A 72089-nucleotide genomic window follows, 5' to 3' on the forward strand; every position below is an offset into this window, starting at 1 on the left:
TTTCTGTTGACACCCTCTACTAGCTGCTGCCATTACTGGGGTTTCGGCCCTGGTTTGGCTCCAGGTCCATCCTGCGCCATTTGTTGAAACAGTGAAGAGGATTTTCTGGATTTAACTTGAATTAAAGCCCTCAAAAAGCAATTGGCCTGAAAAAAAAATATATAAACACTACTGTTCAAAAGTTTGGGGTCACCCAGACAACTTCGCGTTTTCCATGAAAGCTCACACTTGTATTTATCAAATGAGATGCCAAATTAATAGAAAATATAGTCAAGACATTGACAAGGTTAGAAATAATGATTTTTATTTTAAATGTTAATTTTTTTCTTCAAATTTTGCTTTTGTCAAAGAATGCTCCATTTGCAGCAATTACAGCATTGCAGACCTTTGGCATTCTAGCTGTTCATTTGTTGAGGTAATCTGTAGAAATTTCACCCCACGCTTTCTGAAGCACCTCCCACAAGTTGGATTGGCTTGATGGGCACTTCTTACGTACCATACTCGTAAGCTGCTCCCACAAAAGCTCAATGGGGTTGAGATCTGGTGACTGCGCTGGCCACAGCTGCCTGCTTCTTCCCTAAATAGTTCTTGCATAATTTGGAGCTGTGGCTTTGGTCATTGTCCTGTTGTGGGAAGAAATTGGCTCCAATCAAGCGCTGTCCACAGGGTATGGCATGGCGTTGCAAAATGGAGTGATAGCCTTCCTTATAGGGATGAGCGAGTACAGCATTATCTGTATCCGTATCCGTACTCGGAGTGGGCGGGGCCTAACCCGGAAGTGGGTGTGGTTTAACCCGGAAGTGGGCTGGTTCAACATAACTTTCTTTAACTTTGAAATTTTTTTATGATTTTTTTATTTTTTTTATTTATTTCCACACCAGGTGTGTGTGTGTGTGTGTGTGTGTGTGTGTGTGTGTGTGAGTGAGATGCGAGGGACGTTCACTGTCTCCCGGAGAAATGAACACTCTGTGTTTTTAGTATAGATATTTCACTTTACATTAACACTTAAAGTTTAGTGCAGTGTAATTGTTTGCCGTGATAATTAAATGCCAGTGTGATAATAGATGACAATTTCAAACCATACAAACTGTCATGTTGTACAGTATTTAATAGAGGTTTACTTTACTGTAAAGTAAGTGTAAATGTAAAGTGAAAATAACAAAACCAGTCATTATGACTTGTGAACAAATATAATTCACGTCTTTCTATACTAAAAACACAGAGTGTTCATTTCTCCGGGAGACAGTGAACGTCCCTTGCATCTCCAGCGCTCCTCTACTGAGCCATTGCAGGTCTCGTGAAAATTTTTCCAAAGACTCGTACCCGAAGACCAAGTCGGGAAATGAACGAATCATTTCTGCTTTCTTGACTGAGTCTATGGAACAGTACCGATGCGCAGTGAACCTGAGTGACTGAGAGACAGAGAGCTGTTCTGTGAGTGAGTGAGCAGAGCCGTGTGTGACGGGAGGAGCGCTGTGACGCTGTGTGAGGATTTTCATTCAGTCCGAGCACAGATAATGACTCCGATTACTCGTATTATACTCGTAATCGGCAAAAGTGCTTTATCCGTACCGGATACTCGTTTCAGCCGAGTATCCGGCTCATCTCTACTTCCTTATTTAAAATTCCTTTTACCTTGTACAAATCTCCCACTTTACCAGCACCAAAGCAGCCCCAGACAATCACGTTACCTCCACCATGCTTGACAGATGGCGTCAGGCAGTCTTCCAGCATCTTTTCACCTGTTCTTCTGTATGATCCAAACCCCTCAAACTTTGATTCGCCTGTCCATAACACTTTTTTCCAATCTTCCTTTGTCCAATGTCTGTGTTCTTTTGCCAATATCGATCTTTTGTTTTTATTGGCTAGTCTCAGATATGGCTTTTTCCTTGCCACTCTGCCTAGAAGGCCAGCATCCCGGAGTCGCCTCTTCACTGTAGACGTTGACACTGGGGTTATGCGGGTACCCTTTAAAGAAGCTGCCAGTTGAGGTCCTGTGAGGCGTCTATTTCTCAAACTAGAGACTCTAATATACTTGTCTTCTTGCTGAGTTGTGCACCGGGGCCTCCCATTTCTCTTTCTACTCTGGTTAGAGCCCGTTTGTGCTGTTTTCTCAAGGGAGTATTACACACCGTTGTAGGAAATTTTCAGTTTCTTCACAATTTCTCGCATGGAATAGCCTCAATTTCTAAGAACAAGAATAAACTTGCGAGTTTCACATGAAAGTTCTCTTTTTCTGGCTATTTAGAGAGTATAATCGAACCCACAAATGTGATGCTCCAGACACTCAACAAGCTCACAGGAAGGTCAGTTTTATAGCTTCTTTCACCAGCTAAACAGTTTTCAGCTGTGCTAACATAATTGCACAAGGGTTTTCAAATCATCCATTAGTCTTCTAAGGCGATTAGCAAACACAATGTACCATTAGAACCAGATGTTTCCACCTAGAATAGTCATTTAACACATCAACAATGTATAGAGTGTATTTTTGATTAATTTAATGTTATCTTCATTGAAAAAAACTGTGAAAAATAGGGACATTTCTAAGTGACCCCAAACTTTTGAACGGTAGTGTATATATAATATATAATATATATATATATATATATATATATAAATATATATATATAAATAATCAGAAATATAAAATAGATGAAAATAAAGATTATAATTACAATTTCTAGGACTGCAAAGCAGAACTGAATGGGCCCGAGCACATGCAGTTTTAAGCGCTGCATGCGTTTTGCGCACTGTGGCAAGGATAAACGCTTCACTTCCTGGGTCCGTCAGGTGATGTCGTTCTTGCATGCTTATTGTTGATTACCGTCAACGCTATCAATTGCGTATCACACTGTGAAAATGTTATGTAAATTGAATGATAGTTGCAAAACAAAGCTTATTTCCTGTTGCCAGTAGGTGGCGCCATCAGTATTATTACATACAGACTAATAGACCTGTTCAAGAAGGGGCTCTGATGTAGCGTGAGCAAATTTGTGTCAATTTGACAATGTTACAACAACTTCATTTTCACATAGATCAGTAGGTGGTGCTATGACCCTGATGAAATGTTGACACATAGAGCTGTTCAGGCTTGGACTCTGATCATGAGACAGAAGTTTGGTGGTGATAGGACAATGCACAGTGGAGTTATGACAACATCGTCTCCTTTGGCGAACGATGAACCTAACCTTATGCCTACATTATCAATGTCTTGAGACCCATTTGACACAGTATGACATGGTTGCGGTCATTGGATGAGGAGAAATACATCCAAGTGTAAGACATGCAAAAAAAAGATCTTTACTGTTTCCACCAGGGGGCCCTGTGATTTTAAGTCATAATTTCTGTGTAGATGTCATAAGGCCGGTACTCTTGTCTTACATAATCTAATTTGAATAGATTGGACCTTGTGTGTCCGAGACACACAACCTTATGTTTTGATGGCTTCTTTTTACTCCAATGTCTCTCTCAAGAATTGTTGTTGCATCAGATGAGCTGCAGGTGTGGGTATCGTTAGTTGCTATTGTAAGTCATGTGCTAGTATGAGCTGCAGGTGTTGGAATTGTTAGCTGATATCGTTCATGTGTCAATATTGACTCTTTCTTGGCGAATCATCAAGATTCTACGCCATGCCACGGTCACACTGTGTGATGAAAAATTGAAATGCAAGGTAGTTTATATCTCCATCTTGTTGTGATGACACTTACCTTAATTTGATCTAATGAAACCCTTGGACAAGTTATTCAAAGTAAAAATGTGGAAAATGGCCAAAATTGACCACTAAATCCAAAATGGTCGACTTCGTGTTGCCGTTTTCATAATGTACCTCTAGACTTTTTTTTTGTCTGGTCATGATACATATTGTCTGCGATTTTTGTGAAGATCTGTCGAAGGGAAACCTAGGGGCTGCTTTCCAGGGGCCGCTGTTGAGCCATATTGCCAAGCCTATTTCAAATTACTCCAGAATACAATTACTTTTTGGGGTTTTGAATTACCTGCAAACTTTGGTAACCGTTTGACCATGTCTAGGCCCTGAAAAAGCCCCAAAAGGGAAATAAAAATCCTTCGAAATACAATAGGGACTCCCACCGTAAGTAACCACCGTAAGTGCTCGGGCCCTAATAAGAAAAATCCTTCCAATTTCAATAGGGCCTCCCACCGTTTAGTGCTCGGGCCCTCATAATATTTTGTTTTTATGCAGCACCTTTTATACATAAAATGCAGCTCAAAGTGCTTTACAATAAAAGACATTATATAAGATAGATAAGTCAGAACACGTTAGCAATATATCCTAGTGTTGCGGGTGGAAATCAAAGGCAGGAGGCGTCGTTCTCAAGTTAAAATTAAGCAGGTTTATTCAGAGGTCACAGGTCAGGAAACTGCGGTGTCTAGCAAATGATCATGCATGGTCCACTGATCCTGTACAGGAAAAATGGCGCTGAGGCAGGGTACGCACAAAGCTTATATATCGATACTGGGCATGACAGAGGTTCTTCTTGGATTGGGATTGGTCGGAACTAGATGGAAGCTGCTGCATATACGCGGGGCAGTGCCTCGTTGGTCGGCGCACAGGGCAGTCCTGCCCTCCTGGCGTCACTGGGTCTTCTTCCTGGCGTTGCGTGATGACGTGCACGCCATGTCGCGGTTACTAGAGTTCATGAGCATATTGCCTCGGTGTGTGTGCTTATTTTATGTGTGTGTACTGATGTGTGGGACGTACCATGCACAGGAGAGAGAATGTCTCAGAACTAATACAATGAAGTGATTCATGAAGCCAGAGATTTGAAAACCTATTATCTGTCCGCTATGGCAGACTCCCTTTTTAAGGAGTATGAAACATTCGGAGGTTGAGAAGCAGGAGAAGAACTATGTTATGTTTGTGTGTTTACGCTATGTGTATCTGACTACACGTTAAAGTGTGTGTATGTGTGTGAACAGTGGTGTATTGTCAATACTAGACTTATTTCATTGTAAGTAAGAGGTTTGACATTATAAAGCCTCTGTACTGTGCTAAGATGACGTAGGTAAGGAAGACTACTTCAATTATATCCAGCTGCAGCAGGGGAACAAAGGAAGCTAATCTTCCAGATGTGGTTAAAGTGAGGGGTTAGGGAGGGAGGGAGAGATTTAGACTCACCTTCACTCTGATCAAATTACAGCTAAATATGATCATTTGAAGTCAGCTTTCCTGACTTCAGAGTAAGCTGGTTGTAATTGGTTAAAACACAGGAAACCTGGGGAGGTTGACACACTTTCTGTTTTCAAATAATCAATATAAAATCCATCCTTACACAGAACAGCAGCCTCCTCCAGAGGCTCAACCGGACACTTCACTCATATGATATTTCAGTAAAAAATGGCAACAAAAAACCTTAAATTTGTTACCAGTCATTTATGTTTAAGAACCATCATAGTCATTAACTAGTTCATACATAATAAAAAAAAAACATACATTACAATAAGATAAATAAGAGACATGGGATGACATAATTTTGAAATCTGATCGTGTCAAATACGAAATAGTGGACGGGAAATATTTTCTAATTTAGCACCAATGATCACATAATTAAAGTCCATTCGTATTGAGAGCTGTTTTTATTAATGATGCCCTCTTCTATTTAATTTGTTCAAAGTTACTCACTCAGGTCTTTGCTGTATTTGTCTTATTCCTTATGCTGAATCACTAAGAGCGTGCTGGCTGATTGTCGCAGTCTTGCCGCCAATAACCAGCTTCACCACAGCTCAAGCGTTTTTTGGATCAATGCTTTCAATCTGCAGCACATGGAAAATAGTTATGAAGAAGTCAGAAAAAAACATATAAAGAAATACGAAGTAGTGATGCATTATCTTTCTTCTCTTTCTGGTGATGAGCATTGAGAGGCAACAGACATTTTAGATTTACCGTACCTTCCCTTGCCTGGCTTGGGGGGTTGCTTATGTTCGGTGGACTCCAGACCCTTTATCCCTGCACCAGGACCCAAATATCTCGGACGCAGCTGGGCTTCGAATGTTTTTTTATTCCTGTAGCAGACGGGTAACATCAGCATTCAAACAGGACCCCAGCACATGTGTAGGATGTGTGATGGAAATCTTGAAATACAAGAGGCTGGAACACCATATTTGTCTTTGTGTATTTTAATAGGGGCTTTCTTCAGAAAGGATCAACACAGAGAGTCACAGGATCTCAGAGTGAAGATGCAGGACAGTCAAACTGATTTACATATGTTTCCTTTGGAGATAAGCAGACATACATTCAGATCTTTGGAGAGTAAATAATTGATAAAAAGGGTCTGACAGTTTTCAGGTCATAAACAGTACAGACCATTAAACAGTTTAGGTCATAAAGTATTTGGACATGTATATGTATGTAGATATAGGTCATAAAACTTACTTTTCAACTACAACATAGATTTCAACCATAATTAGTTAATTTTTCCAATAAAGTAGTGACAGATAAAAATCCAATGAGGTATATACTAGAGATGAGCCGGATACTCGGCTGAAACGAGTATCCGGTACGGATAAAGCACTTTTGCCGAGTACGATTATTATACGAGTAATCGGAGTCATTATCTGTGCTCGGACTGAATGAAAATCCTCACACAGCGTCACAGCGCTCCTCCCGTCACACACGGCTCTGCTCACTCACTCACAGAACAGCTCTCTGTCTCTCAGTCACTCAGGTTCACTGCGCATCGGGACTGTTCCATAGGCTCAGTCAAGGAAGCAGAAATGATTCGTTCATTTCCCGACTGTCTTCGGGTACGAGTCTTTGGAAAAATTTTCACAAGACCTGCATTGGCTCAGTAGAGGAGCGCTGCAGATGTAGCGAGGGACGTTCACTGTCTCCCGGAGAAATGAACACTCTGTGTTTTTAGTATAGAAAGACGTGAATTATATTTGTTCACAAGTCATAATGACTGGTTTTGTTATTTTCACTTTACATTTACACTTACTTTACAGTAAAGTAAACCTCTATTAAATACAGTACAACATGACAGTTTGTATGGTTTGAAATTGTCATTTATTATCACACTGGCATTTAATTATCACGGCAAACAATTACACTGCACTAAACTTTAATTGTTAATGTAAAGTGAAAATAACAAAACCAGTCTGTATGACTTGTGAACGAATATAATTCACGTCTTTTTTATACTAAAAACACAGTGTTCATTTCTCCGGGAGACAGTGAACGTCCCTCGCATCTCACTCACACACACACACACACACACACACCTGGTGTGGAAATAAATTTAAAAAAAATTATTATTCATATGGTTAACAGATACAGATACAGATAATGCTGTACTCGCTCATCCCTAGTATGTACTCACCACTGCTAAGCTGGATGTAGCCAGCTATCGCTGGTTAGCAGCGCTTTCCACCTTTACAGTTGATATCACCTACCGAGCTGCTAAACAGAACCATGATGCTGATGCACTGTCAAGGATGCCTTAGGGTGAGTTAACCAACGACAAGGAATCACAAGGTGAAAGTCAAAGAATTTACGAGTTTGACGCTCAACATCTGAGTCCAGAGAGCAGTAGCTTCTGCTCCGCAGAAACAGTCAAGGCAGTCTGCCAGAATCACATTGCTGTACATGAAAGAGAAGACTCAACCTTCCCTTGCGTAGTTGAATCTCTAGCTATTCATCAAGAGGCCATTCCTCCTGTTTTTGAGGAGGGAACATTTTCAGAAGGTCTTCTAGCTTCTAAGTATAGTAAACAATAACTAAGCAATATTCAAGTTACAGACCCCGCCATCATTGGAATCATCAAGCTGATTAAGTCAGGAGAACCTGTACCTACCAGTCTCAAATCTGAGTTGCAAGAACTTCAGTTAATGCTCAAGGAGAAGGGGCGACTTGAACTGAAGGATGGCCTGTTATTCAGGAAGCGCTAGTACGACAACCGACCAGTCTGCCAACTAGTCCTGCCTCATGTATTAAGGTCATCAGTACTCACCAGTCTTCATAACGAAATGGGACACCTTTGGATTGAGCGTACGCTTGAGCTGGTGAGATCAAGGTTCTATTGGCCAAAAATGGCATCTGATGTGGAAACAAAGATCAGAACTTGTGGCAGATGTGTGAACAGAAAAAGTCAGCCAGAGAAATGGTCAATATCCAAATCCGTCAACATATGGAACTGGTGTGAATGGACTTTTTGTCTCTGGAACCGGATAGCCATAACACCGAAGGTAACCTGGTTATCACTGATTACTTTACAAAGTATGCAGAAGCAATACCTACAAAAGACCAGAAAGCCAGAACAGATGCCAAATGGGAGCAGTTCCTCAGTCATTATGGATTCCAAGAGGGCCTTCAGAGTGATCAAGGGCGTGATTTTGAGTCACAAACCATTAAGGAGCTCTGTGCATTGGCTGGTACCCATAAAGTGAGGACAAGTCCATATCATCCTAGGGGGAAACCAGTCGAGCGCTTTAATCGCACCTTACTGAGCACGCTGGGAACTCTGCAGGAGAAAGACAGGACAAACTGGCATGAACATGTTAAACCCCTTACTAATGCTTACTGTTGCAAGAGAAACAATTTGACTGTGTTCTCATCCTGTGAACTTGTATTTGGGCGCCAACCCAGATTGCCCATTGACATTGCATTTGGGTTGCCAGTCAAGAACAGTTCACCCGCTTCACAATCCGAATACATAAGGAACTTGAAGTCTCACTTGAAGGAAAGTTATCAACTTGCAATTGAAAATGCAAAGAGAGTGGTCAGTATAAACAAACTTGCAGATCAATGAGAGTCGACAGTTTATATTGTGAAGAAGAGAGCAGGGGACTTACTTGTTTATACAGTGTGTCCTGAAGGTCAGGATGGACCCACACAAACATTACATCGCGATCTGCTACTACCTTCCTCTCTGAAATAGGGGAGGAGATATTGAGGCCGAAACCAGCACGCAAGCCCAGAACAAGGCAGACCCAGACTCAGTCAGATGAACATTCTCTGTATTCTGATAAAGATGATGACAATGGTTCATGGTTGTATCCTGTGAGAGTATCCAAGATAGAGCATTGAACAAAACCTGTAAACCAGCCTGATCCACCTCTAGATGTGAATAGTCCAGAATCTGTGGAAGAAGAGGCTATAAAATACCTACTGGTTGTCAGTGAATCTGACACAAGGGCAGAAATGACGAGTGATCAGATCGAAACAGAAACCATAACCGGCACAACTAAAGCTGAAATACCAGCAATAGAGGAGAATCCATTAAAACACCCTGATATATCTCTTCATGAGTCATTTAGAATGGATGGAGAAGGAATCCAGGGTTCCCGAGAGACTGTACAAACTCATCAAACAGAGGATTTTGGTCCTTTGACAATTTTGCCTGGTTCACATGATGAGTCTCAGTGTGATGATGTTCAAACCGACAATTGGATAAGTTAGGAACCTATTGAGCTTCCTCAAAAGGTCAGAGCGGTATAGAATTGCATCTCTGAAGTTCACTTACCCAGAACTAGGAAAATCCCTTATTTTCCTTTGTCCAAACCATACTGGATGTATTTAGCAGAGTTTTAGTTGAAACCTTTGAGAGTAATCAGCTGGTTAACGGAGAACATGAAGGGACTCATGTTAATTAAGAGGGGGAGGCTGTATAGCAGTTCCAATAAGGCGTTAAAATGTACATCAAGGATCACGCCTCAATAGGTAGTGAAAGTTTCAGAGTTGATAGTTTTTAGTTATGTCCTGCCTCAAGCTCAACATGATTGACAGATTACTCCACACCTGCATGATCGATGGTGTGTGTGAGAGAAAGAAGAAACGTGCTCATGTGGGAGAGATCAGAATAGGGATTGGACTGATACAAGTCACTGGAAGTTTGTTAAAGTTGGTGGAGCTTTGACTGCAGGGAACTGAGAGACAGAGGGTGTCTGGAGCGAAACAGCCAGAACTCGGAGGGTCCCGGTTCTAGATTGTAACCTGGTCACAAGTGGGTTACACTGTGGTACCATGACGACAAATGTGGGTCAAAGTAATATGACCGACCACAACAATCTTAAAAATGCATATATATTCACTGCCACTAGATGTCAGACGAGAGCACCAGCATCTTAGACCTCAACCTCACTGGTGAGATGTGTAAATTGGTAGTGCAAAATAATGCATGTTCATTTATGACCAAAAAGGCCCGTAATAGAATTCTCTTTATCTCTTTATGCTCTCAAAATGTTTTAAAGATGATTCTGAACATTAATTTTGATCCTGACATTGGGCAAGAGGCAGGGTTCATCCTGGACAGGTCACTAGTGTATCGCAAGGCTGACATACATAGACAAATAACCATTCACACTCAAATTGACACCTATCAACGATTTAAGTCTTCAATTCACCTCACCCCAATCTGCATGTCTTGGTACTGTGGTGGGAAGCCAGAGGAAACCCTTCCAGAAACAAGTAGAACATTTGTTTATTTGGAATGCAAAATGGTTTACGAAAGGAATTGAAAGCACAGCACAGACTTTTTTTCACATGTACATATAGTAAAAGCATCAATTCAATAGATATTTATGATGCAGTAGTCATAGAGTATGGTCTATGTTCATGACTAAGGCTGTTATCCCCGAATCAGTGTTATCCAAATGTGCAGTTTGTGCTAGTGGTCACACCAGAAGCAACAACAACTGAGTACAAAATAGCCAACATGAGTAAAGTAACACTTTAAGAGTACAGTGCATGCGAAATGCATTCATTAGTCTTAGATTCAAGTGATTACAATAAGTGCAGTATGTCAATCAATTCAACTTGACCTAATCTGAAAGTTTTTTTTCTATAAATGGATAACTGTAAACTATATATCAATCATCATGCATTGAATTATTTTAGCAAATATGTCGAATCATCACAGATATAAATTACTTGTTCCCCTTCATTACTATGAAACAGTTCCCACAGTGTGTATAGATATCTGTTTAAACCTCAGTCCCCCTTTAACCAAGCTGTTCCAAACAATTTACTTCAACCTGTGGCTGCTCCACTTTTATCAGCTGGGTCTGCTGCTATATCCAACTTAATAAAACATTACTCACTGCGCATCACTCTATTTCAAGATTTAGCCGTGAGCAATGCCGTGAACCTTTGTGTAAGATGGTCACACGATATACATTTCTAAGCAAACACTGACTTTGTTTACATGGGCATCAATAGTCCGACATTAACCTGATTAAGACAGCAGTCCAAATCAAACAGTAAACATCCTTTTATGATTACTCAGCCGGAATAAGGTCTTACAGAAGGACATAGCAACAATCAAATTGAGAGTGTATCGCAGCATGTACACAGGAGTTTTTCATAGCATTTTGTGAAATTGACATTCGACAGTTACCAGCTGCTTGAGAATGCGCGTCCTTTTCACAGGATGGCTGCCACTATGAAGAGGGAGGGAGAAAGTAGTATGCTATGCAGTTTAAGAGGAATGGATATTATGAAGGGTCTGGATTGCAAATGCAATGGGGATATTTTCAAAAAGGTTGCGGAAAAGTCCGATGTATGACGCAGTATTAATATTCTTAAGGCAACTCATCTAAACACCATAATCAAATGATTGTCTTATAGTGAATAAATTCAATATTTGGAATATTGGTGTCCATGTAAATTTACAATTCATTATTTACAATGTACTGACAGCAGTCCCCAATGTTTAATCTCTCTATACTAAACAGAATGAATATCAAGATTATAGTTATTAGTGTGCCAATTGTAACCAAAGCACTGCCCATACAGGAAAAACACTACATTTCACAGATCCAGTATTGTTCTGAAGTACAGGTCTGGTCATTCCATTCGCCTTCCCCTGGCGCACGGTGCCAGAACTCCCCACAGTCCTGGTCCGTCCCTTTATAGCTGTTCGGCTGGCCTGCACCCCAGAACCTGTAGAACATAGAGACACAACCACAAAAATATTTAATGCTGCCCTGTCATTGGCTACAAGAAGTAAACATTATTAACTTTTAGTTTGTATATTTAGAGATGTGCGTTGACTTCCTTACGCTAAGGTCAGTGGTGTCCCGTCCACCCATTTCCACTCGCCCTCTACTCCTTCATCAGTCATTCCAATCCAGGCTTGTTTGTCTTTTCCAAACAAGCCATTGATGAAAGTCTATGTGGGAAGCATCGTGCAATTAAAAGTTATTGAGGTATTTATGTTTTCCACAAATGAAGATGCACCAATATTTAAAATACTGACAATATTATACTATCATTTCAGTCATGAAGTTATGCAGAGCAGCCCGAGGTTTGTCTCTTATTCCATTGCTATAAGCTGATCAAATCAATCTATTAAGGAAGTAAATAAGTAAACGGGTAATTTTCTATCAAATATTTTCCTCTTGTGGAAAATAGTGTCAAGTGTCAAATGTACAATAATTCTAGTATCTACAGGACTATAGCATAGTATTATAGTATCAAATGAAGAATTCATATTAAGGGAACTGATAACCACAATTGTGTGAAATATGGTTTGACTGTGTTACTCCGGAGGTATATGCTATTTGTGGGTTCATTGTATGAGCAAACCCTTTCACATACTCCGATATGAAAATGTTAATTCGTTGAACTGTAACAATGTAAAATAATCTCAAATGAATATGGAAACATTTTAGCATGTGGCAGTGCAGATTATCCACATCATGGATTATGATAACTACATTGCTTAGACATACAATATGCACATTTATTTATTACTGTCAATGTAATATGACAATCCCTCCATCGTTACAATAATCATTCCTGTTCCCTTCATCTCTGTCAGATATATGATATAAAATAAAAGTATTTTTCCCTGTTGAATGGGTTGTTTTTTTGTAGTCTCTCCTAACTTTGTCAGAAATTGACCGTAAAATGATCCTAATGATGTTTTACTAGTGTGTTTCATCTAAATTGTAAGAATTGTTGTTTTCCATATCGTCGAATATTATATTTCATTGATTTATATTTACATCTGGAGCACGTCGTCTCCATGGAGGCAGCCATATTTTTGACAGTAGCCCAAACTGGACCAACTAAACTCCTTTTGCGTTTTTTTGACTATTGAATTCTACAATAGGTTCTTTTTCTTGTTTGGAAGGGGACGGTGAGGTGAGGGTTTTTCAGCTGCAACATGAAACTTCACCATTAGATGTCACTTAATTCTACATGCTGATCCTTTAAGGGCAGACTATCACTGCGGTTACATGTGTCCGATTGAAACCCGATTTCTGGCGTTGTCCGGTTTCAATCGAAGATCCATGTCATGTAACTCCACAAATCTAGATTTCTTGTGTCCGACTGAAGTCGGATAACCACCCCCAGATAAGTAGATCGGATTTGGCTGTATATCGGACAACGCGCGCATGTAACTCTGGAAGCTAGACAACAACTGGAGAAGACGTCTTTGCGCATGCTTGAGATCCTGCCCCCCCCTCCCCCCTCCCTCCCTGGCCGTGAACCGGAAGTCGACAGTTAGATAAAATGTCGCTGCCCGGTGCCGGCCGGCAAAAACAAACAAACAAACCATTCTAATCAAATGCGCCGTTCGCAGTACTCCTAGAGTAAACATGCACAACATCATGTAGAGGGACGTAGCTTCACCTTGCTCTCCGTTCGTCATCTTTCTCGCATGCTGAGTTGAAGGCTGTTGTTGTTTTTTGTTGGTAGTGGTGACGAGGTCAAGCGGAAATGGCTGTATCACCACTAGCTGTAATGAAAACAGCGCCACCTATCGTAGCGGGGTATGAAATGCTTTCGGACAAGAGTCGGATTTCTCAGTGCCATGTACCCTGAGATAGAGCAGTTAACCCCCCATGGATAGATAAACCGGGCTTCAGCCGAAATCGGGTTTATGCCATCATGTAAACGTAGTGTATGTTGCATCTTGTTAAATCCTATGAGGCAAACATATTTGTGAATAAGGAATATACAAATTAAATTTGATCTGTTGATCGATGTTCATCACGGAAAAACGCACCATTTCATTTTGGCTTGTGATGATTGCCAGGTCAGCTCCTTTGCTTTGACAGTATTCTCTGCTTTTCTGCCAGGTTTCCGTGCCATTAGAAGTGTAGTAGCAGCTGCACTCGAACTTCTGCCAGCCATTGACACACTTCTTATCTGTACATGTGAGATATTGATTCAACAATAATCAACCAGTGAGACAAGAGTGTAAAAGCGCTGAGATGAAACCTTAACATATAGGATTTTTGGTCAGTTCTTTCTACGTACCTTGCATTGTCTTGTTCATTTTGTCAACTAGGCCCTGGAGATAATCTCTCTCAGCAGTCAGGTTGCTGATTTTCACCATCAGCAGTTCTCCCTCTGCAGTCACATTATTTAAGCTGCTTTCAAGCGCTTTTTTCCCCCGAGCCAACAACACATAATTAGCCCGCAATATGTCTGCTGCCTTTTTAAGAGAGTTGAAAGTTTCCTGAAGAGCGTCTCTTTCTGTCGTTAGGCTTTGATGACTTTTTGCTAGCGTGTCCTTTTCACCGGTAGATGTGTTGTATCTCTCCTGTAAATGTTCTATGTCTTTAATCAAGTCATTGTAACTCATCTGCAGTTTCTCTTTAGATCTGGTGACATTATTGAATTGGTTATGTAAATTGTCCCTCTCCCTGGTCACCGAGTCATGACTACCCTGTAACTCATCTTTACGTTTGACCACTGTGTCATATTGTATTTGTAACAGCTCTTTGGCTGCAGACAAGACATTGTAATTGGTATCCAACCGGCTTTTACTGGCTCTCAGCTGTTCAATGTTTTTGTTCTAAGCACTGTTAGTGGTCTCTAACTGGCTTTGGCTAAGCTTTAGTTTGTCCATTTCTTCGCTCAGCAATTTGTTGTTTGTCTGTATTTGGACTCTCTTTTGAGATAAAAAATTGGTATCTCTCTGTAACTGAATCCGTTTGGCTTCAATATCCTGTTGTTCTTTCTGCACTGACTTCAGGCTGTCCTGCAGGTTCTCTTTCTCTTTGTCGATGACTTTTACATTGTCTTGGTTTTCTCTTTCGACTTTTTGATCTGCCAGAGAGAAGAGATTGTATGTTGTCAATCAATAGATTCAAAAACACATTTTGCCAACTTTTTAAACACACACAAAGACATGTACTCACAGTGGATGCTCTGACCTATGATACCAGCCAGCATGAGAAGACAGAGGAGCCCGAGGCAAACTGTGGCAACCCTGTAGGAGCTGTTCCTCAACACAAACTCTGAGGGAGAGCGGAAACAGAAACTTGAATTTCATGAAGTGATCTAGGGAACTTTTGGTTTTGTGTTTCATCTGGTTTGAATCTGACTGGGATTGCAAAATACTGTCGAGGTACATTTCCATCAAAATTCGTAAACAAAAATCATTGTTAGTAAAAATTTTGTTTTAGAAATATACATCATCATCATATGTCCTTGACAATTGATCTAATTAATCTACAAACAAAATATCGTATACAAACACAAGTGTCTTTATGCTGTAAAAATGTGTACAACATAAAGACAAACTAGATGATCTGTCAAGAGAATAATGGCTATACCTTGAGTTGGGTGATTGAATCATTTCTCACGGCAAAATATTTCACATTATTTCGATTTTTTTCACCAAATGATTTGGAAATTGAATCAGTAAATAAGTAGACAGGAGTGGTTAGTCCTGGAAGTTAGATATCAGAAAACACAAGACACTTAATTCCATGAATGCAACTATTCTATAAATGCTGCTCTGTGATTTGCAATACTGTCCATATTAACCGAATACACAAAAGAAATATAATAAAATATAAATATATATATAAATGTTACAGAACCATATCTGAATATGTTTTATATATATATATATATATATAGATTGGACAACATTACAAATCACTGAGCATTATTTAATTGCATTAATGGGATGAAGATATCTATGCACATATATAAATTGTTTTGATACGTTTCTGGTGATTTGAGAGATTTGTATTCCAATTTTCACTTTACTCTGTGAAATGCTTCTTAAGGTGTTAAATGCTCTGTATTGACTTTTTATTATGACTCCAAATGAATGCTGACGTTGCAAATTTAGCAAAGGTTTAAAAAGATTTAAAAATTGAAAAAGAAACCACATTCAATTTGACTCTCTCGTGGTATACATCATAATCTTGACAATAAGAAATGCTCATATTTCGTTACCTGAATTGCGGGGGCTGCTCCCATCCCCGAGAAATTGCTTATAGCCAATTTTAATTTCTTCAATGTCCATGTTTGTCACAGTCGAAGCATGGTACTGGACAGTCATCTTTGCAATGGAGTCTTACCAGAAAAAAGAAATAGTTGCATTAGATTCTGAAATAGCTCAGTTTTCAGTATAATTCCTATAAAAGCAGTGTCCCTTCATTTACTTTGTTTATTGTGGCCTCCAGTGAGTTTACATTTCCATGTCTTGATTCTAGAAAAAATATGATTTTAAAATTACACTTCCAGAATATATGAGAAACAAATAAACCTCACCTGTGTTTGTTGAGATGATAACAGTCAAAGAATTGTAAGGTGGAGAAATTTGGTTTTGAGCAGTCTCAAAGACTAAAACCAAAACTTCTGTCTTCGTGTAACTTCGCCCAGCACTTTATAAATCTGCATGTTCCCCTTCCCAGAAATTAAGGGCTGGTCAAAAGGCGGAGCGAGAGCCTCATGACTTAATTAATGTTGATTTTGCGAAATCTGATTTCTCTGTTTGATTAATTGGAATAAACACAGGCCACCTTTAAGGCCACATGTGGCACTTAGGTTATTGGGCAACACTTTCTTTGAGATCATTGGTAATAAAGGAATGACACTCACTTGTAATGAAAGCTCAACACAAAAGCAGCAGCAGCACCTATTTGCCGATTCCACAAAATGAAGCCCATAAAAAGGTTTTGAGGAAGAACAGATTTGAGATAGCACAAATATGCTGAATAGGTAGTTTTCATTGCCCTCACTTAGATCACTCCAAGTTTCACTGCAGCATCCATTTCATGTTTAGTTCCAAGTTGATTATATTTCCAGAAACAGGTATGATAAATACAAGAGATTCACTATTGGTTATAGCAGTAAGTCAACGTTGTAGCTGTCTCAGAATGCAAATGTGGCAGTTGACCATGCCAAGGGGCTCTCACCGCAGCAACCAGAGACGAACCATTCAGGTTTTAACATTTTTATTAACTCAAACACACTTCAACAAACATAAATAAAGTTCCACTTAAAGCATCCAGCTTTACAGCTCCGTCTTTTCTAGTGTCTCAGTCTTTCGTGCCTCCGTGTGTCTGAGTTCTTTTGTCTGAGTGTGACCTGAGGCAGCTCAGTTGCTGCCTTTTAAGCGTGAGGACCAATCAGCTAAGAGCTCTAACCTGTCCTGATTGATCCTCTGTGGTGCAGGTGAAAGTTCCAGCCCTCTCACCTCCACAGCAAACATTCCTGTTTAGTTTATGTATCACCAAAATGTCTTCACCCCACAAGTTTCAATCCAAATGAACTTGCACTTAACAGATTAGAAGGCATGTGTTTAATATCATAGTGTATTATCTTTGTTAATCATCATCTTGATAAAATACAAACTACAGTGTAAAAAGACAGAGGATGACACTTCCCACTACTGCTGACAGCAACAACTCTTAGTTTCCTCTGAGCAAGTCAACTTTTTCGCCCTTGAGTGCACTTTTCACATAAACTTTTAACAGGGTTAATGTGTAACCATGAAATGTAGGGTTTAAAGAATGTGAGCATTTAGAAGGAAGGAGAGTCTGAGGAAAGTTAGGAAATATTATTTGAAGTTAAGTTAGAATATTGTAGTCTGTGCTGCTTTGGCTTTTATCTGTCTCCAGGGAGTTTCTCCTCTTTATTAAAATATAATTATATTTACATATAACTAATCTAATCAGTTATACCTTTGAGCTCAAAGTCGATTATGTAATATAAATCCACATACATGGACAATATACTGTGTATTTAGGAACAAATTATTTCATCGTTTATGCAAATAGGGTTATATGAAGTGATAGAAATTAGTCGTCTCATAATAAATGACACAAAAGGTAAAATGTATTTTGCACATCTGTGAAAACATAACATTTTTCATGACAATTCCCCCAAATCGTAAAATCTATACAACAAAATAAATGTTTTCACACAGAGACACTCTGAGCTCTGAATAAGTCACAAAAAAACAAAAAAATAACAGCAAAAGTGGAACTGAGCTTCTTTAATACTGCTAGAGCAGGGATTCCTAGAGTGTGGTGCGCCCCCCACCCCCCTGCAGGTGTCAGCTGCTCTGCCGATGAGGGACAGGGGATGCAGGTGTTGGCTTCACCGCCGACCTTGGGGTAGGAACTAGAGCAGGGAACACTGAATTCACCGCCAGCCTGAGTGCAGGAGCAGGGGACGCTGGATTCCGTCTGTACTTCGCTCTCTGCTCCCGGTATGCGGCAACTAGGTCCTTCACCAGCCGTCCCAGCGCCAGCTCCGCCTGCCGGTCATTGTCTCTGGCAGCGTCGAGCTCCACGTTGGGCGCGGGTTTGGCAGTTGAGCATGCCACAGGGCTTTCATCACAGCAGCCAGAGACAAAACATTCAGGGTTTTAACATTTTTTAACTCAAACACACCTCAACAAATAAAAAAATAAACCTCAACTTAAAGCGACTAGCTTTACAGCTCTGTCTTTTCTAGAGTCTCAGTCCTCTGTGCCTCCATGTGTCTGAGTTCCTTTGAGTGTCCCCTGAGGCAGCTCAGTTGCTGCGTTTAAGCGAGAGGACCAATCAGCTAACACCTCTCACCTGTGCTGACTGATCCTCTGTGGTGCAGGTGAGGTGCTCTCCCACCCCCCTCACCTCCACATGCCAACATCACCAAATTCAGGCCAGGGAGCCATCCGGCCTGATCTACTCCCCACGGACCAGGGGTCTCATTTATAACCATTGCATACGCATAACAGGGCCTGAAACACGCGTACACCACTTCTCACGCAAACGTTGGGATTTATAAAAACAAACTTGACGGGGAAATGTGGGTATTTCCATGCAAACTCTGACCCATGCGTACGAACGTTTAGGAGATGGGACACTGGCGATGCAGATGTGAGTTGGTGAACCGAAGCCAGATTATTGATCCACTCCATCATTTACATTAAAAGCAACAGCTTAGTTTTGCTCGCCCGACGTAACTGTTCCACACAAACCTTTTAATTGAAAAATATATAAAACAACTGACAGTGGTGCGGGGTTCTGCGCGATGTGTGCACGTGAATGTATGGATGAGGAAGAAGAAGAGAGGGTTCAGCGATTTCTGATCAGCTGATATAGATTCTATTGATCTGTGATCCTTTTTTTACTTCAGGCTCCGTTCTTTTTATCGTCTTCACTCTCACTCACTGTATTATCCACAGCAGCGGCAGAGTATCAGTGTATTTTCTTTATTAGTGACATCACTGTTGTCCCATTCTTCACCTCCACCTCACTAACAAACACCTCAATGTCAGTGTCAGAAAGTTTCGCTTCCTCTTCTCATCGCTTGATGCCATGACTCTCTCAGGACTCACGGTGGAAACCCATTGGTCAGCAGCATCATTTAATATTCGTGCCATGCTTTGCATTGACCATTTATGGTTGAAAGTGGGCGTGTGGAGGGCGGATTTGGAGGCAGATCCACGTTTCCAGGTGGACTGTGATTTATAAAGCGAACATTGCGTTCAGGTGTGCGTGCGCACAGTTTTAAAAAATCTGAATTTTCTTTTGCGTACGACATTTCCGGCTTTTGCGCTTACGTACACTTTTAGTATGAATCCTAGGCACTGTTTTATAAATGAGACCCCAAGACGGAAGACAGGCCACCGACTGAGGCTATCCGAAGGTCTCCCCACGTTGGGCAGTTGACAATGCCAGGGGGCTCTCACCACAGCAGCCAGAGACTAATCATTCAGGGTTTTAACATTTTAATATCTCAAAAACAGTTATACAACCAAAATTCAACTTAAAGCGACCAGCTTTACAGCTCCGTCCTTTCTAGAGTCTCAGTCCTCCGTGCCCGGGCGCCCTGGCAACAGGAACAGGGGCTGCAGGCGTCGGCCTCTCAGCTGTAAGTAAAATGTTGTATGTAAGTCTATGCAGGTCAAAATACACTATAACATATACGCTTTTAAGACCTTGATACCTCCTCCATTTCACTCTCATTCAGCTGAACTGAAAAGTAAATTGTTATAGTTACAAACGAACTCATAGCTGCAGGGACGCTAACAGATTAGTGCATTATCTGTGTTAATTATTCTCTTGATAAAATACAAACTACAGTGCAAAAAGACAGAGGATGACACTTTCCCACTTCTGCTGACAGCAACAAGTCTCTGATCAAGTCAACTTAAGTCAAAGTAAGAGGAAGTGAGGAGTCCTGACAGAGCTGATCATCCCTTATACTGTTCTCTTTTCTCATCCCAGCACTTGTTTCACACAGATGACAACAAAATACAAGCCGCAAAATAAAGAGAAGGTTATTTGGTTCAATAGAAAGTTTGCAAAAACAGCAAAAAGAAAAACTGCAGGGCTTTGTGAATATGGGCATAGCAATGTAAGTGAGATTCATTTAAAAATAATTTACTTCTTGGAAGTGACACTGTTTAACACCAGATCAGGTTTTCGCCCTTGAGTTCACTTTTCACAAAAACGTTTCACAGGGTTAATGTGCAACCATGAGCTATAGGGTTTAAAGAATGTGGGCATTTAGGAGGAAGGAGAGTCTATGGAAAGTTAAGAAATATTATTTCGAGTTAAGTTAGAATATTGTAGTCTGTGCTGCTTTGGCTTGTATCTGTCTTCAGGGAGTTTCTCCTCTTTATAAAATATATAATTATACTAACATATAATTAATTTAATCAGTTATACCATTGAGCTCAAATTCAATTATGTAAGACAAATGCACATACATGGTAACATACTGTGTATTTAGTAACAAATTATCTTGCAAATAGGGTTATATGAAGGGATAGTAATTAGTCAGCTCACATTATTGAAATAAAAAGGTCAAATGTATTTTATGTATATATTGCACATCTATCAACACATAACATTTTGGATGGCAAGATAAATGTTTTCACACAGACACTTTTAGCTCTGAATTAGTCACAAAAAACAATAAAAAAACAGCATAAGTTGAAGTGATCTTCTCTAATACTACTGTCAAGTCTTGCCCAACTTGAAATAGACTGGTACATGAGCCCCAAGGACACACAGGAGAACTCTTTCCAACACAGCTCAATATATTTATATATTGAGCTGTGTGAGCTATAATATCCATCAGGTTTCAAGTTTTCAATTTACATTTGTCTGCAATTAAAATACAATGAAACAAAAGACAACACACAGACGTTGCATGATCTAAGAACTGAGCAGGAAAAACACGGAACTTATTTCCGAAAGGAAGGAGAAACCACTTTTACATCATCCAGTGATAATAAACATGCATCACATGCAAACAGCCACTGAACCACAGTGAGCTGCCTCACATATCAACAGAGGAACACAACAGAGCGCCATCCAGTGGCTGAAAATGCAGGGAAGAGAACACCATCAGTGTTAAAACTAACAGCTGGATGCAACATTTACTTTCTCACTAGATATATATATATATATATATATTTGTATCTATATAGATATAGATGTATGAAAATACCTGGCTTGAACTTGTAGTGTGAGGGAAAGCGGGATAATGAGGGATTGCAACAATGCCACCTGGGGAAGTTCACCTCCAGGAAATAATTAAACTATTGTGTGTGCAACAGCCCAGGTTTGTGTACATCACAGGGCAATTAACTTTATTGAACTCTAATGCATAAACCAACAAAAAGCTAAAGGAAAACATTCAGAACACTAATTAACAAATTAAATAAAACACTTCAGACAAGATCAACACAGGGACCGGACTGGGACTTACCACGGCGACGAGAACCAAAGGAAAAGGGGAAGGATTAATAAACTAACCACCCGTGACACTGTAAACCAACAAAACGGGTCCTGAAGAAAACGCCACCACCAGGGATTGGGTCGCCGCCTCAGGCCCACAGTACCTGACCAACAATAAAAAGATAATTAAACCATGTCAGTGTTAAATCCAATGCTGGTGAAAACAACAAGACAACAACTGAACCAAATAAAGACCAACATAAACAACAATGTTAATGGGATTGAATGTTACTAAAAGTTAGGCGTCCCTCCGAGGTGGTCACTCCACGCTTCACCTCAACTCAGAGTGGAGAGCCACAGTGAAAGAGAGATAACTCTTCTTTAAAAGCTGCTCTTCCTTCAGAGCCAGGACAATGTTAGACCAGTTCCATACAAGCCAGAACAGCAGGGCCGTCTGAAGCGTTGTGGCCAATGACGGCCAACGAAGGAGCACGGCCTCTAAAAAGGCGATGAACAAATTTAGTAATTCAAATGACAAAAACAGAATTTCCGTAGTGATGGGACCATACATACCACTCTGTCAAGCTAAGGCACAGCCACAGCAACCCAGGGGTTGAGAGTCTCCACAGCTGAAGCCGAATCCAGCTTGAGCACAACATGCACAACAATCAGCTGGGATAGAGCAGCCACATGTGAAGATCAACTTTTTTTGACATGTTCACACTCAAACATCAGACTTACTTTAATCAAGTTGCTGCTTTAAAGTAAAGGAAATTGCATAATGTTGCTTTAACAACAGATGAATAACAACTCTCCCTGGTCTCAAGCCCCTTTTCCACTGGTTAGACTGGTTTTTAAAACCCACCAACTTAATAACAACAGCAGCAAAACAATGTCCTCATGACGGTAAAAGCTAATTTGCAGCAGACAATAAATACTCGACTGATTTATTGGTTGATAAAAATTGGCAGATATCAGCCTCTCAGTGACGTGTTGCATCAGTGTTTATTTGCTGATCCACACAGAAGAAAAACTTTTTTTTAAAGAATAAGCAGAACATATTCATTCATGTTTTAATAAGGTTTGATGAGATTATTGCAAAAGATAATTCAGAGAAAAAATCTAAAGCTGCAGCACCACCATGTGGCTGATGATGTAGAGCTGCAGGTGGGAGAAAAGCATTCCCACTGAGACAAAGGTTTAAATGTACAACAGAAGAGTTTCCTGCCACAGTAAAACACAAACCTTCTTGTCTTCACTGGAAAGCCGGAGTCATCGGTCAGAAAAGAGACGTCATGTGGAGGAAAAATCCATCAGCTGCAGAGCTTAACTGTGCAAAGACCAGCTGACAACTGCAGACATGTGTAACTGGCTGATGAGACACTGGTGGGACCAAAAGAAAACAAACTCCCACACAGACAGGAAGACAAACTGAGGACACTTAAGGTGAGGGATTTCAAAATAAAACAGGACATATCGACAGAGTCCAGATGGGATTTCAAAGTTTTATAAAGATAAAAGAAAGAACACATTCAATTATGTATTTGAATTATAATCTATTACAGTTCATCACATTTCAAAACAAAAAGCTAAACTGTATATGGAACATAACACACAGCCAGACGATGTCCTTTCTGACATCGTCCTCCCTTGAGTCATTTTTGAATCATAACAAAGATATATATATATGTATGAGTGGAAAACGTCACAGATTGCATTCAAACTTTTGTTGCATGACTGCAGCAAAAATATACGGAAAAAGCTTTTTTTAAGGGCCAATGCCTTTACCGATATCAAGATGAAAAAAACGATCACTTATATAAAATATTGGCAATAAAGCAAAAAGTAAAACAATTTATTTTTTAAATATAATCATAATGCACATTGTTTATCCTGTAAAATAAACCTTTTCACATCGGCGCATATCTTAAAAGGCCCATATCAGTCAATTGAAATATTGAATGTAAACACAAAAGCAAATGGACAACGTCACAGCTCCACAACAGTAAGTTCGCCTCCTGGTGGCTGGCTGCAGTATAGGTCAAATTATCTCAGGAAGAAAGGAAGTTATTGTACCTCTTAAGTAATGTATGTTCAAGTTTTGGGTTGAATTGAATCCGTTTTCGACGTTATAGAAACATGGTGAAACATCATGACTGACAGCTGAGGCTGATTCACGATTGATCGTGTATCGGCAGGACATTGGTCCCAGACCGTTTGTATCTAAGATATTTTGGCTTTGATTCTGAACAGCAATTGTTTCCTCCCAGATGAGAATAATATCTAAACATTGGTGAACTTCATCTTACTGGCCAATAGGCTGATTGCAACAACAAGATAAATATCGGTAAGATGTTCAGCTTTTGAATCGGTGCATCCCTCATTACTTTTTTGTTGTATTCTATTTTTTATCAGCACATATGAACATAAATTGAAGGAGACATTTGCCAGTTTCTCAAAACTCAGTATTTCTCACCAGAAACTGTTAATGTTACGTTAATGTTCGCTCCACTCCGTTGTGGAATTCAAGTTCTTCTTGTCTTTAAAGGAGAGGCAGGGGACTAGTGGCAGAAACTTGGACTACTGGCAGAGAAGGGGTCTCTGGTTCGATGCTGGTTCGACTCCATGGTTCGTCTCCTCGGAGTTTCAACAAAAACTTACCTGGATGGTATAACAACATAAAAGACGAACCTGGATCTGACCAAAAGATCCAAAGACTATTCTCCCTACCCTGTCTAGTGCCCCTGAGCAAGGCACCTTACTCCCCCAACATCTGCTCCCCGGGCGCTGTACATGGCTGCCCACTGCTCTGTGTGTCCTGCACCAGATGGGTCAAAAAAGAGGACTAATTTCCCCATTGCATGAGTGTGTCTGTGCATGTTTGTGCATGTGTGTGGGATAAATAAAGTGTATCTTCTTCTTCTTTAGCAAAACAACTGTAGCTTCCACTGTCGGACTAGGACGCATTGAAAATCCTGTATTCATTGTGTGTTGGAACCATATTTGAGTTGGGTTTCCTCCATTCATACTCCCAATCAGTCAGTACATCTGCAGGTACCTCACACCGGACAGTGATCATCTCACCGCTGAATATCAGCGACCAGTCAGGTTTCAGGGCCACAGACACCTTGTGGGAAACTGATCACAAATAGGAAACAGAAAACCGAAGAAAGTAGAATGGCACTCAGTACAGCTCATACCTCCACCAAACTTTACAGATACCAGTTCTATCATCTTTTCATCAGGGAAAATAATTTAAAAAAAATAACACTACCTTAAAGCAAAACACTATGCAAATGTTTAACCTTAAAGCAGCAGCTTCCAAGTGAATGTAATGATTCTCTGCCTTAATATGGAGGAAGTTTTCTACTTCACTCCCTGAATGTCTGTTCTGTGTAACTCTGGTGCGTGGGTTCCATCTCCTGTGAGAAGAACTGACTGAGAGTCACAGCTTAAACTATCAAAATCGGCTCAGAAGTTATTAAAAATTAGCAGGTGTGGCTGCAGAGGGCGCTGTTGCTCAATAAAAATTACATAATTATGCCCTCCTCTGAGATGCTGATTTCATCATCTGTTTCATTATATCTTAGGATCTGAGCTGCAGAGGAGGCTGAGGTTCTTCTGAACCGGTCGTATCTCCACTCAGCCGCGTTATCCACAGAGCAGTTCAGTGCTACGCTTCCCTTTCCCGTCATGGTTGTGTTATCGGCAGTCAGTCTGGGCCTGGGTTTATTGGCTTGGATTGAGAAAATGAAAGACAAATTTAATGGGGAAAAAAGATTAAAGTGTATGAAGCAGAATTTCACTCAGTAGAGGGCAAAGTTCTGATCCTAAAATGTAAGACAAAAAGGTCTGATAATGAATCTCAAAATGTAATAGGTTCATTGATCCCTACATAGCTAAATGTTTTTGGCCCAGATGTGGCCCAAACTGTCCCACTGTCATCCAGCCCACAGACCTCATGGAATGATGGCACTTGGGCAGTCCACTGCTGTTTGCCAGAGCCGGGCCACAGATAAGCCATAGCAATACTGTTTGTAAACCAGAAGGGCCAAAGGTGGCCCCGATTTGTTATGTGCTGTTTGGGCCATGTTCACCATTCATGGACAACTCAAGGTCCACATCCATATCACACTTTGCCTACAGCACCTGATGTGTGCCAAAAAAAGACCCGGGTTTGATTTAAGGTATTTGGGCCACACCCAGATGCTATCTGGGGATTGGGCGGAAATTGGTTTAGTAGTTTTTACGTAATCCTGCCAAGAAAAACAAAAAGAAAGAGGTGAAGACGTAATGTCCTCGGTGCAGGAATTGAAAGATGATTGGACTTACGTGTTACTCTCAGCTGGAAGGCGTCACTCCACTCTGTTGAGGAATACAAGTCCGCTCTGGCCTTACACCAGTACTCTCCACTGTGGAAAACAGAGGCAGTGCCCAGCCTGTATTCACTGTGTGTGGGAGCTGTGTTTGGACCAGTGGCTGGTTGGTGGGAGCTTGTTGTCCGCCATTCATATTCCCACTGGGTGTCTCCTCCTCCCTGGATCTCACACCTGACAGAGATCGTCTCATCGCTGAATATCTGAGTCCAGTTGTATTGCAGCACGACAAAGCTTCTGTTGGACACTGAACATTCAAACACAAATATAAAACCAACGGAAAGAACTGGTTAATATTGATGCTGATTAGTTCTGTTTTTATCGCAGCCAGACATGAAAGCATGCTACTCACATTTTTTTTTTTTATAATGTCTATGTGAAACAAAGAGCTTAACTTAATGATATAATATGATTGTCTTTCTGTCAGTGTGAAAGGTCGACGTAAGGAACTGAGATCAGGTATTTCAGCTTTGACTGTGGAGACTGAAGGACGCATTTATTTAGAAGAAGAAAAGTGGATTTGTCCGGCTGTCGGCACGATGTGAAAATTAAGTTTCATATTTCTGATTTTATATTTTTGAGTTTTGTTCTATACGTTGGCAGTTTATTCATATAGTCACTAATCTAAGTAACAATATACATGAAGAAAAATGGGATGAAATATACATATTTAAAAAGATAGATAGCATTAAAAAAAATAATTGACTCACATTCAGTGTGTCCACAGGAGAGGAGTGTATTCAGCACTGAAAGAAACATTGGTATCTCATCAGACATTATTAAACCTGGTAAATAATCAAACACAGTAGAGACTCTAGTAATAAGTCTATTATTTAGTACTGTTATATTGTTAAAGCGAGTATGCTAAAAATTGTACAAAAGAATGAAATGAGAATCTTGAGAATCAATAACTCAATGAATAAAAGAAGTTAAAATATCAGTGATCTACTGTGTTTGATCGATTTATTTGAATTCATGTGGATCAAATGATTGTTTCTCTGATAATCATCGGGTATAGTAACTTTAAAGTCTATAATTCCCATTAGAACATCACAATGTTTGATTTGTTTCTAATGTCGTGGAAATGTATCATGAGATTTAAATAATGAGTTTCTCAGACCGGAGTTGCCTTGGAGTTTTAATTATTAGCTCTGCAGAGGGTTACACAGCAAGCAACATGGCTCAGAGTGCAACAAGAAGTTAAAAAGGGAGGTTTTTATACAATGTGATAAACAGGAAACAAAACAGAAAGCAGACAGGACCATCTGCTGTCTTGCATCACTGTTACAAAAAGAGGATTCAAATCCAGAAAACACAGTTGCACAAATAAAGGTCAACAGGAGGTGGAAGACATTGATGTTGTATCAGCTGCACAGAAAACAGTCAAAATAGTAGTAAAGCATTGATCAGTGAAATTTTCCATTACACTAAATCATCTTTACTTATATCAAATTAACCTTACAGGTATAAAATTGGTATTTTTTCAAATAATAAATTTAAAGAAAATAGAATTTCCACTTTCTAACAGTTCTCCAACAATCACAATTTAGTCTTAAATAAAAGTTATTTAATGCATGTAACAAAATACATGCGGCTAGTTACCTCTGCACATAGATAATGACATTTCAGTTTCAGCGGCTGTTGCTGTGGTTGGAGAAAAGTTAAAATGTATTTTATATGTGCATACGTGCATTGTGTGTGTGTGTGTGTGTGTGTGTGTGTGTGTGTGTGTGTGTGTGTGTGTGTGTGTGTGTGTGTGTGTGTGTGTGTGTGTGTGTGTGTGTGCGATAGACTCCCTCTTCCAGGCGGTCTGTGAAGGTAGTCTGGAGAGGAATGAGAGGGATGTCCATGGGAGTGCCAGTAGCTTTCTCAGTATTATGATCGACCATAATGATCTCTAAAAATGCATATATATTCACTGCCACTCCAGCATATTGGACCGAGACCCCAACCTCACTGGTGAGACATGTAAATTGGTAGTGCAAAAAAATGCATGTTCATTTATGACAAGGAAGGCCTGTAATAGAATTATCTTGATCTATTTATGCTCGCAGATAGTTTTAATGATGATTCTGAACATGTATTTTGATCCCGACATTGGGCGAGAGGCGGGGTTCTTCCTAGACAGGTCACTACTGTATCGCAAGGCTGACATACATAGACAAATAACCATTCACACTCAAATTGACACCAATTATCAATTTAAAGTCTTCATTTTATGCATGTCTTGGTAGCGTGGGGGGAAGCCAGAGGAAACCCTGCCAGAAACAGGTAGATAATTTTAAGACCCCAGTTAACCCTGGATTTAGGAAGAGAACGTTTTGAGGTTAGACCACTGACAACTGTACGACCTAGCCGCTGCTCCTTGAAAACAACTGCAATAATGAATACCGTCTAAAGATATAGTGTATAATATCTATACACAATACCTCATGTGCATGTTCCAAGGTTCTTCTACATACTGATGAACTCTCAAAGTGATTTATTTTACAAATTGTAGAAAGTGAATTATTAAATCAGGAATCAGTTGATTGTATGCTTGAAAATATAAAATGTATTTATTTATAATGCAACATGTTTTAAAAAAGGAATTGAAAGCACAGCACAGACTTTTTTTCACATGTACATCTCAATAGTAATAGCAATATATATTAATGATGCAGTAGTAATAGAATAAGGTATAAGTTTATAACTAAGGCTGTTATCCCTGAATCAGTGTTATGCACATGTGCAGTTTGTCCTAGTGGTCACACAAGAAGCAACAACAACTGAGTACAAAATAGCCAACATCAGTAAGGTAACACTTTAATAGTTCAGCACATGGGAAATGCCTTCATTAGTCATATAGTCAAGTGATTACATTAAGTGCAGTATGTATATCAAATCAGCTTAACATAATCTGAAAGTGTATTTTTCTATAAATGGATAACTGTAAACTATATATCAATCATCATTCATTGAATTGTTTTAGTAAATATATCGAATCATCACAGATATAAATTACTTGTTCCCCTTCATTACTATTAAACAGTTCCCACAGTGTGTACAGATATCTGTGGAAACCTCAGTCACCCTTTAACCAAGCTGTTCCAAACAATTTACATCAACCTGTGTCTGCTCAACTTTAATCAGCTGGGTCTGCTGCTATATCCAACTTAATAATACATTACTCACTGCGCATCACTCCTATTCATTTTTTAGCTGTGAGCAATGCTAAGCAAACGCTGACTTTGTTTACATAGGTATAAATATTCCAACATTAACCTGATTAAGGCAGCAGTCTAAATCAAACCATGCCTTGTAAACAACCTTTTCTGATTACTCAGCCGGAATAAGGTTGTACAAAAGGACAGAGCATTATCAGGTGCTTGAATATGCATGTCCTGTTCACAGGATGGCTGCCACTATGAGAAGAAAGTAGTATGCTATGCATTTTAAGAGGAATGGATATTTTGAAGGGTTTGGATGCAAATGCAATGGGGATATTTTCAAAAAGGTTGCGGAAAAGTCAGATGTATGACGCAGTATTTATATTCTTAACGCAACTCATCAAAACACCAAAATCAAATGATTGTCTTATTCTGAATAAGTTCAATATCTGAAATATTGGTGTCCATGTAAATGTAGTCACTGTGATTAAAATTGTCATTATTTACAATGTACTGACAGCAGTCCTCAATGTTGAATCTCTCTTCACTAAACAGAGTGATTATCAAGATTATAGTTATTAGTGTCAGGCACGTAGCCAACAGTAACAAGAGAACTGCCCATACAGGAAAAACACTACATTTCACAAATCCAGTTTTGTTCTAAACTACAGTTCTCATCATTCCATTCGCCTTTCCCTGACGCACGGTGCCAGAACTCCCCACAGTCCTGGTCCGTCCCTTTATGGCTGTTGGGCTGGCCTGCACCCCAGAACCTGTAGGACAAGGAGAGACAGCCACAAAAAGAATTCATGCTGCCCTGTCATTGGCTACAAGAAGTCAAAATTACCTACTTTTTGATTTGTATATGAAGAGATGTGCGTTGACTTTCTTACGCTAAGGTCAGTGGTGTCCCGTCCACCCATTTCCACTCGCCCTCTACTCCTTCATCAGCCAATCCAATCCAGACTTCTTTGTCCTTTCCAATAAAGCCATTGGTGAAGTTCTATGTGGAAGCACCGTGCAATTAAAAGTTATTGATGTTATTGATGTTTTCCACAAATGAAGATGCACCAATATTAGAAAAACTGACTTAAATATTTTACTATCATGTCAGTCATTAAGTTATGCAGAGCAGCCCCAAGTTTGTCTCTTATTCCATTGCTGTCAGCTGATCAAATAAAGCCTATTCAGGAAGTAAAAAGTTCAAGTTATTTTCTATCAAATATAAAGCTAAAAGCTTAGATAATACTGTACTCTTGTGTGGAAAAAGTGTCAAGTGTCAAATGTTCAACAATTATAGTATCTATAGTACTATTGTATAGTATAGTATTATAGTATCAAATTATGAATTCACATTAAGGGAACTGATAACCACAATTGTGTGAAATGTGGTTGGACTGTGGCACTCCGGAGGTATATTCTCTTTGTGGATTCATCGTATGAGCAAACCCTTTCACATACTCCGATATGAAAATGTTAATTAGTTGAGCTGTAACAATGTAAAATACTCTTATATGAATATGGTGACATTTTAGCACGTGGCAGTGCAGATGATCCCCATAATGGATTATGTTAACAACTAGATTGCTTTGACATACAATATGCCAACTTATATGTTACTGTCAATGTAATATGACAATCCTTCCATCGTTACAATCGTCATTTCTGTTCCCTTCATCTCTGTCATATATGTGGTGTAAAAGAATAGTGTTTTTTTTCCCTGTTGAATGGGTCGTTTTTTGTCGTCCCTCCTAAATTTATGATTTGTTGTTTACCTTACCATAGAATTTTATATTTATTATATATTTTCAGGTCGTCTTCATGGAGGCAGACATATTTTTTACAGTAGCCCAAACTGGACAAACTAAACACCTTTTGCGTTTTTATGACAACTGAATTCTACCATAGGTTATCTTTCATGTTTGGAAAGGGAGGGTGAGGTGAGGGGTATTCAGCTGCAACATTAAACTTCACCAGTAGATGACACTAAATTCTACACGCTGAACCTTTAAGGGCAGATGATGTTGCATCTTGTTAAATCCTATGAGGCAAACAGATTTGTGAATAAGGACTATACAAGTGAAACTTGATTGGTTGATCGATGTTCATCACGGAAAAACGCACCATTTCATTTTGGCTTGTGATGATTGCCAGGTCAGCTCCTTTGCTTTGACAGTATTCTCTGCTTTTCTGCCAGGTTTTCTTGCCATTAGAAGTGTAGTAGCAGCTGTTCTCGAACTTCTGCCAGCCATTGACACACTTATTATCTGTACATGTGAGATATTGATTCAATAATAATCAAGTAGTGAGACAAAAGTGTAGAAGCACTGAGATGAAACCTTAACATAAAGGATATTTGGTCAGTTCTTTCTACGTACCTTGCATTGTCTTGTTCATTTTGTCAACTAGGCCCTGGAGATAATCTCTCTTGGCAGTCAGGTTGCTGATTTTCACCATTAGCACTTCTCCCTCTGCAGTCACATTATTTAAGCTGCTTTCAAGCTCTTTTTTTTCCTCAGCCAACGACACGTAATTAGCCCGCAATATGTCTGCTGCTTTTTTAAGAGAGTTGAAAGTTTCCTGAAGAGTGTCTCTTTCTGTTGTTAGGTTTTGATGACTTTTTGCTAGCGTGTCCTTTTCACCGGTAGATGTGTTGTATCTCTCCTGCAAATGTTCTATGTCTTTAATCAAGTCATTGTAACTCATCTGCAGTTTCTCTTTAGATCTGGTGACATTATTGAATTGGTTATGTAAATTGTCCCTCTCCCTGGTCACCGAGTCATGACTACCCTGTAACTCATCTTTACGTTTGACCACTGTGTCATATTGTATTTGTAACAGCTCTTTGGCTGCAGACAAGACATTGTAATTGGTATCCAACCGGCTTTTACTGGCTCTCAGCTGTTCAATGTTTTTGTTCAAAGCAATGTTAGTGGTCTCTAACTGGCTTTGGCTGAGCTTTAGTTTGTTAGTTTCTTCGCTCAGCAAATTGTTGTTTGTCTGTATTTGGTCTCTCTTTTGAGATAAAACATTGTTATCTCTCTGTAACTGAATCCGTTTTGCTTCAATATCCTGTTTCTCTTTCTGCACTGACTTCAGGCTGTCCTGCAGGTTCTCTTTCTCTTTGTCGATGACTTTTACATTGTCTTGGTTTTTGTTTTCGACTTTTTGATCTGCCAGAGAGGAGAGATTGTATGATGTTAATCAATAGATTCACCAACACATTTGGCAACTTTTTAAACACACACAAAGATGTGTACTCACAGTGGATGCTCTGACCTATGATACCGGCCAGCATGAGAACACAGAGGAGCCCGAGGCAAACTGTAGCAACCCTGTAGGAGCTGTTCCTCAACACAAACTCTGAGTGAGAGCGGGAACAGAAACTTGCATTTCATGAAGTGATCTAGGGAACTTGTGGTTTTGTGTTTCATCTGGTTTGAATCTGACTGGGATTGGAAATTCTCTCCAGAAGATACATTTCCAGCTAAATTCATAAATAAAACTTGTTGTTAGTAAAATGTTATTTAAGAAATATACATCATCATCATATGTTTTTATTGTTAATAAACATAAAGACAAACCAAATGACCTGTCAAGGGGATTATGGCTATACATTGAGTTTGGTGATTGAATCGTTTCTCACTGCAAAATGTTTTTTATTACTTATATTTTTTACACCCAATGATTTGGAAATTCAATCAGTAAATACGTAGACAGGAGTGGTTAGTCCTGGAGGTTAAATATCAGAAAAATCTAATCACTTAATTTCATGAATGCAACTATTCTATTAAATGCGGCGCTGTTATTTGCAATACTGCCTATATTCACCTAATACAACAAAAGATATATAATAAATAATAATAATAATAAAAAATATATACATGTTACAGAACCATACCTAAATATGTTTATATATATTTATATATATATATTTGATATGTTTCTGGTGATCAGCGAGATTTGAATTCCAATTTTCACTTTACTCTGTGTGTTTTACAGTGACTCCTGAGCGAAATGCTTTTTAATGTGTGCAAAGCTCTGCATTGACTTTTTATTATGACTCCAAATGAATGCTGATGTTGCAAATTTAGCTAAGGTTTGAAAAGATTTAAAAATTTCAAAAGAAACTACATTCAATTTGACTCTCTCGTGGTATACATCATCATCTTGACAATAAAAAAAGCTCTTATTTCGTTACCTGAATTGCGGGTGTTGCTGCCATCCCCGAGAAACTGCTTATAGCCGATTTTACTTCCTTCAATTTCCATGTTTGTCACAGTCGAAGCATGGTAGTGGACAGTCATCGTTGCAATGGAGTCTTACCAGAAAAAATAAACAGTTGCATTAGATTCTGAAATAGCTCAGTTTTCAGTATAATTCCTATAAAATAAACCTTACCTGTGTTTGGAGAGATGATAACAGTCAAAGAATTGTAATGTGGAGAAAACACTTTCTTTGAGATCATGGGTAATAAAGGAATGACACTCACTTGTAATGAAAGCTCGACAAAAAGCAGCAGAAGAACCTATTTGCCAATTCCACAAAATGAAGAACATACAAAGGTTTTGAGGAAGAACAAAACGCAGATGCCATAAATATGCTTCATGGGCAGTTTCCATTGCCCCCTCTCTGATTTCTTCAAGTTTCGCTGCAGCATCCATTTCCTGATACAGTGACACATAATAGTTCCAAGTTGAGCTTCTTTCCAGAAACAGGAATCAAAAAAACAATAGGTTCACTATTAGTTACAGCAGTAAGTTAATGTTGTAGGCGTCTCAGAATGGAAACATTGCTGTTTAGTTTTTGTATCATCAAAATGCAGTCTTCACCCCACAAGTGTCAATCCACATAAACTTGCACCTGCTTAGGCCTCTCCAGTCCCCTGTAAGTACAATGTTGTTTGTAGGTCTATGCAGGTCAACAGTCACAATAACAAACAAGCTTTGTAGACCCTGATACCTCCTCCATTTCACTCACATTCAGCTGAACTGAAGAGTAAATTGTTATAGTTACAAACTAACTCATAGCTGCAGGGACGCTAACAGATTAGAAGGTATGTGTTTAATATCAATGCATTATCTGTGTTCATCATCCTCTTGATAAAATACAAACTACAGTGCAAAAAGACAGGGGATGACACTTTCCCATTACTGCTGACAGCAACAAGTCTTAGTTTCCTCTGAGCAAGTCAACTTACGTCAAAGTAAGAGGAAGTGAGGAGTGCTGACAGAGCTAATCATCCCTGACACCAGGGGTCGGCCTACTTTTTGACAATAAGTGCCAATGTGACATTTTCTTGTTGATTAATGTGCCATATCAACATTTTTTTATATTAAGTTTTATTAATGAACCACATTAATATTTCAAACAAAGATGTCAATTTATTCCATCCATATTGGCTATTTATAGAACAACACTTTAAAGAAACATGTGTATATCATTATGATTGCAATAATAAGTTTTGCATTAACCCCACCAACCCCAATCATTTTCAGAATTGTGAAAGCTTGCTTCAGTCGCATGGTTTTTGGTAGTGGCAAAGATTTTCAAAACAGAACGTGCACACAGTCCCGTCCCTAAGAAAATCCAAGCCATAGTGTTCTGCCCATGACACTGTGAGACACTTTTAGCTCTGAATTAGTCACCCAAAACAAAAAAACGGCATTAAGTTGAAGTGAGCTTCTTTTTCTCTACTAGAGCAGGAATTCCCAGAGTGAGGTGAGCCCGTGCGTGTGTCCTCGCCATCCTCTTTGCTCTTTTAAAGTGACGGCTTGTGTAACTTTGTTGAAATGTATTGAAACTTTGTCGCAGTGTTTCAATTTCATTTGAATGTGAGAGCGCATTGATGCGATCTCTTGATTATTTTGTTACGTATGTTCTGATCATGTGTTCATGATTAAATATGATGCATTTAATGCAGCTATAAAAAGGATATGTTGCGTTTCTTTTTTTCGTGACATAGACACTGTCTCTTTACTTTGATGCTGATTAATAAGCTAACAACCCCATTTTAACTTGTTATTGTCAATAATAACAATGATCATATTAATATTATTCCAAATTCATTTATTTCATGATTATATTCTGATTTATAAAATATTGAACACTTTGGGCTCCATATCTATTAGATGAGTCATCAGCATCATCACAGCTTGGGCTACGAAATACAAACAAAAACCTGAATGAAAGATCAGGTGGGACTAGACAAATGCACTGAGGGAAAATGTAAGATCCTAGGTATTACAATATTTGAGCACTTTATATTTTAGTCATTATTAAGAGTCTGTACGGAAGGAAGTATTAAATAAGAAATAAAGATAAGTCATATTAAAGTAAAAAATCTGGGGTTTTGCAATATTTGCCATTAACATGTAACAAGATTGATAAGAATTTGTAGAGCAAACGAATGGTGTTCTCTTTGAAAAAAAAATACTAACAAAAAAGTTTCAATTTGTACTGGGAAAATTACTTTTGGACTACTTAGTTGTGGCCCATGTACAGCACATAAAGACAACCTGAATTGTTTGGCTGGTATTAAGTATCAGTCTTATAAACTGTATAAATAGTGATTCAAAATTCTCAGGGCACAGAGAGAAATGGGAAAATGTCATGATAATAAAAGATTTCTGTCCTGAAATACCTGGTGGATGAATGCTTGTAGACTTCCAATTTGAGAGAGTCATTTGAGAGGTTCATCCACTGATCAACCAATAACTGTGTATAAAAAATGGGCAACATAACTGCTAACCCCAAAACTGAAGCCAAATCATTTGGATCTCCCCCTGGTGTCTGGTATAGGTCATGAACCCCACCTTCTCTACGTAAGTGGATGGGACACAGGCGTGTGTGTGTGTGTATGTGCTATTCTCAGTGTAAAGTTTAACCTACCATTCTTTTGCTCCCCTTTCTTTCTTCTTTATACTTTTGAGGCTGAGCCTTTTTATGGCACCTTTCATTTGAGATGTGAGAGTTGCTCCCTGAAGGCTGTGGGCCAAACTAAGATATCTCCACCTACCTGTTTATTCGGGTACTGTAGTGGGGATTCTAGACAAACAAACAGTACCTGGATGCATACGTTCACATGTGCGTGTGTTTGTGTGTGTATGTGTGTGTGTGTGTGTGTGTGTGTGTGTGTGTGTGTGTGTGTGTGTGTGTGTGTGTGTGTGTGTGTGTGTGTGTGTGTGTGTGTGTGTGTGTGTGTGTGTGTGTGTGTGTGTGTGTGTGTGTGTGTGTGCGATAGACTCCCTCTTCCAGGCGGTCTGTGAAGGAAGTCTGGAGAGGAATGAGTAGGATGTCCATGGGAGTGCCAGGTCATAGGGTGGAGGAGATTTAGGTGATAAAAAGATCAGACTCCTCTTCTTTCAACACTGTATACTGTTTATCAATTTAGGTGTTTATGTTATCAAGCAGAGTGGGTTGAGCTTTGATGCTGTGGTACCATGATGATAAATGTAGGTCAGAGTAGCTTTCTCAGTATTATGACCGACCATAACAATCCTTAGAAATGCATATATATTCACTGCCACTAGATGTCAGAGCACCAACATCTTGGACCTCAACCTCACTGGTGAGATGTGCAAATTGGAAGTGCAAAAGAATGCATGTTCATTTATGACCAGAAAGGCCTGTAACATAATTATCTTTATCTATTCATGCTCGCACAATGTTTTAAAGATGATTCTGAACATGTATTTTGATCCTGACATTGGGCGAGAGGCGGGGTTCTTCCTAGACAGGTCACTAGTGTATCGCAAGTATGACATACATAGACAAATAACCATCCACATTCAAATTGACACCTATCGTCAATTTATTGTCTTCAATTTACCTCACCCCAATCTGCATGTCTTGGTACTGTGGGGGGAAGCCAGAGGAAACCCTCCCAGAAACAAGTAGAGCATTTAAAGACCCCAGTCAACCCTGGATTCAGCAAGAAAACCTTTTGAGGTTAGACCACTGACAACTGTACCACCTAGCCCCTGCTCCTTGAGAACAACTGCCATAATTAATACCGTCTAAAGATTTAGTGTATAATATCTATACACAATACCTCATGTGCATGTTCCAAGGTTCTTCTACATACTGATGAACTCTCAGAGTGATTTATTTCACAAATTGTGGAAAGTGAATTATCAAATCAGCAGTCAGTCAATTATGTGCTTGAAAATGTAAAATTTGTTTATTTAGAATGCAAAATGAAATTGAATTTTAAGCACAGCACAGACTTTTTTTCACATGTACATCTCAATAGTAGAAGCACCAATTCAATAGATATTAATGATGCAGTAGTAATAGAGTAAGGTATATGTTTATGACTAAGGCTGTTATCCCTGAATCAGTGTTATGCACATGTGCAGTTTGTGCGAGTGGTCACACCAGAAGCAACAACAACTGAGTACAAAATAGCCAACATCAGTAAAGTAACACTTTAAGAGTACAGCACATGGGAAATGCATTAATTAGTCATACAGTCAGTTGATTACAATCAGTGCAATATGTCAATCAAATCTACTTGACATAATCTGAAAGTGTATTTTTCCATAAATGGATAACTGTAAACTATATATCAATCATCATGCATTGAATTATTTTAGTAAATATATTGAATCATCACAGATATAAATTACTTGTTCCCCTTCTTTACTATTCAACAGTTTCCATAGTGTGTACAGATATCTGTGGAAACCTCAGTCCCCCTTTAACCAAGCTGTTCCAAACAATTTAAGTCAACCTGTGTCTGCTTCACGTTTATCAGCTGAGTCTGCTGCTATATCCAACTTAATAATACATTACTCACTGCGCCAGGAAAACACGTTGAAAAATTGTTTTAAATGATATAAATGACAGATTTTATATTATCTAAATGATCAAATATGCATCCCATTCTCTGGATTTCCCTTCTGTTGTCCTGTAGTTTAAATTTCCCAGATCATCATTAACCCCCGAACCCCTGCATTGAACGGGTTACATTTGACATCAAGCAGAGAAAGCACAGGCTGACCGGCAAGGAGAAATGCGCGTCCGGTGTGAACAGCCAGGCGGCTGCGCGCTTGAGAATGGCGATGTGCAAGTTTGTCGGAGTCTTTCACAGCATTCTGGGAAATGGACATTCAACAGTTACCAGCTGCTTGAATATGCATTTTCACAGGATGGCTGCCACTATGAAGATTGAGGGAGAAAGTAGTATGCTATACATTTTAAGAGGAATGGATATTATGAGGGGTTTGGATGGGCGCAAATATTGCAATGGGGATATTTTTAAAAAGGTTGCGGAAAAGTCGGATGTATGACGCAGTATTTATATTCTTAACGCAACTCATCTAAACACCATGATCAAATGATTGTCTTATTCTGAATAAGTTCAATATTTGGAATATTGGTGTCCATGTAAATTTAGTCACTGTGATTAATATTGTAATTATTTACAATTTACCGACAGCAGTCCCCAATGTTTATTCTCTCTACACAGTGTGATTATCAAGATTATATTAGTGTCAGGCAAGTAGCCAACTGTAACCAGAGCACTTTCCATACAGGAAAAACACTACATTTCACAGATCCAGTTTTGTTCTAAACTACAGTTCTCATCATTCCATTCGCCTTTCCCTGACGCACGGTGCCAGAACTCCACACAGTCCTGGTCCGTCCCTTTATAGCTGTTGGGCTGGCCTGCACCCCAGAACCTGAAGAACAAGGAGAGACAGCCACAAAAAGAATTAATGCTGCCCTGTCATTGGCTACAAGAAGTAAACATTACTTACTTTTTGTTTCGTATATATAAAGAGATGTGCGTTGACTTTCTTACGCTAAGGTCATTGGTGTCCCGTCCACCCATTTCCATTCGTCCTCTACTCCTTCATCAGCCAATCCAATCCAGACTTCTTTGTCATTTTCAAACAAGCCATTGATGAAGTTCTATGTGGGAAGCATGGTGTAATTAAAAGTTATTGAGGTCTGTTTGTTTTCCACAAATGAAGATGCACCAATATTAGAAAAACTGACTTAAATATTTTACATTAAGTTATACAGAGCAGCCCCAAGTTTGTCTCCTATTCCATTGCTATCAGCTGATCAAATACAATTTATTAAGGAACTAAATAAGTAAAAAAGTTATTTTCTATCAAATATAAAGCTAAAAGCTTAGATTATACTGTACTCTTGTGTGGAAACTAGTGTCAAGTGTCAAATGTTAAATAATTATAGGATCTATAGTACTATAGTATAGTATAGTATTATAGTATCAAATGAAGGATTCACATTAAGGGAACTGATAACCACAATTGTGTGTAAAGTGTTTGGACTGTGGTACTCCTGAGGTAGAAGCTCTTTGTGGATTCATCATATGAGCAAACCCTTTCACATACTCCGATATGAAAATGTTAATTAGTTGAGCTGTAACAATGTAAAATACTCTTAGATGAATACGGAGACATTTTAGCACGTCGCAGTGCAGATGATCAACATCCTGGATTATGATAACAACTAGATTGCTTAGACATACAATATGCCAATTTTTATATTACTGTCAATGTAATATGACAATCCCTCCATCGTTACAATTGTCATTCCTGTTCCCTTCATCTCTGTCATATATATGGTGTAAAAGAATAGTGTTTTTTTCCCTGTTGAATGGGTCGTTTTTTGTCGTCCCTCCTAAACTTTGTCAAGTGTGTAAGATTTAGGTGAAAGGGATCCATTCAGAGAAATTGCCTGTAAAATGATTCAAAATTGTGTGATTTGTTGTGCATTACCCTAGAATTTTATTATTTCATTACTTTATATTTACATCTGGAGTATTTCGTCTCCATGGAGGCCGCCATATTTTTTACAGTAGCCCAAACTTTACAAACTAAACACCTTTTGAGTTTTTATGACAACTGATATCTACCATAGGTTCTCTTTCTTGTTTGGAAGGGGAAGGTGAGGTGAGGGCTATTCAACTGCAACATGAAACTTTCCGAGAAGATGTCACTAAATTCTACAGGCTGAACCTTTAAGGGGAGGCGATGTCGCATGTTGTTAAATCCTATGAGGCAAACAGATTTGTGAATAAGGACTTTACAAGTGAAACTTGATTGGTTGATCGATGTTCATCACGGAAAAACGCACCATTTCATTTTGGCTTGTGATGATTGCCAGGTCAGCTCCTTTGCTTTGACAGTATTCTCTGCTTTTCTGCCAGGTTTTCTTGCCAATAGAAGTGTAGTAGCAGCTGTTCTCGAACTTCTGCCAGCCATTGACACACTTCTTATCTGTACATGTGAGATATTGATTCGACATAATCAAGTAGTGAGACAAAAGTGTAAAGCGCTGAGATGAAACCTTAACATATAGGATTTTCGGTCAGTTCTCTCTACGTACCTTGCATTGTCTTGTTCATTTTGTCAACTAGGCCCTGGAGAAAATCTGTCTCGGCAGTCAGGTTGCTGATTTTCACCATCAGCAGTTCTCTCTTTGCAGTCACATTATTTAAGCTGCTTTCAAGCTCTTTTTTTTCCCAAGCCGTCATATTGTAATGAGCCCCCAATATGTCTGTTACTTTTTTAAGAAACTTGCTAGTTACCTGAAGAATGTCTCTTTGTGTCGTTAGGTTTTGGTGAGTGTTTGCGAGCGTGTCCTTTTCACCGGTAGATGCGTTGTATCTCTCCTGTAAATGTTCTATGTCTTTAATCAAGTCATTGTAACTCATCTGCAGTTTCTCTTTAGATCTGGTGACATTATTGAATTGGTTATGTAAATTGTCCCTCTCCCTGGTCACCGAGTCATGACTGCCCTGTAACTCATCTTTACGTTTGACCACTGTGTCATATTGTTTTTGTAACAGCTCTTTGGCTGCAGACAAGACATTGTAATTGGTATCCAACCGGCTTTTACTGGCTCTCAGCTGTTCAATGTTTTTGTTCAAAGCCCTGTTAGTGGTCTCTAACTGGCCTTGGCTGAGCTTTAGTTTGTTCTTTTCTTCACTCAGCAAATTAGTATTTGTCTCTATTTGGTCTCTCTTTTGAGATAAAACATTGTTATCTCTCTGTAACTGAATCCGTTTGGCTTCGATATCCTGTTTATCTTTCTGCACTGACTTCAGGCTGTCCTGCAGGTTCTCTTTCTCTTTGTCGATGACTTTTACATTGTCTTGATGTTCTTTTTCGGCTTTTTGATCTGCCAGAGAGGAGAGATTGTTGTCAATCAATAGATTCACCAACACATTTTGGCAACTTTTTAAACACACACAAAGATGTGTACTCACAGTGGATGCTCTGACCTATGATACCGGCCAGCATGAGAACACAGAGGAGCCCGAGGCAAACTGTGGCAACCCTGTAGGAGCTGTTCCTCAACACAAACTCTGAGTGAGAGCGGGAACAGAAACTTGCATTTCATGAAGTGATCTAGGGAACTTGTGGTTTTGTGTTTCATCTGGTTTGAATCTTGCAAAATACTGTCCAGAAGATACATTCCTAGCGAAACTTGTAAACAAAAATCGTTGTTAGTAAAATGTTATTATAGAAATAGACATCATCATCATATGTTATTATTGTTAAGTGATCTACAAAAAAAATATTACATAAAACATAAATATCTTTTTACTGTATAATTTGTCCAACATAAAGACAAACCAAATGATCTTTCAGGAGAATAATGACTATAACTTGAGTTGGGTGATTGAATCATTTCTCATGGCAAAATGTTCTATATAATCTCGATTTTTTACACCCAATGATTTAGAAATCAAATCAATAAATACGTAGACAGGAGTGGTAAATCCTGGAGGTTAAATATCAGAAAAATCAAATCACTTAATTTCATGAATGCCATATTCTGTAAATGCTGCTCTGTTTTTTGCAATACTGCCAATATTAACCAAATACAACGAAAGATATATAATACATAAATAAATAACAAATATACATGTCACAGAACCACACCTAAATATATTTATATATATATATATATATATATATATATATATATATATATATATATATATATATATAAGTTTGATATGTTTCTGGTGATCAGCGAGATTTGAATTCCAATTTTCACTTTACTCTGTGTGTTTTACAGTGACTCCTGAGCGAAATGCTTCCTAATGTGTGCAAAGCTCTGTATTGACTTTTTATTATGACTCCAAATGAATGCTGATGTTGCAAATTTATCACAGTTTGAAAAGATTTTAAAATTGCAAAAGAAACTACATTCAATTTGACTCTCTCGTGGTATACATCATAATCTTGACAATAATAAAGGCTCTTATATCGTTACCTGAAATGCGGGGGCTGCTGCCATCCCCGAGAAACTGCTTATAGCCGATTTTACTGTCTTCAATGTTCATGTTTGTCACAGTCGAAGCATGGTACTGGACAGTCATCTTCACAATGGAGACTTTGTAAAAAAAAAGAAACAGTTGCATTAGATTCTGAAATAGCTCAGTGTTCAGTATAATTCCTATAAAAGCAGTGTCCCTTCATTTATTTTCTTTATTGTGGCCTCAAGTAAGTTTACATTTCCATGTCTTGATTCTAGAAAAAGTGCAAAAGAGGATAATATTAAATTACACTTCAAGAATATAAGAGAAACAAATAAACCTTACCTGTGTTTGGAGAGATGATAACAGTCAAAGAATTGTAAAGTGGAGAAACACTTTCTTTGAGATCATGGGTAATAAAGGAATAGCACTCACTTGTAATGAAAGCTCGACACAGAGCAGCAGAAGAACCTATTTGCCAATTCCACAACATGAAGCACATAAAAAGATTTTGAGGAAGAACAAAATGCAGATGCCATAAATATGCTTAATGGGCAGTTTCCATTGCCCTCTCTTTGATTTCTTCAAGTTTCGCTGCAGCATCCATTTCCTGATGCAGTGACACATAATATGTCCAAGTTAAGCTTCTTTCCAGAAACAGTAGGTTCACTATCAGTTACAGCAGTAAGTTAATGTTGTAGGTGTCTCAGAATGGAAACATTGCTGTTTAGTTTTTGTATCATCAAAATGCAGTCTTCACCCCACAAGTGTCAATCCACATAAACTTGCACCTGCTTAGGCCTCTCCAGTCCCCTGTAAGTACAATGTTGTTTGTAGGTCTATGCAGGTCAACAGTCACAATAACAAACAAGCTTTGAAGACCCTGATACCTCCTCCATTTCACTCACATTCAGCTGAACTGAAGAGTAAATTGCTATAGTTACAAACTAACTCATAGCTGCAGGGACGCTAACAGATTAGAAGGTATGTGTTTAATATCATCTATCATATCAGTGCATTATCTGTGTTCATCATCCTCTTCATAAAATACAAACTACAGTGTAAAAAGACAGAGGATGACACTTTCCCACTTACAGCAACAAGTCTTAGTTTCCTCTGAGCAAGTCAACTTACATCAAAGTAAGAGGAAGTGAGGAGTGCTGACAGAGCTGATCATCCCTGACACCAGGGGTCGGCCTACTTTTTGACAATAAGTGCCAATGTGACATTTTCTTGTTCATTATTGTGCCATATCAACATTTTTTTATATTAAGTTTTATTAATGAACCACATTAATATTTCCAACAAAGATGTCAATTCCATCCATATTGGCTATGTATAGAACAACACTTTAAAGAAACATGTGTATATCATTATGATTCAATAATAAGTTTTGCATTAACCCCACCAACCCCAATCATTTTCAGAATTGTGAAAGCTTGCTTCAGTCGCATGGTTTTTGGCAGTGGCAAAGATTTTCAAAACATAACGTGCACACAGTCCCGTCCCTAAGAAAATCCAAGCCATAGTGTTCTGCCCATGAGGGCTGAATGCCCGTGTCTTCGTTTTTTTAGCTAGCGGGCATGCCATCACCAATAAACCCGAGCGGCTGAAATTCACAGAGATTCATGTGGGAGAATGCGAGTAACGCCGGCTGGAAGGCTTCTTATTATTAGTATTTAATGGCGATTGGCCTCCAGCCTATGAGCATTACTGGCACCTAGTGGCTGGGAGGTGTTAACATCAATCAAGCTAAATAATACAGGCTGTGTGAAGGTAAAACCTTTGAACATTTCTTTAATAAGGCACCAAAAAAAGAAAACTGCAGGGGTTTATGAATATGGACAAAACTATGCAAGTGATATTTGTTTTCAAATAATTTACTTCTCTGAAGTGACACTGTTTTACACCAAATTATTTCCTAATTTATGCCAATAGGGTTATATGAAGAGATAGAAATGATTCATCTTAAATAATAAGTGAAAGAAAAGGTAAAATGTATTTTATACATACATTGCACATCTGTCAACACATAACATTTTGAATGACAATTCCCCAAAATCATCAAATTTATACAACAAATTAAATGTTTTCACACTGAGAGAGACTTTTAGCTCTGAATTAGTCACCCAAAACAAAAAAACAGCATTAAGTTGAAGTGAGCTTCTTTATCTTTACTAGAGCAGGAATTCCCAGAGTGAGGTGAGCCCGTGCGAGTGTCCTCGCCATCCTCTTTGCTCTTTAAAAGTGACGGCTTGTGTAACTTTGTTGAAATGTATTGAAACTTTGTCGCAGTGTTTCAATTTCATTCGAATGTGAGAGCGCATTGATGCGATCTCTTGATTATTTTGTTACATGTGTTCCGATCATAATTCATGATTAAATATGATGCATTTAATGCGGCTATAAAAAGGATCTTTTTTTCATGACATAGACACTGTCTCTTTACTTTGATGCTGATTAATAAGCTAATAAACCCATTTTAACCTGTTATTGTCAATAATAACAATGATCATATTAATATTATTCCAAATTCATTTAGTTCATGATTATATTCTGATTTATCCAATATTGAACACTTTGGGCTCCATATCTATTAGATGAGTCATCAGCATCATCACAGCTTGGGCTACGAAATACAAACAAAAACCTGAATGAAAGATCAGGTGGGAATAAACAAATTGCACTGAGGGAAGATGTAAGATCCAAGGTATTACAATATTTGAGCACTTTATATTTTAGTCAGTATTAAGTCAGTATTCTGTACGGAAGAAAGTATTAAATAAGAAATAAAGATAAGTCATATTAAAGTAAAAAAATCTGGGGTTTTGCAATATTTGCCATTAACATGTAACAAGATTGATAAGAATTTGTAAAGCACACGAATGGTGTTCTCTTTGAAAAAAAAAATACTAACAAAAAAGTTGCAATTTGTACTGGGAAAATTATTTTTGGACTATTTTTTTTGTGGCCCATGTACAGCACATAAAGACAACCTGAATTGTTTGGCTGGTATTAATTATCAGTCTTATAAACTGTATAAATATTGATTAAAAATTCTCAGGGCACAGAGAAAAATGGGAAAATGTCATGATAATAATAGATTTCTGTCCTGAAATACCTGGTGGATGAATGTTTGTAGACTTCCAATTTGAGAGAGTCATTTGAGAGGTTCATCCACTGATCAGCCATTAACTTTATATAAAAAATGGGCAACATAACTGCTACCCAAAACCGAATCCAAATCATTTGGATCTCCCCCTGGTGTCTGGTATAGGTCATGAACCCCACCTTCTCTACGTAAGTGGATGGGACACAGGCGTGCGTGTGTGTGTGTGTGTGTATGTGCTATTCTCAGTGTAAAGTCTAACCTACCATTCTTTTGTTCCCCTTTCTTTCTTCTTTATACTTTTGAGGCTGAGCCTTTTTATGGCACCTTTCATTTGAGATGTGAGAGTTGCTCCCTGAAGGCTGTGGGCCAAACTAAGATATCTCCACCTACCTGTTTGATCGGGTACTGTAGTGGAGATTCTAGACAGACAAACAGCACCTGGATGCATACGTTCACATGTGCGTGTGTGTGTGTGTGTGTGTGTGTGTGTGTGTGTGTGTGTGTGTGTGTGTGTGTGTGTGTGTGTGTGTTTGTGTGTGTGTGCGATAGACTCCCTCTTCCAGGCGGTGTGTGAAGGAAGTCTGGAGAGGAATGACTAGGATGTCCATGGGAGTGCCAGGTCATAGGGTGGAGGAGATTTAGGTGATAAAGAGATCAGACTCCTCTTCTTTCAACACTGTATACTGTTTATCAATTTAGGTGTTTATGTTATCAAGCAGAGTGGGTTGAGCTTTGATCCTGTGGTACCATGATGATAAATGTAGGTCAGAGTAGCTTTCTCAGTATTATGACCGACCATAACAATCTTTAAAAATGCATATATATTCACTGCCACTATATGTCAGACTAGAGCACCAGCTTCTTGGACCTCAACCTCACTGGTGAGATGTGCAAATTGGAAGTGCAGAAGAATGCATGTTCATTTATGACCAGAAAGGCCTGTAACATAATTATCTTTATCTATTCATGCTCGCACAATGTTTTAAAGATGATTCTGAACATGTATTTTGATCCTGACATTGGGCGAGAGGCGGGGTTCTTCCTGGACAGGTCACTAGTGTATCGCAAGTATGACATACATAGTAAATAACCATTCACACTCAAATTGACACCTATCATCAATTTATTGTCTTCAATTTACCTTACCCCAATCTGCATGTCTTGGTACTGTGGGGGGAAGCCGGAGGAAACCCTCCCAGAAACAAGTAGAGCATTTAAAAACCCCAGTCAACCCTGGATTCAGGAAGAAAACCTTTTGAGGTTAGACCACTGACAACTGTACCACCTAGCCCCTGCTCCTTGAGAACAACTGCCATAATTAATACCGTCTAAAGATTTAGTGTATAATATCTATACACAATACCTCATGTGCAGTTTCCAAGGTTCTTCTACATACTGATGAACTCTCAGAGTGATTTATTTCACAAATTGTAGAAAGTGAATTATCAAATCAGCAATCAGTTAATTGTATGCTTGAAAATGTAAAATTTGTTTATTTAGAATGCAAAATGGAATTGAATTGTAAGCACAGCACAGACTTTTTTTCACATGTACATCTCAATAGTAAAAGCACCAATTCAATGGACATTTATTATGCAGTAGTAATAGAGTATAGTCTATGTTTATGACTAAGGCTGTTATCCCTGAATCTGTGTTATCCACACGTGCAGTTTGTCCTAGTGGTCACACCAGAAGCAACAACAACTGAGTACAAAATAGCCAACATCAGTAAAGTAACACTTTAAGAATACAGCACATGGGAAGTGCATTCATTAGTCATAGAGTCAGTGTGTACAGATATCTTTGGAAACCTCAGTCCCCCTTTAACCAAGCTGTTCCAAACAATTTACGTCAACCTGTGTCTGCTCCACTTTTATCAGCTGGGTCTGCTGCTGTATCCAACTTAATAATACATTACTCACTGCGCATCACTCCATTTCAAGATTTAGCCGTGAGCAATGCTGTGACCCTTTGTGTAAGATGGTCACACGATATACAATATCTAAGCAAACACCGACTTTGTTTACATGGGCATCAATATTCCAACATTAACCTGATTAAGAAAGCAGTCTTAATCAGTGTAAACTTTTTTTTCTGAAAACTCAGCCGGAATAAGGTCTTACAAAAGGGCATAGCATCAATCGAAATGAGAGTTTTATTCAACCTAACGCAAGGTTTACACCAGACATGGAAGCGCCTCGCAGCGCCAAGTATAGCCAGGCGCCTCCTTTCCGCCACCCCATTCCACAATTGTGCTGTTCACATCGGCTGCAATGCGCAGCGCCGAGTGCGCCATGCGCCCTGCACCGATGGCTTCGGCTTCAAGTCTCCTTTTTCCGCTCGCCGCAAGTGTATCGCGCCAGGAAACACGCTGAAAAATTGTTTTAAACGATATAAATGACATATTTTATATTATATAAATTATCAAATATGCATCCCATACTCTGGATTTCCCTTCTGTTGTCCTGTAGTTTAAAGTTCCCAGATCATCATTTACCCCTGAACCCCACAATTACGGGCTGACTGGCAATGAGAATGGGGCTGTGAGAGTTTGTCTTTCACAGCATTTTGGGAAATTGACATTCAACAGTTACCAGCTGCTTGAATATGCATTTTCCCAGGATGGCTGCCACTATGAAGATGGAGGGAGAAAGTAGTATGCTATAAATTTTAAGAGGAATGGATATTATGTTGGGGTATGGATGGGCGCAAATATTGCAATGGGGATATTTTCAAAAAGGTTGCGGAAAAGTCAGATGTATGACGCAGTATTTATATTCTTAACGCAACTCATCAAAACACCATGATCAAATGATTGTCTTATTCTGAATAAGTTCAATATTTGGAATATAGGTGTCAATGTAAATTTAGTCACTGTGATTAATATTGTAATTATTTACAATTTACCGACAGCAGTCCCCAATGTTTATTCTCTCTACACAGAGTGATTATCAAGATTATAGTTATTAGTGTCAGGCACGTAGCCAACTGTAACCAGAGAACTGCCCATACAGGAAAAACACTACATTTCACAGATCCAGTTTTGTTCTAAAGTACAGTTCTCATCATTCCATTCTCCTTTCCCTGACGCACGGTGCCAGAACTCCACACAGTCCTGGTCCGTCCCCTTATGGCTGTTGGGCTGGCCTGCACCCCAGAACCTGAATAACAAGGAGAGACAGCCACAAAAAGAATTAATGCTGCCCTGTCATTGGCTACAAGAAGTAAACATTACTTACTTTTTGTTTCGTATATAAAATGAGATGTGCGTTGACTTTCTTACGCTAAGGTCATTGGTGTCCCGTCCACCCATTTCCACTCGTCCTCTACTCCTTCATCAGCCAATCCAATCCAGACTTCTTTGTCATTTTCAAACAAGCCATTGATGAAGTTCTATGTGGGAAGCATGGTGTAATTAAAAGTTATTGAGGTCTGTTTGTTTTCCACAAATGAAGATGCACCAATATTAGAAAAACTGACTTAAATATTTTACATTAAGTTATACAGAGCAGCCCCAAGTTTGTCTCCTATTCCATTGCTATCAGCTGATCAAATACAATTTATTAAGGAACTAAATAAGTAAACAAGTTATTTTCTATCAAATATAGAGCTAAAAACTTAGATTATACTGTACTCTTGTGTGGAAACTAGTGTCACGTGTCAATAATTATAGTATCTATAGTACTATAGTATAGTATAGTATTATAGTATCAAATGAAGGATTCCCATTAAGGGAACTGATAACCACAATTGTGTGTAATGTGTTTGGACTGTGGTACTCCTGAGGTATATTCTCTTTGTGGATTCATTCTATGAGCAAACCCTTTCACATACTCCGATATGAAAATGTTAATTAGTTGAGCTGTAACAATGTAAAATACTCTTAGATGAATATGGTGACATTTTAGCACGTGGCAGTGCAGATGATCAACATCCTGGATTATGATAACAACTAGATTGCTTAGACATACAATATGCCAATTTATATTTTACTGTCAATGTAATATGACAATCCCTTCATCGTTACAATTGTCATTCCTGTTCCCTTTATCTCTGTCATATATATGGTGTAAAAGAATAGTGTTTTTTTTCCCTGTTGAATGGCTCGTTTTTTCAGAGAAATTGCCTGTAAAATGATCCTAGTGATGTTTTACTACTGTGTTTCATCTTAATTGTATGATTTGTTGTGCATTACCCTAGAATTTTATTATTTCATTACTTTATATTTACATCTGGAGTATTTCGTCTCCATGGAGGCCGCCATATTTTTTCAGTAGCCCAAACTGGACAAACTAAACACCTTTTGAGTTTTTACTTTAACTGATATCTACCATAGGTTCTCTTTCTTGTTTGGAAGGGGAAGGTGAGGTGAGGGCTATTCAACTGCAACATGAAACTTTCCCAGAAGATGTCACTAAATTCTACAGGCTGAACCTTTAAGGGGAAGCGATGTCGCATGTTGTTAAATCCTATGAGGCAAACAGATTTGTGAATAAGGACTTTACAAGTGAAACTTGATTGGTTGATCGATGATCCTCACGGAAAAACGCACCATTTCATTTTGGCTTGTGATGATTGCCAGGTCAGCTCCTTTGCTTTGACAGTATTCTCTGCTTTTCTGCCAGGTTTTCTTGCCATTAGAAGTGTAGTAGCAGCTGCTCTCGAACTTCTGCCATCCATCGACACACTTCTTATCTGTACATGTGAGATATTGATTCGACAATAATCAAGTAGTGAGACAAAAGTGTAAAGCGCTGAGATGAAACCTTAACATATAGGATTTTTGGACAGTTCTCTCTACGTACCTTGCATTGTCTTGTTCATTTTGTCAACTAGGCCCTGGAGATAATCTCTCTCGGCAGTCAGGTTGCTGATTTTCACCATCAGCAGTTCTCTCTCTGCAGTCACATTATTAGGGTCCGAGCACCTCCGGTGGGAGGCCCTATTGAAATTGTAAGGATTATTATGAGCTTGGTGAATGGTCTTTTTGAGGGCTTTCCCCTGCTCAAAAATGTTTTAAAGTTTGAAATAAGGTAGAAATGTGTGAAAATGTAGGTATTCTGAAGTATTTGGAAATAGGCTCAAAATAGCTCAACAGCGCCACCTACGGATAAGCCCCTCATTTAGCATTTACCATTCCTCACGAAAAAAAAGATGGATGTGTATCGTGACCAGATGCACAAAAAAGTCTCTCAGTGCATTATGAAAAACGCAACAGGAAGCCCGCCATTTTGGATTCAGTGGCCATTTTGGCCATATTTCACATTTTTACTTTAATGTACTTGTCTTAGAGCTTTCATCCTATCAAATTAAAATTTAGATGAGTCTAATCAGAACAAAATGGAGTACTAAAGTTATCAAAAGATCAACTTTTCGTCAGAGCGCGTGACCGTGGCGTGGCGTCAAAGTTTGATTAAACGCCATCAAAACACGGGCGTCTGTATCTCGGACATATTTGGTCTGATTCAGTCCAAACTAGACACATAAGACAAGAGTTGCGACCTGATGACATCAACACAGAAATCGTGACTTAAAATTACAGCGCCTCCTGGTGACAGCAGGAAATGTCTTGTTTTTGGTACGTTTTACACTTGGAAGTATTCCTTCTCATCCACTTTTCGAAACCATGTCAAACTGTGTCAAATGGGTCTCAAGACATTGATTATGAAGATATAAGATAACTGTGACTTTTCGTCAAACGCCATATTAATGGCGTGGCATCAAAGTTCATCAACTCGCCATGACACACGAAATCGCTGTAACTTCCGTGTTCATGGGTCCATCTCCCTCAAACTACATGTGTGTATCAACAGCCCCCCCCCCTGAAGACTGACAGATGGGTTTAAGGAATGGGCGTGGCAAAATAACTTACTAGCGCCCCCTAAAGAGCAGCCCAGGCACTACAATTGGCCTACATCTACAAAAATCGACGTCAAAGTTTGACTACACGCCATCAAAACACGAGCTTCTGTATCTCAGGCGTATTTGGTTCAATCTAGTTCAAACTAGACGTGTAAGACAAGAGTCGCGACCTGAAGACATCTGCAAATACACCATGACTTGAAATCACAGCGCCACCTACTGGCTACAGGAAGTGAAGCGTTTATCCTTGCCCCAGTGCGCAAATGCATGCAACGCACAGACGAGCGCTTGGTCATTGAACGCTCTCTCTTCCCCGACCGCAACAGACTTGAAACCGCGCGTGTGCTCGGGCCCGTTAGTGCTACAACATAGCCCTAGTTTAAGCTGCTTTCAAGCTCTTTTTTTCCCGAAGCCGTCATATTGTAATGAAACCCCAATATGTTTGTTACTTTTTTAAGAAACTTGCAAGTTTTCTGAAGATGGTCTGTTTCTCTCGTTAGCCTTTGGTTAGTGTTTGCTAGCGTGTCCTTTTCACCAGTAGATGCCTTGTATCTCTCCTGTAAATGTTCTATGTCTTTAATCAATTCATTGTAACTCATCTGCAGTTTCTCTTTAGATCTGTTGACATTATTGAATTGGTTATGTAAATTGTCCCTCTCCCTGGTCACCGAGTCATGACTGCCCTGTAACTCATCTTTACGTTTGACCACTGTGTCATATTGTATTTGTAACAGCTCTTTGGCTGCAGACAAGACATTGTAATTGGTATCCAACCGGCTTTTACTGGCTCTCAGCTGTTCAATGTTTTTGTTCAAAGCACTGGTAGTGGTCTCTAACTGGCCTTGGCTGAGCTTAGCATAGTTTGTTCTTTTCTTCACTCAGCAAATTGTTATTTTTCTCTATTTGGTCTCTCTTTTGAGATAAAACATTGTTATTTCTCTGTAACTGAATTTGTTTTGCTTCAATATCCTGCTTATCTTTCTGCACTGACTTCAGGCTGTCCTGCAGGTTCTCTTTCTCTTTGTCGATGACTTTTACATTGTCTTGATGTTGTTTTTCGGCTTTTTGATCTGCCAGAGAGGAGAGAGATTGTTGTCAATCAATAGATTCACCAACACAATTTGGCAACTTTTTAAACACACACAAAGACATGTACTCACAGTGGATGCTCTGACCTATGATACCGGCCAGCATGAGAACACAGAGGAGCCCGAGGCAAACTGTGGCAACCCTGTAGGAGCTGTTCCTCAACACAAACTCTGAGCGAGAGCGGAAACAGAAACTTGAATTTCATGAAGTGATCTTGGGAACTTGCGTTTTTGTGTTTCATCTGGTTTGAATCTGACTAGGATTGCAAAATACTGTCCAGAAGATACATTTCTAGCGATATTTGTAAACAAAAATCGTTGTTAGTAAAATGTTATTATAGAAATAGACATCATCATCATATGTTATTATTGTTAAGTTATCTACAAACAAAATATTACATAAAACATAAATATCTTAATACTGTATAATTTGTCCAACATAAAGACAAACCAAATGATCTTTCAGGAGAATAATGACTACAACTTGAGTTGGGTGATTGAATCATTTCTCATGGCAAAATGTTTTATATTATCTATATTTTTTACACCCAATGATTTAGAAATTAAATCAATAAATACGTAGACAGGAGTGGTAAGTCCTGGAGGTTAAATATCAGAAAAATCAAACCACTTAATTTCATGAATGCCATATTCTATAAATGCTGCTCTGTTTTTTGCAATACTGCCAATATTAACGAAATACAACGAAAGATATATAATAAATTAAAAAAATATATATATACATGTTACAGAACCATACCTAAATATATTTATATATATATATATATATATATATATATATATATATGTTTGATATGTTTCTGGTGATCAGCAAGATTTGAATTCCAATTTTCACTTTACTCTATGTTTTACAGTGACTCCTGAGCAAAATGCTTCTTAATGTGTGCAAAGCTCTGTATTGACTTATTATTATGAATGAATTGCAAATTTAGCACAGGTTTGAAAAGATTTTAAAATTGCAAAAGAAACTACATTCAATTTGACTCTCTCGTGGTATACATCATAATCTTGACAATAATAAAGGCTCTTATATCGTTACCTGAAATGCGGGGGCTGCTGCCATCCCCGAGAAACTGCTTATAGCCGATTTTACTGTCTTCAATGTCCATGTTTGTCACAGTCGAAGCATGGTACTGGACAGTCATCTTCACAATGGAGACTTTGTAAAAAAAAATAAACAGTTGCATTAGATTCTGAAATAGCTCAGTGTTCAGTATAATTCCTATAAAAGCAGTGTCCCTTCATTTATTTTCTTTATTGTGGCCTCAAGTAAGTTTACATTTCCATGTCTTGATTCTAGAAAAAGTGCAAAAGAGGATAATATTAAATTACACTTCAAGAATATAAGAGAAACAAATAAACCTTACCTGTGTTTGGAGAGATGGTAACAGTCAAAGAATTGTAATGTGGAGAAACACTTTCTTTGAGATCATGGGTAATAAAGGAATGACTCTCACTTGTAATGAAAGCTCTACACAAAGCAGCAGAAGAACCTATTTGACAATTCCACAACATGAAGCACATAAAAAGATTTTGAGAAAGAACTAAATGCAGATGCCATAAATATGCTAAATGGGCAGTTTTCATTGCCCTCCCTTTGATTTCTTCAAGTTTCACTGCAGCATCCATTTCCTGATTCAGTGACACATAATATGTCCAAGTTGAGTTTCTTTCCAGAAACAGGAATGAAAAAAACAATAGGTTCACTATCAGTTACAGCAGTAAGTTAATGTTGTAGGTGTCTCAAAATGCAAACATTCCTGTTTAGTTTTTGTATCATCAAAATGCAGTCTTCACCCCACAAGTGTCTATCCACATAAACTTGCACCCAGGGTTCGAATTATCTTTTTGTCTCTAAGGGGGTCTCTATCTCATAAAAAAGTTGGCGCACCGCACACATAGCCTACCAAGGCTATACAATTAAATAGCCTAGGCGCGAGCAGCGCTTTTGCGGACGGTAGGCATAGGCTGTATACAACTTGACGCACGCACACAACAGACAGAGACATTTTTGTACAGAAATTGATTTATTTTAATTAATTTCAATATATTATTGATTGTAATAGTCCATATATATTTCATTTCATTACTGCCAAATCGGAGAGGAAACCCATATTTTCTGATCCTAAATATTCTACTATTTTTTGTTTTTTTGGCTGTAAACCCGAAACTTGTCAGGGCCGAATATGAATTCGGCGCCGGTGGCCTTTTTTTCAGTGGCATAACTGACCGTGATGTTTCTTTTAGATGTAGATGTATTTATCTCAAAAGCATGTTAAGCTAAAAGCACACAACCTCTTCTGACTTTATGACCTGTCAAGTTGTTCGTATCTACTATGCAATTTGCTCCAGCCTAGTGGTGTGGTGGTGAAGTGCAGTCATGCTGCGTTCATGGGCGTCAGGTAGGCTACGGTCTGGCTATGTCCCGTGGTATGGTATCCTATTTTAATTTAACGTCTTAATGGTAAGGGACCACACAGGGATGGATAATGAGCGTTTTTTAACATTAAATTACAATGTCATATATGGCAAACACCTTCAGATCAGGGCTGCAACTAACGACTATTCTGATAGTCGATTAGTCACCGATTATTGAAACGATTAATCGACTTATCGGATTATGAATGAAACAAATTATCAATTGCTCTTATTTAGCAAACAGCTTTTAAATTTTGCTTGAGGTTGTTCAAAGCATGTGATGACTGAAAATAAAGACAATAAAGGTCAATACTTCATTAATAAAAAATGTCTTTTAATAAACTTTAATTAACTTTAATAAAAGAAAAATCAAGCCTTTTTCCATTTAAAACCAAGGACAGGCAAAGTGCTAATAAAAAAATATTAATATAAAATCAAGAATCCATTTTTCCTGTTAACAAAAATGACAGGGAAAATAACAGCAATATAAACATCCACAAACCAAACTACAGTCTTCTTCGGACTAAATAATTGTGATAAAAAAAAGACGTTTGTCAGGCAATAGGATAACATTTCGCTTTTAAACTCCTTAAAAAAAAGTTTAAACCATATTTTTGCAATGGATTCTAGAATCCTGCGCACAGGTATATAAGTGTATATATAACATCTGACAGAGGCGAGTCCGCATCGTCTCCGTTACGAAGTCACACGTGACTCCTCCTCAAATGTGCGTGTCCTGCTTCCATGGAGAGCAGGTCCGCCGCAACAAATACTGCAGGTAGTTTTTTTTTCGGGCTGTTAAGAGTGAAGTTTTCCCGAACTTTTGACTTCCTGGTAGGCGATGGACCATGTTCTGTCGCTATTGCACATGCGCGGCTATTGCACATGCGCGGCTTTCAGAGATAGGAAGGTAGTGAGATGACTCACTCCTCAGCTACTTCCATCAGCAATCCGGTAAAACGACTTTTAGTTCAGCTGCACGGCACGAGAAACACGCACTATGACGTAACCAACGATTCATTGACGAGTAAATTAGACTATTTTATCATCGATTTTTGTAGACGACGTTGACTAATCGTTGCACCCCTACTTCAGATATGAGAGACCCCCTCAGATTTTTGACTTTGTTGCTTTCATGGGAGCTAGTCCTCTCTCTCTGGGAGCTCAGCCCCCTCTGGCTCCCACGTAATTCGAACACTGCTTGTCCATGTGTAAAGCAATAGTTTAATTTAAAAAAAAAAATTTAAATTTTTTTTTTTTTTTTAAATCCCAAAAATTATTTGGGGGGGCTGAAGAACATTTTAGGGGGGCTTCAGCCCCCCTAAAACAGGCCTAACGACGCCCCTGTCTCTGCTCATGGCCTGTTTCAGGTAACCATGGATCACACGCATGCTGTAGAAGTAGCGACAACCCAGCACAACAGCTGGAACTAGCGCTATCCCCCACCAACACATGGTGATGACAAAACACAGAACTGGTAGAGGAGAGATATGGAGTGTGAACATTAAAACAACCCACTCAAACAAGCACAAAGCTGAGGGCAACAACACATTTCAACTAAACAGTGCATGCAATTAAATCTGTAATACTGCAATCGATCTTTCACACTCGATTATTAAGATGTGTCTTAAAATGAAAAGCACAGACCGCTGATCTTTCATATAGTTGGTCTTTCATATAGATGCTAGGTCAATACCAGATGGCCACAAAAATTTGAAATAGAGCCATTGTATATTATTGTACAATACTGACTTATTTGCAATTTTAGAGTTCTGAATTCAGACTTATTTTTGCATTTTTTAGGTTTAACTAGATCTCTTTAAACCAATATTCCTGATCTTATTTCAAGATTTCTGGACTAAAATGACAGTGAACAAACTGACAGCTTTTAAAACATCTTAACAAATGAAAATAATTTACTGCACTGGCAATCAAATTTGCTTGTTTTGAGTAAAACCTGTGTACATCTGCACAGTTTGGCTTCTGAGTTGACAGGGCACTGTGCACTGGGGCTCGGGGCTCCTGATCTCTATTCTTGCAGTTATATGGTAAATGGTCTATGTATATTTATATAGAAGCTTTTTCTAGTCTTAATGACCACTCAAAGCGTTTTACAGTTTAGTTCTGTCATTCACCCATTCACCCATTCACATTCACAAAGTGCATCTAGTGTATGTGCAGCACTTTCTCTAGCACATATCACCCACACACCACCAGCACAGCCGTCATGGGCCATTTGAGGTTCAATGTCTTGTCTTAGGGCACTTTGGCCCGCAGAATGGGGGAGACTGAGATCGAACTGCCGACCTCCTGAGCCACATCGCGTTATACATTTTTCAAAGCTGCAGAAGCGATCACAGAAACATGTAAAGAAAGTTACCTGTAATAGCAGCATAGAGCAAGAGACTCTCAGGGTGATGTCTCAAGCCTCTGAATGCAGTGTCTGGTATCATCTCCATCAGCCCCTCATAGAAGATCCGCTTCACTTCCTCTTCGTCCACTGGCTTAAACTCACGCACAACTATGCTTTGCACTCCATTCTGACGTACATTTTTAAACATGTTCTCCTCAACTTTTGGTACTTTTTGGTGCATGGGATGCAGCTTGCATAAGATACAGGTAAAACAAATACCTAATCTGCTCTGAAAAGGCACACAGGAGGCAAAACGGAGGAAAAACACGAGTTAGTAACTTAAAACAAAACAAGAACACGAGAGATAATCAGGAAACGCACTACCGAACAAGACGTAATTAAATGGCAGAGTAGTGGAGTCAAGAACAGGCTTGTAAGGGGGAGGTTGATGAATGAGTCAGAGCAGGTGTGCCATGCCCGGAGGTAAAAAAAGTACAGAAATATTAACTCAAGTAAAAGTACCTTTACTTTGATGAAATTTTACTTAAGTACAAGTAAAAGTGCCCATCTAAAAATCTACTCAAGTAAAAGTAAAAAGTAGTTAATTTAAAATGTACTTTTAGTTAACAGCAATCCAGCACAGCTGAAGAGTCAGTCGCAGGCAGCCGAGGCAGGTAGGCCAGTATTGAGTTTCAGGGATAGTTTTTTGATATTCTGAAAGGAGTTCAGCAGATCCATATTGACTGAGACACAGGCTAGGTATTGTTTTTTACTCAGTAACAGATGCAATTCCCAATGTAGCGAAGTACAATACTTCAGTCAAAATCTACCTAAGTAAAAGTAAAATTACCCCTTTCAAAAACTAGTCAAATAATAACAAAGTACAGAAAAAAACTACTCAATTACAGTAACGTGAGTAAATGCAATACGTTACTTTACACCTCTGGCCTTGCCTGCTGCAGAGTAGAAGCCAGCCTTAGGGTTGACATTCAAAGCAGGGGGAAGTTTAAGCTTCACCATACAGGGATTAATAATGCGTTCAATCTCATATGGGCCAATGTACCTGGGTGTTAAGGACCATCCCACTCCAGGTGTGAAGTACCCATTGGTGACCCCCACACAGCGGAAACCCAGACGCTGGTAGAGGTGGTAGGCAGCTGGTGTGTACGCTGTGGTTCCCAGCACAACGGTAGAGTAACTGTGAGCAGCAGCAAAGTCCAGAACTTTTAGACCCTGCTGGCCCACTGCTGCCACGAGACCCACCACTTTGTCTTCGAGCACTGCAACCCACAGACAGGAGTCTGAGGTGGAGGGCAAGGACACAATGTGAAACATGGTGCATAAAAGATATGAAAATAATCAGGGGGAAAAAATCATCTATTTTAGAACACGTAACATGTAAGAGGGGGAATATCAGAAGAACAGCTGGTCGTCTCTGTTAAAATGAGAAATCTGGAGCATCTTGCTAAATTATAATTTTGTATAAGCTTTTCAAATAATGTCGTATTCAATCTTTTGGCTCATCAGCGCCACACTATCATAAATATCAAAACTCTGAATCAATTGTGCAACAAATTGAATCTATTCTGTAGAAGGAATCAGACCGATTTGGAAGAAATTGCCTCTTTTTTGGAGGAGGAAGTGTTTGGTAGTGATGTTCCAGGGTAACTACTATTCAAATAGGTTTGTATTTTCTCAAGAAACAATGAGATTTGTTTAAGCCTGTGGATCTAGCATGCATGGATAAAACTACTTGCTGGTTACTTTAGAGTATTATTTCCCCTACTTTTAAATCACAACTTTATCCTCAAAATATTGCGACTTTATTCTCAAAGGGTGATGTCTCTAGCCTCTGAATGCAGTGTCTGGTATCATCTCCATCTGCCCCTCATAGAGGATCCGCTTCCCTTCCTCTTCATCCACTGCCTTAAACTCACGCACAACTATGCTTTGCACTCCATTCTAAAGCACATTTTTAAACATGTTCTTCTCAATTTTTGGTACCTTTTGCTCCATGGGATTGAGCTTGCATAAGATACAGGATAACAAATACCTAAAGTGTGACCACTGTCAACTTTGTTAAGCAAACATCTGGGGGTTTTGGGAGTGTGGTCAGTGAGCTTTCTACAGATAATCTCCTGGGGATTTGTGTAGGTTTGTCACACTCATTTGTCTGACTACACCCACTTAACATAAACCCAAACATGCGTTCCTCACAGGCAGACAAAGAGACAGCAGCGCAATCTTAGATGGTCAGTAAGGCCCTGAAATCTATGTTTCTCTCGTTCTGCCAATGTTAGAAATTGATGATGACAAAAACCACCAGTATTTTCGAATGTCCGCCAGGATGTTTTATGATTTGCTCTGCTGGATTAGCCCACTGATGATACACCACACATTCCCTAATACTACCGCTACACTGCCCCTACAGGTCATTGCATCTGACGTATGTGTAGCGTTCATTTCTGAGGACCTGCACAACCGATGCTCCAAATGGACGAAGGACATGTGAGACAGCCATCATGCACACACATACGCGTAGTTAACGGCAAGTATATCTATGGCCTAATGTGATTATGTTTTTCTCAGTACCAAGTAACGTAAGGGACAGCTGGCCAATAGAGGGCGATAGGGCACCGCCTTCTTAAAGACAAAAAGGAAAACGATGATTGTGATAATTTCGTTAATTATCATAATAATCATCATTATTATCGTACTGATGGATGACATTTTATCTGTTCAGCTGCCCCTGCATTGTGATTTAAATTCAGTCATTACTTCATATTTACTATTCCCAGTTACTCTACATTATTTTAACACTTGACATGGTAGCTGGGTTAAGTTGTTAGCCTCTACAAAAAATTGAAGGTACTTCACATGTTTTGTGTCTTTTTGTCGAGAGTCTGAGGGAGCTTCACTGTGAGGACTGGTTATCTGGAAAGACTTGAGCAGGGGCCAACGAAGAGCTAGCTGTTAATGGTCAGTACTGCCAAACTAAGGGGTGTTACACCTCTGATGTTCCTGGTCTGAGTGATGAAAGGAAATGGTGGTGATGAAGAGTGAAACAGTATGTGGTTCACGGGAATTCTTAAGCTACCATTCATCTGCAAATTGCTTAAGATCTAAACAGGAAGAAGACAGAAGCAAGATTTGATTGAATACAATTAGAAAGATGTTACTGTGGCTGAAGATCCATGAGCTCTTCAAAGGGGATTTAACTGTAACACTGTGATGTTATCATAATTTCCACAGAATGAAAATAGACTAGGACGATGACGGCAGAAGGCAAGGGGCTCGGAGGAGGCAGGGAAACTGGCAGAGCGTGACTCATTTCTAGTCCACAAACTCTCCAAGGGTCTGTTGAGATCAACAAGAATCATCGTACATCAGACAAGACCGAACATGCCAAATGTGGCATGAGGTCAGATTCTATATTTAACTGTGATGACGCCTTTTGATTGTCAAAAAGAGACACAAAATGGAAAGGACAGTCAATGGAGGTTATGATTATCTCCAAAAACTATTTCAGTGGGTTCTGAAAAGAGGCGCTCATCCCTTCATGTTAAAGCCACTCTGCAAAATTGTACAGCTTCATTATACCTCTCATCTAGCCCTCCCTCTGTACTGGCTCCACAATTTTTCAGTCTAAACTTGAACTGCCTTTAATAGCGGCATCACATGTCCTTGTCAGTTAGCAGTTGTATCTGCTTTTAATTTTTTGACAGATAAAACATTTTCTGCTTTTCATCATGCCTGTGTGTTGGGTTCAGACTGACTGAAGATTTATCAGAACCAGGAGAATTTCTTTTCATCCATGCAGCTATGTCATTTGTTATCTAGAATTGCAGCAGCAAGATTGATAGCTTGTTTTCAACCTAATTTAGCCTCTGATTTAGAAAACTCAAAAGGCATCCAGACCATTCCAGGAGACTGATTTTCTTTATGGGGAAAAAATTTGAACCATGCAAAGTGTGTACTGTCAGCCACAAGAGGAGGTTAATGCATTCTATTTAATACCAACGAAATCTGACTGGGCAACACATACCTTTGGAAAAGATGGAGCAGTGTCAGAATAGTTTGCTAGTCCAGTCTATTCTCATGTGTTTGGCTGAAAGTGTGAAAGTTAAACAATTCAACTGCAGCATTACAGAAATGAATGGTTTTTGTCTGATCAAACTTCAAAATAATAATCTAGACAGAGGCATTCATCCCCAGGCGATCCGGGAGGTAGTGATCTCTGTAGCTGTTTAAAACTTCAGTCATTTATGTTAATGTTTCTGCTCTCACTAGAAAGGAGAAGAGAGAACTGGATCAGAGCCAGGAACACAACAGTTCTCTCAATCACACTGCAGGGAAACAACTGGCCTTGTTATGTTTGTTAGAGAGCGCTGGATTGAGTCGAAGGCCCGGGAGACAGAGGCTGTTCCGTTTGTGCTGAGTGGGCTACAGTGTGAAGGCCTCTATCCGTCAGTTCCCTGTTCCCCCACCATGCCTCTGGTCAAGATGTGTTTGCTTCAAACTGTCTGTATTGCAACCAGAGAGTACAACACAGTGATGTGTCTCCATTAGTTGCAATCCAGTGCATTAGATAAGAAATGAAATAAGATTAGATTGGAGAGAGTACTTTAACCCAGACAAATGTTCACACCCATACAAACTTTAAGTCTCTTCTTAAACATGGGCTACCACTTTAAGGGAAAAGTAGTACAAAGAGTGGTTTTATTTTAAACAGTTGAACAGATGAGTAAATCTGACCATCCAATGAGTTACCCTCATCTCAGCTGATCATGTGTGTCACTTTCTGTTCTGTTAACAATATGCTTCAAAGTCAAGTCAAAGTCAACTTTATTGTCAATTCTTCCATATGTACAGGACATACACAGGGTTGAAATGCTGTTTCTCTCTGATTCCCAGTGGGAACATAAGTAGACAGAACATATAAGGTGGATAGGATTTATCCAGAAATGGCTCAAAAATGGATTGAGAGCAACAATGGGCTAAAGGCCCCAAGCTCAACAGACTCTCCAGCCATGTCTATAGACATTTTCAGACATGAATGTGTCCGGGCTTTCTCTGACTTTCGACTTTCACACATGAACAATGCATCAGGAGATTCACCATTGATTTGTTGAGTTATTTCGTAACAACAAATAAATCTACGGAGCATTTCATGGGACACATAAGATCCTACAGGGTGACCAGCAACAAAGCCAATTGTCATTCCCAAACACCACATCACCTCCACCTACTGGGCACAGCATATCTAAAGCTGAGGCTAACATCAATCTCCGATTCCACATCCAACAAACTTGCATGTCTCCTGCACCAACAATAGGCCAACAGCCAAAGAAGCCTACTCAGCCCAGCAAGTGACAAAACATACACTTCTGTCATCCGCTAAAAACAAGCCAACAACAACCAGCTAACAAAAAGTTAGGCAGACTATCTGCCAGCACTCAAAACAAGACCGAAACTAATAGGTTCCTGAAACTGAAAAGTGATGATGGCTGCAAAATATATTAAACTGTCTATGGCTGAGAATCAAATGTCTGTTTGTGTTTGATGTAGACTTTATGGTTTGCTATGACATTTCTCAGGATGAAAAAGAGATGCCATGCAGAAAACCCTGAAGAAGAACATGAAATTCAAGAGCTTTTTGTGATAAGGGTTGTTGCTGGTGTTGATGTGATGCAAACTAAAACATGTGATTTCAACAGTGGAATTTACACGTTATGTTTTTCCTCCTGCATGCTCTGCATGGACGCAAATAGTTTTAAAGCACTTCTAACCATTTTCTAGAAGTGCTAGTCATACATACGATCAATCCAGAATAACCAGAATAACAACAGTTCACCAGAAAGATGAGTATAACTCACACTTGAGTGATACAGACAGTCATCCTCGCTAGAACTGAACAGGACGTGCATAAGGATGACAGAGAGGGAGAAGAAAAGAGGAGGAGTTGGAGGGGGGGAGGGAGACAAAGGGGTGGGAGGGAGTTGGGATAAACTGAAAGTCTGAAAAGCATGGACCGGCAGACAGAATGAAAGACGAGGGCAGTGATCTGAGGGTGGGCTTCATGGAGAGGTTCTGGTTAAAGCTTGTGATGTAGCTAGTGAGTCTTTATTCATTGCTGCTGTAATCACATGAGAAAGAGAGATCAGACATGCCCACCCCCCTAGTTTCCAGAAATATTTTCTTGGCCTCTGGCAGTTAGTAACATTAGCCAAAATAATTAACTGTGGGACAAACCGCTGCTGCCTCCATATCATTGAATAGTCATATATGCAGAGTTCATTTCCAAACTACTGCTAATCCACTTTGGTAGGAAGTATTGAGTTATTTATCCTCCAGAATTTCTTAATTGAAATTGTTTTTTAAGTCATGTATCTTATGAGAAGCCATATTCTTGTTGTTTTACTGCTCTTAATAGTTGTCAACAAGCAAGACGTCACCTGAAAGGAAGCGCTCGCGACTGCCTTCCTGGGGCAAGAATGAAACCAAAATGTTGTTCGAGGTGGTGTATAAGATACCTCAAAGTTACTGACTTCCTGGCTGTGGCCACATATTGGATCATTATACTGGATTATGATGACAACTAGATCGCTTAGATACACAATACCTGCCTGCCTACATATACTACAGCCTACACATCTCCATTAATGTTAGACACTGTCCTTTCTCATTAATGTGGTTATATTGTTATAGTGTCCTGTGCTACACATAGCATCAATTGCACCTCTGTCCGTTCTGGGAGAGAGATCCTTCTCATGTGACTCTCACTGCCGTTTCTACCTTATTTCCTCAATAAAAGAGAAAAAAAAAGGAAGCCGCATAGATGTCACAGAGATGAGGAAATTCTTTCATGGAGGTTTTTTTAAAAATCTACTATGCCAACATTTAAAAAAAACTCTTATAAAACTCAATCTTGCATTCAACAATGACATCCTGTTTTTGATTAACTCACCCCATGAGCACACAAAGTGGAGTTGGGCAAGGTTAGGTAAAAGCAGAGAGAGAATTATTGAGGATTCAGAATTCAGTGATGTGCGTGTGAAGAGAGGCACAACAGGTTATAACCACCTCTCGTACAAACCACAATTCATGACCACTGCTTCACTCTGACCTATAAGTACCACTGGGTGTTTAGTTAATAATAATAATAACAGTTTGAAATAATATAGCGCCTCTCAATAGAACCAAGGTCACTTACATATGTCCATAACGACAAAAGAGACAAATAAATAAATGAAAGTAGTTAGCACAAAACAGGATAGAAATATTAACAGCACTAATGGCAGGGGGAGCATTCAATGAAGCCAACTGCATTATTGAACAGATGGTGTTTGAGGCGGTTTTTGAAGCTGTCGAGAGATGTAGCGTCGCTGATATGGGCGGGGAGAGTTCCTCTGGCCCTCCTCCTCTTCCCTCTTTATCATCGCACTAAATGACAACCTGACAGATGATGTCGGAATCCACCTGAGGCCTCTACGTGAGCCATCTGTTTGACGTGCAATTGTGGGGGTATGTCTTTGCATATTTGTGTGTGTTGTATGTTCAACTGTTTGAGTGTTTGTGTGTCTGTGTGTGTTTTTCTTCCCTATTACATCAGGATATCTGTAAAAGGGTGATGTTACAGCTGTGTTCATGACACATTCATCACCTAAGAAAAGCTAACGTGTAAATGCTTATGTCTGAAAACATGCAGATTATTTGGAGCCACCTAGTTAAGAAAATGTGTCTGTGCCAATTACGCATGTGAAAATATCGTTTATTTGCATTTATGTAGGTGTGTGTGCGTGTGTGTGTCTGTTTAGAGATACATAATGTGCTTGCATCCCATTCGTGTGATGCTATGAGAACGTCTGTCTCCCAGTGGGCCTCTCTCAAGGCGTACCAGCACCAGCAACACTGCCAATGAGGGTGCGTTTGCACGTGTGTCTGCACACTCAAGCCCCTCCAAATGTTCATGGCTGCAGAGAGATCCAAGTACATGACTCAACCATCACACCTCTTTCTGTCTCCCTCTCTTTCACACAGATTCATGTCAATCAGTCAACAGCGAGTGTTGTTTTCCACCCTGTTTTGGCGTCAGTGGCTTTTTTTACCTTTTCCAGTATTTTTCTTACACACACAAACACACACGGTCACTAACCATTTGCACTGAGGGTCTCTTCTCTATTGTCTGACATGAGCATGTATGTAACACCACACACATCCAGCCCTTATATTTCTGTCCATATGGTTTTGAATAAATATTCTTTCATCTTCGTGTTCACACATTTCTAAGCACATTAAAGCTGCGTGTTTGTGTTTCATACACATCAAACCAACAACAGCGTCTCACGGCTACACACTGGATCAAAGGTCTCTCTGTGGTCTGCCTGTTCCTCCTCTCATCTCTTTGAAAATGGAAAATGTGCTGCAAAGAGACCAAATGACAAAAATGAAAAAGCTGTGTATTAAATATCTGAATCAAAAATGACTGTGTAATTAGGAAGGGAAACATTGTTGAAAATGAATACAAATCTGGGCATAGAAACACGTCAGTCACCAACCAATGGGAGAGTAGACATTTTGTCTCGACTTTATGAATGATTGAGAGAAAATGTATGAATCAGAGGAGCCTGTCAGAGGAGAAAGAAAGAGAACGTGTAAAAAGCGAGCAGGCAGAGACCTGGTGACAAGAAGTGACAGAGATGTTATATTGGAGTCTGAGAAGTTGCAGGGAACTCTGCTCCTGAAAATATTAAAAGGTGAGCACGTGCAAATTGCGTCTGTGCTTGAGAAAGTGAGAAGTGTGAGTAGGAGAGAAAGAGAGAGAGTGATGGTGGCTCAGCATGGGGGAGACAAGTTGTGACAAAGTAGTGACGCACATGCTCTCCAACCTCCTCCCCATCTCTGTTTGCCCCCTCTTATGAATCAACTGGGAGTCATTTATATTCATCTATTCAACGTGGTCTACAGCTTCCACAGATATGCTCAGGTCCCACCTCCTCACCTCGCTCGCAGAGATACCCATTGTGTCTGATGGTTGAGTGACATGGATGTCGTCCAATCAATCCCACACGATTCAGAAGTACTCTGCGAAGAAGGTGCGTCATGGAATATTTCTGCCCCACAATAGCTTGGAGACCAATAGGGAATGATGAGCTGACGGATGCACTTGTTTCATCCTTATATAGACAAGACTGATCCCACCGAGTGAGCTCCGTGCCAGAGTGGGATATCCATCTCTGTTTGTGTGTGTGTGTGTGTTAGTCTATGACTTCTGCCTATAATAGCTTGGTTTTCTGTTTGTGCAGAATGAAGTCTAGTATAGACATTGTTGGAAAAAAAATTAAAAATAAAATGTAAAGAAGAAAGATCCTTCCCCGTAAATTCTACTTTATTCAATGTATAAATGTCTACCCAGCAAATAATGGAGTTTGTATATTTCCCTGATCTTCCCCAAAACTCTTCCAAAATACTCGTGTCTCTTGTTGGTTGCAATAGTTAATGCGTTACTACTCTGTGTGACATTGATGTCATTCCTACCTTATAAGTTATTTCTGAATCTATAAGCTTCAAGTTGTGTCTATAATCATTATGGAGAGGTGCCTCAAAAAAGGTAGTTTTGAATTCTCTTTGACAACATTTTTTGACTCCTTTGTGACCTCTTACTGATATAACTCATCACATGACTTTATGATGAAGAATAACTTTCTGACCAAGTCTCATCACTTTTTAGATCGTGTCTCTGTTATTTACAGATATATCTAAGAAAATGTATTTGAACCGTATTTTAGTTTTCATATTCTGCCGTGAGACCAATCAGCTCCACAAGTAAATCTTCTAGAGCTACACTCCCGAGAAAAATCGGAAATCTCTCCATGCATGTTGAGTTAATATGTCCACCCATGCACCCACGCACCCACACACTCCTATGATGGAAACAAGACACAAACTCCTGTGTTAGAGGATACATCCAAAACAAATTGTCACATTTGAAAGATTAATCAGCACCATGGCTTGTGAATAAAATGTCCGGGTAACTCTTTGTAATCCACAGACCTCAGACAGGTCTCAGACACCATTTTTAGAATTGAGGTCAGACAGTTAGATCTTAGTTTTGATGAGACCAGCTCCAGGGGGATTTCATCTTTCTTTCCCTGAGACGAGGCTCCCGTCTGAACAATCTCTGTCATGAAGCCTGATCAGTGGGGTGCTGCAGGGCCGGTTTGTCTTTCTGAAGTTTCGTCCATCTCCACATGGATCTGTGGAGCTCAGCCAAAGTCTCCACCATCACATGTCACCTCTCTGACTAAAGCTAGGTCCACATTACTATGTGATTACTACTTTTAAAAAACACCAACTCTGCTACAGATCCGCACTAGAGCTTTTAGTGCCACTAAAATGGAGAAGTTTGCAAACACTGCTGGCCATGTTGATGTTTTGAAATGTAGACACTGACAACTGCTTATTGATTGGGTCTTTTGGTCACATTGTAGCCTTCGCTGGTTTGTCGGGCTCCCACAGGACTTTCCTTCGGGAAAAAAATAAATGGCACAAGCTTTGACTCCCGTCTCCATGAGTTTTGGCTTGATTGATCCAATTGTTCTCTGAGATATCTTTGCTCTTGGGAACCTTGAATGCAGCAGAATTGTGTATAGCCCTCCCCAGATGTGTGTCTCGGCACAAGTATCTGAGATCTGCAGGCAGCTCTTCCAAGAGCTGTGAGGCTTTTTATAGACAGATGTTTGCCTTCTCTAAATAATGTGATCAAGTGAATTTACCCCAAATGGACCCCAGTCAATATGGAGAAACATCTAAAACATCGACCAGATGAATCAGAGGCTGTATTCATATGTCAATGGGATATTTATTTTTCTTTTTTTAATACATTTGCTTATAAAATGTCTGTTATTGCTTTAGCCTTGTGGGATATTGAGTGTAAAGTCGTCAGGGGGATGGGTTTGTCTGCAAAGTGAAATCTGAAAAGGGCTCTGAATAGTTTCTGAATGCACTGAATGGGCATGAGAGTATTATACTGACATTGACATGTAAATACAAATTTGAACCTTTCCTTTAAATCATTCAAATTTGAGTTTTTCTCTAAACTTTAAAGAACACATAATTTCATGTCCACAACATGTTGGGTTTAATGTGTCTGAAGAGTATCAAAAACTCACTGCTCATGTGCAGCACCACTCTAGTAGCAACTTCTTCCTTTATTAGCGTTTTAGGATTATTCTCACAACAAACACCATTATTATTATATAACTACTACTGTTGTTTCTACTTGTTTGATGATAATATGTTGACAGATTGAAAGAGATGCTGTTGTTTGCAGATGTTGGAGAACCTGATGAATAGTATGTGCTGTTTCCATCTCTGCGCTTCCTGTCCTCCATCTCTCCCAGCAGTTCACAGTTAAAGAAGCTGGACAACTGCCTGGAGGACTTACACAATGGCGACTGTTTCCACATCTATGTGTGGGCAAGTGTGGTGGGTGCGTGTGTGTGTGCGTGTGTGTGTGTATGTGTGTGTGTGTGTGTGTGTGTGTGTGTGTGTGTGTGTGTGTGTGTGTGTGTGTGTGTGTGTGTGTGTGTGTGTGTGTGTGTGTGTGTGTGTGTGTGTGTGTGTGTGTGTGTGTGTGTGCGCTTGCTTTGGGTGTTTGACAGGAGCCAAGACATAGAATAAGACGCCCACACACACAAAAACTGTTTTTGTTAAAACAAGTATGAATTTATTTTTTCTTTATGCTGCATCTTTGATGAGCTTCATCTTCCACAGTAAAAATAAATAACAAATAATTAAATCTGTCATATATAGTCAATATTTCTTTCCATAATACAAAACACTGAACATGCATGATGACAGACTAAACAATGAATCTGAGGGGAAATGGTATAACTGGCACTTTGGTCATCTGACAGTGACCTCACTGTCATGGCCACTGAAGAGCACCCAGGCTCAGTTTGACCTCCTCCACATTACTGTGCAAAGAGACTGAACAGAGAGATTACACTGAATATTTCCCGGAGTCGTTGGTTCTTTATCAAGAGAAAAATAAGAGATCTCAATAAGGCTTCAGTTAAAAGGAAAAAAATGGGTTATCTCGTTATCTCTCAAAACTACATGGCTTTACAAGAGGATATGTGTGTGTGTGTGTGTGTGTGTGTGTGTGTGTGTGTGTGTGTATGCGTGCGTCACTAAAATCCCTCCCACTCTTCCACTCCTACTATCTCGGTCTTGCCCTTGTAACCTGTATACTAAAGCTACAGCGACTCTCTCCCTCCATCATTTCTGTCCTTGAGAGATGGAAAAAGCTTTAGAAAAAACGATGTGTATAGATTAAAAAAGAAAGATGTTAGGAGATGCTATTAATTTTCTTCATCCAAGGCAATGTGGAAACCTGTTTGGCAGAGAGAGGGACAAATAAACACTTGTGAAGGAAGTGGATGCCTATATTTGGTAACATCCTCCTTCTCCCTCGCTGCTCGCTCTGAACACTTCTCCTTTCTCCTGCAGCCTCAGCACTAACATTTCCCTGCACCTTTGATTTTAAATTCCACATCAATTCACATCATCTCAGTGTGAGTCCGGATCTGCCTGCTGCTCTCTCTGGCTCCAGACTCCTTCATTGCTCTCTTGGTGTATTTACAAATCAGCCAATTTACACCTCGTCTGTCCATCTGGCTTCTCTGAGCTATGAGTCAAACTTACTGACGTATTTGCCTTTTGCAGTGTTGCCAGCTTGTGAACCCATTCATCCTCATTATCCATGAGCACACACACAGATGCCCATCACAGCCAGAGCCAAATCTGCGGCCCCTGTCTGTGACTTTAGGGTCCATGTGGTCAGTTCTTTTACTCACTGCTTATTCACCCAGCTGCAATCTGTTCTTTTCTGTTAGATTTCTTTTTCTACTCTTCTTGTCTCACTTTTGTAAGAAGCTTTGGATTTCAGAAAAGAAAATTACCATGTTGAGACCTGAAATCCCTTTTATATATATATATATATATATATAATATATATATATATATATATCTTCTGTGATACATTGCCCCAAACAACATCATGATAAACGACGTGATTCAGGAAATATTCAGTAAATCATTTTATCTGTTCATCTGCATCAGTTCAAACAATCTTTTACACATCATTTCAATATGTCACAAAAAGACATTCAAAATCCTAAATCTTCGGCTTCCTGACAGGAAGCATTTTTGTTCCCTGTGGTAGATGCGACATCATATTTACAGAAGATGGTGGAATGTGTGATGGATGGATTTAACCGCTATGAGTGGAATTATTACTTCTCTCCTGCAGGTTGCTGCTTCTACTGCCAGCCCTGTCCTTCATAGAGTCTCACTGTGTCTTCTCTTATTGCTCTTGCTCTTTCTCTTCTTTCTCTCGCTGCCCTAGTCTCTGTCCCTTGCTCTCTCTCTCTCTCACGCTCTCGCTGCAGTCCCACCAGACTGCTCCGTATATATTTACTTCTCCTCTCTACTCTCTGGCTCACTGCACGTCGTGCTCTGTCCTGTAAGAGCGTAAGCCTTCACAGTTTTCATGGGTAGAGATGAAAAGCGACAATGCTGGACCACAGATATTAGATCAAGAAACTCACAGGATACATATCTATGTACATAACACTTTAAGTGTTTACAGTATTGTCATTACTGTGCACTGACTCTAACAGTTATTGTAGTAATTCTCAGCAGCCAGTTAATTGGATGCACCAATAGCACTAGTAGTTTTAACTAAATTGAGATGACAAAATCCACAACATCATTCACAACTGACTATAAATCATGTTGATATTAGTGATGGAATCAGCCCTCGTAGCCCTGATTGCAGGGAATCATGACATCATACAGGTGAGACACAAAAAGTCACACCTGTAGAGTATTGTAGATATATATAACCTCAGCTCAAGAACTCTTAACAGCCCTGAAATGTGTTAAGCCCTGTATGTGATAGATTCAGAATCTAACCGTCCCCCTATCTCCCTCGCTGTGCCTTGAGAATTGGCTCACAGCATGTCGGGCAAAGGGGTTATCAAGAGTCTAACAGGGGTCCTCGCAGCCTTTAAAACAGGCTAGAACGGATGAGGAGGGTGGTACTGAGAGTCTCATTCAACCAAGTCGCAGGTGGAGGTTGAGGCAGAGGCTGAAAACAGAAAGGGCTAGTAAAGAGAAGAGCGACGGCGAGGAGGATGAGGGAGAGGAGGAAGATGGAGGCATGTCAAACTCAGGTGGACATTCGAGCTCGAAGCACCGCAGAGTGACACCTGAATCCTCGTTGCCGTAGTTTACCCAGTACTCTTCTGAGTCAAGTTTGGGCAGCGCCAGCTCTTCCTCCCCCAGCTCATACTTGACTACTGAGGAGGTTGTGGACGGGCCTTTCCCATACAAACCAGCCTTGACGGTCTCTGAGGCTTTTTCAAAGACACCTTTCGTGGATGACTGGGGCTTGTTCTTGTGGAACCACCAGCGGGTCTTGGTGCTGAAGGTGGTGGTGGTGGAGCCACCGATGGAGCCTGGGTCGACCAGGGGGCAGAGAGCGAAGTCCATCTCACGGAGAA

General features: G+C 39.4%; 3 protein-coding genes and 2 pseudogenes across 5 annotated transcripts in view; all 5 read right to left on the reverse strand.

The window, feature by feature from the left end:
- Nucleotides 1-11757: 11757 nt before the first annotated feature.
- On the reverse strand, nt 11758-16268 carry LOC133028347 (C-type lectin domain family 4 member M-like; annotated as a pseudogene).
- A 12791-nt stretch (nt 16269-29059) lies between these two features.
- On the reverse strand, nt 29060-33987 carry LOC133023135 (C-type lectin domain family 4 member M-like). 2 transcript variants are annotated; one of them, XM_061090098.1, is made up of 7 exons: nt 33912-33987; nt 33621-33740; nt 32684-32782; nt 31798-32592; nt 31544-31686; nt 30313-30422; nt 29060-30192 (listed from the first exon to the last, which is right to left on the reverse strand). In XM_061090098.1, exons 1-7 carry the CDS (start codon nt 33976-33978, stop codon nt 30054-30056), a joined length of 1473 nt encoding a protein of 490 aa, XP_060946081.1. In that variant the 5' UTR covers nt 33979-33987; the 3' UTR covers nt 29060-30053. The 2 variants fall into 2 exon arrangements, with proteins under 2 accessions (XP_060946081.1, XP_060946072.1); XM_061090089.1 differs by having other exon boundaries at nt 33821-33963.
- A 3618-nt stretch (nt 33988-37605) lies between these two features.
- Nucleotides 37606-43150, reverse strand: LOC133023146 (C-type lectin domain family 4 member M-like). 2 transcript variants are annotated; one of them, XM_061090117.1, is made up of 7 exons: nt 43101-43150; nt 42683-42802; nt 41667-41765; nt 40784-41578; nt 40532-40674; nt 39228-39337; nt 37606-39105 (listed from the first exon to the last, which is right to left on the reverse strand). In XM_061090117.1, the coding sequence occupies exons 2-7, from the start codon at nt 42786-42788 to the stop codon at nt 38967-38969; spliced, it is 1392 nt and encodes a 463-aa protein (XP_060946100.1). In that variant the 5' UTR covers nt 42789-42802; nt 43101-43150; the 3' UTR covers nt 37606-38966. The 2 variants fall into 2 exon arrangements, with proteins under 2 accessions (XP_060946100.1, XP_060946092.1); XM_061090109.1 differs by having other exon boundaries at nt 43011-43114.
- A 5649-nt stretch (nt 43151-48799) lies between these two features.
- On the reverse strand, nt 48800-53893 carry LOC132996204 (CD209 antigen-like; annotated as a pseudogene).
- A 17747-nt stretch (nt 53894-71640) lies between these two features.
- rtn4rl2a (reticulon 4 receptor-like 2 a) overlaps nt 71641-72089 on the reverse strand; it is a 2426-nt gene continuing 1977 nt past the window's right edge. The window contains 1 exon segment of the mRNA XM_061094811.1: nt 71641-72089. This exon segment is cut by the window's right edge and continues 412 nt beyond it. Coding sequence (XP_060950794.1) covers nt 71641-72089 — 449 coding nt within the window.

This window comes from Limanda limanda, chromosome 2 (assembly GCF_963576545.1).
Source record: "Limanda limanda chromosome 2, fLimLim1.1, whole genome shotgun sequence".
Taxonomy (NCBI): Eukaryota; Metazoa; Chordata; class Actinopteri; order Pleuronectiformes; family Pleuronectidae; genus Limanda; species Limanda limanda.

Excerpts from the sequence above, each read along its gene's own strand:
- LOC133023135 (XM_061090098.1), bottom strand. The coding sequence starts at position 33,978 with ATGTTCTTCATTTTGTGGAATTGGCAAATAGGTTCTTCTGCTGCTTTT. Across the intron at positions 32,593-32,683 it reads CATAGGTCAGAGCATCCACT|ATCAAAAAGTCGAAAACAAA; the intron begins GTGAGTACACAT and ends CCTCTCTGGCAG. Across the intron at positions 31,687-31,797 it reads AATGAACAAGACAATGCAAG|ATAATAAGTGTGTCAATGGC; the intron begins GTACGTAGAAAG and ends TCACATGTACAG.
- LOC133023146 (XM_061090117.1), bottom strand. The coding sequence starts at position 42,788 with ATGACTGTCCAGTACCATGCTTCGACTGTGACAAACATGAACATTGAA. Across the intron at positions 41,579-41,666 it reads CATAGGTCAGAGCATCCACT|ATCAAAAAGCCGAAAAAGAA; the intron begins GTGAGTACACAT and ends CCTCTCTGGCAG. Across the intron at positions 40,675-40,783 it reads AATGAACAAGACAATGCAAG|ATAAGAAGTGTGTCAATGGC; the intron begins GTACGTAGAGAG and ends TCACATGTACAG.